The 69945-nt window shown below is 50.8% G+C and overlaps 2 protein-coding genes across 6 annotated transcripts; both read right to left on the bottom strand.

Moving 5' to 3' along the window:
* Positions 1–5865: 5865 nt before the first annotated feature.
* Positions 5866–17393, bottom strand: HERPUD1 (homocysteine inducible ER protein with ubiquitin like domain 1). Of its 2 annotated transcripts, XM_061138554.1 has the most exons (8): positions 17152–17391; positions 14252–14329; positions 14088–14162; positions 12288–12418; positions 9738–9860; positions 8834–9184; positions 7424–7529; positions 5866–6630 (listed from the first exon to the last, which is right to left on the bottom strand). In XM_061138554.1, the coding sequence occupies exons 1-8, from the start codon at positions 17296–17298 to the stop codon at positions 6466–6468; spliced, it is 1176 nt and encodes a 391-aa protein (XP_060994537.1). In that variant the 5' UTR covers positions 17299–17391; the 3' UTR covers positions 5866–6465. The 2 variants fall into 2 exon arrangements, with proteins under 2 accessions (XP_060994537.1, XP_060994538.1); XM_061138555.1 differs by lacking the exon at positions 5866–6630 and having other exon boundaries at positions 7450–7529; positions 8988–9184; positions 17152–17393.
* Positions 17394–28581: 11188 nt separating this feature from the next.
* SLC12A3 (solute carrier family 12 member 3) lies at positions 28582–68458 on the bottom strand. Of its 4 annotated transcripts, none has more exons than XM_061134565.1 (26): positions 68177–68458; positions 67599–67745; positions 66140–66215; positions 65392–65487; positions 64950–65089; positions 64447–64557; positions 63276–63387; positions 62347–62477; positions 57294–57378; positions 56155–56309; positions 55766–55873; positions 55180–55303; positions 53467–53568; positions 52408–52563; positions 51650–51749; positions 50172–50283; positions 49466–49606; positions 47995–48101; positions 46104–46186; positions 44940–45017; positions 44176–44277; positions 42802–42913; positions 40038–40124; positions 36950–37085; positions 35435–35502; positions 28582–29877 (listed from the first exon to the last, which is right to left on the bottom strand). In XM_061134565.1, the coding sequence occupies exons 1-26, from the start codon at positions 68456–68458 to the stop codon at positions 29736–29738; spliced, it is 3093 nt and encodes a 1030-aa protein (XP_060990548.1). In that variant the 3' UTR covers positions 28582–29735. The 4 variants fall into 4 exon arrangements, with proteins under 4 accessions (XP_060990548.1, XP_060990566.1, XP_060990558.1 ...); XM_061134583.1 differs by having other exon boundaries at positions 44970–45017; XM_061134575.1 differs by having other exon boundaries at positions 67599–67742.
* Positions 68459–69945: the final 1487 nt, after the last annotated feature.

Raw genomic sequence — 69945 nt, 5'->3', positions numbered from 1 at the left:
ATATGTACTATATATCTATCCATAATATACAAGTTTGTATATGAAGCTACCAACACAGTACAATAAATTGAGGAAGAAATACTCATAATTACAGGCTTCATTTCTGCAACTGGTCACGCAGATGTAGTTGCTGTTTACAACTACTGTCTTTCACTACCCGTTCCACACCCTCAGCAGCCACCTCAGCTGGTCTGGTTGCTGGGGTGACCCAAACCTTCACTTCTAAAGAGTCAGGACCATTAGTAGTTCTGCCTTCATTGGATTTTCCATCAACAGGCAGGGTAGCCTTAGGGATCTCCAGGATTCCCATCATCTTCCTTATCTTCATTTGGGTAGTAGCAGCCCAATCTCCTCTTGATAGTCAGATTCAACCAGCCATGCCAATAGGATAATGCCCTTCTCTGCCTGTTGATTCTGGAGGCATGAGAGCCCGAAGTGGCTGGGGAGCTGAGCTCCCAGTTTGATGGAATCATCGTTGTGTCTCCTGGAAGCACTTCTCCCTGTGTGGGTTGAATTGTATCCCAAGATTGTGCACATCCAGAACCTCAGGATGTGAACTTCTTTGGAAATATGGTCATTGCAGGTGTAAATCCAGTGGCTCAGCAGTTACTCAGGAGGGAAGGGATTTATCTGCAGAGAATAGCAGATGCCAATCTTTCTCTTGCTCTGGGCCCCACTCAAAACAGGCAGCTTTTCAGGTCACTTGGGCCTGAGAGTAAATAAGCCAGAGTGACACACCCGAATGAGGACTACATTGCTCCAAAATCCAGAGGACAGTTTTATGTTGTGCCTGGTGTTTTGGCTGTAGGAGGGGCCGGATGCCAATAACTTGTCTGAAAAAACCTATCTTGACACGCACCCAACCATTGCATCACTAGAAATTTCACTGAGGTGGAAGGCCCCTGACTCTTTTTGGAATTTATTTCCCACCCTCTGACAATGCAAATGTCTCGCTGGATGGAATTCCCATTTATCATCAGTGTTCAGCCGGTGGGATATTTTGTGAAAGGAAAAGGTCATCAAGGTCCCTGCAGACCAAATTGTAATTACATTGGGCGGCAGAGTTGATACACCCGAGGCAGGATGGTGAACGAGTATCTTTGGTCTGGCCAACTGAAAGCAAACTGCTTCTCGGGGTTTAAACTAACAGCCATTAAGGGAAAAGCACTTGTTGGATCAGTAGCTGAAAACCAGGAAGAGGGGATGTGTAATTTGCTGAAGTTATGAAACCACACGGAAGAGCAGCTGCAGTTGGAGTCACCACCTCCAGTCACTAGTGATAATCAGTTTATGATCACCCATGTCCACACATTTCAACAAACGAAGATCATGGCTTCTGGTTCCATTAAGTGAAAGTGAAGTCGCTCAGTCGTGTCTGACTCTTTGCAACCACATGGACTGTAGCCTACCAGGCTCCTCCATCATGGGATTTCCCAGGCAAGAATACTGGAGTGGATTGCCATTTCCTTCTCCAGGGGATCTTTCCTTCTCCAGGGGATCTTCTGATTCCATTACTTCATGGCAAATGGGACGGTGAAACAATGGAAACAGTGGGAGACTTTACTTTCTTGGGCTCCAAAATCACTGCAGATGGTGACTGCAGCCGTGAAATTAAAGACACTTGCTCCTTGGAAGAAAAGCTATGACAAACTTAGACAGTATATTAAAAAGCAGTATATTAAAAGTATATCACTTTGCTGACAAAGGTCCATATAGTCAAAGCTGTGATTTTTCTAGTAATGTACGGATGTGAGAGTTGAACCATAAAGAAGGTTGAGTGCCAAAGAATTGATGCCTTTGAACTGTGGTATTGGAGAAGACTCTTGAGAATCCCTTGGACTGCAAGATCAAACCAGTCAATCCTAAAGGAAATTAACCCTGAATATTCACTGGAAGGACTGATGCTGAAGCTGAAGTTTCAATACTTTGACCACCTAATGCAAACAGCCAACTCACTGGAAAAGATCCTGATGCTGGGAAAGATTGAAGGCAGCAAGAGAAGGGGACAACAGAGGAGATGGTTGAATTGCATCACTGATGTAATGGACATGAGTTTGAGCAAGCTCTGGGAGATGGAGGTCAGGGAAGCCTGGCGTGCTGCAGTCCATGGGGTTGCAAACAGTCAGACACAACAGACTGACTGAACAACAGAGGTCATCCTCCACGACCTACCTGTCTTTTGCAGAGAATGAGGGTTGAACAGAGATGTGGGGTCAGCATTGCTGCATCTCAAGTCCTTGATGGTGGCACTGATCTCTGCAGTTCCTCTGGGGATGTGGTATTGGTCTCCGTGTACATTTTCCTGGGTACAGGCAGTTCTTGTGACTTCCACTTGGTTTTCCATAATAAGCCTCACTCCACAAGTGAGGGAAACAGTGTGGGGATTCTGCCTGTTACTAAGTACAGGCATACCTCTGAGGTACTACAGGTTCAGTCCCAGGCCCCGGCAATAAAGCAAATATTGTAATAAAGTGAGTCATACAAACTTTTTGGTTTCCTAATGCCCATAAAAGTTATGTTTACATTATACCATAGTCTATTAAGTGGGGAGTAACATAATGTCTAATAAAACAGTACATATCTTAACAATACTGTAGGGACTTCCCTGGTCCAGTGGTTGGTTGGGCATCTGTGCTTCCAGTGCAGGGATGGGTGTAGGTTCGATCCCTAGTTGGGGGAACTAAGATCTCACATGGGTTTGATCCCTGGTGTGGGAAGGCCCCACATGCCACAGAGCAACTACTGAGCCCATGAGCCTAGAGCCTGAGGTCTACAGTGAGAGAGGCCTCCGCAATGGGAAGCCTCTGCACTGCAGCTGGAGAGTAGCCCCCACTCACTGCAACCAGAGAAAGCCCGTGAAGCAACGAAGAACCAGCATAGCCAAAAATAAATACATTTTTTTTTAATAAATACATTTTTTAAAAACATTAACAAAAAATAAATCCAGCCTGATCCAACTTGATGTTGCTTCCACCACTAGCCCACACCCATTAATAATATCCATTCTCACCCCACCCTGGAACTGGCCATATAAGCAGGAAAAATCATGCAGTTCTTTAGGTGTGCTGCCCAGAGCTGTTCACTTCTTAAGGCCTGCTGGGACTTGCATCTGGTTATAGATGTAGACGCAAAGGGAGGTGGGGGAGGTGTTAGTCCTGAGAAGAATCAGCCGCTTCTCTCAAGGGAACTCCCTCAGGGGAGGCCATTGCAGTTTCTTCACGCAAAGGGTTAACTCCCTTAGAAATAGGTGAGAGAGCTTCTTCTGACAAAGATGACTTGGAACCTTTCTCTACTAGCCAGACCATAGATCCGGTTGGCTTCTGATCCCCTCCCTAGCCATCTACAGAGTATTTACCTCCATTGCTCATTATGGATGTATAAGGTCATTTCTCACCAAGCACCTGTGTGCTGTCCAAACAAGCTGTTCATTAACAGTAACTTAACTGCATTTCCTCAGCTGTGGCCCATTTTTCAGTCCTGGGCGGGTCCACAGAAGGGAGAAGCCACAGACCACACACCCTCCTTTGAATACACATCGGGATATTAAATGCCCTCAGAGCCCTGCAGTGAAGAAACCCACCAACTTGTGTCAACTTGAGGTTTCCAGATTTACCTGGCTGTGAGATCATTTTCCTGGGGCCTTCCAGGGGGCTCAGTGGTCAAGAATCCACCTGCCAAAGCGGGAGACGCCAGTTCAATCCCTGGGTGATGACGTTCCCCTGGAGAAGGAAATGGCAATCCACTCCAGTCTTCCTATCTGGAAAATCCCAGGGACTGAGGAGCCTGGTGGGCTACAGTCCATGGGGTTGCAAAGACTTGGACACAACTGAGCGACTGAGCACAAGCTCTCTCTCTGGAGTGTTCCTTCTATAGAACGAGGGTTCAAGAAAACACACCTTGAAAAACACTAACTTAAAAAGCAATGACAGCCTGAGCTAACATTTGGGAAATTTTTTGGTTTATGCTTTCAGCTTTTTAATTGCTACTTAACAACAGAGACTCAAACCAGCAATTTCCAAAGTATTAACAGTGGTATGTAGTACATTCTTCTGTGACTGCACAGTCAGTAACTGTCGTGGAAACAGTTCTTTTTGCCGTATCTCGCACCCATCAGAAGTCTTTAAGCCTTGACTCTTGTCTGAAGGTTCCTTTCTTAATGTGGCTAGGGACAATCTGAACCCTTGTCAGCTGTCCTTAGGAGCACCTATTCTGAGCCTGTGGAATCTGGAGTTTAACTGATGCAACCGGACACCACAGGGAGAGTGAGTGGCCTCACTACTTCAAAAGCAGGAGCCCAGCACTGCCAGCTGCCTGGGGTTCCGGGCGTCTTTTCCAAGCGATGCTGCTCCTGCTCCATAAAACGATAGGCTTCTCCACTCAGGAATTTTAAAATGACTTCATATCAATTCTTAATGACCACTTTGATCAATGGCCAAGTACACCAGGAATCCAGCTCCATGGCAGGAAGGGAGTCTCATCTCTGCACTCTCGTTTCGGTGGTGACCCTTCTCTGCAGCTCCTCACTCTCTTCCCATCACCCACTTCTCACTTGTAAAACTGTAGAACCTTGTCTCGAGTTGCTTCTTCCTTCAAGCAAATATCACCTTTGTAACTCGTCAATCATCAGTGGCTCCTGACTGGTCAGTCCTCTGTTCCAGAAGTCTGGTGTTATCTGAAACTCTATGCTATTTTACTCCTTACATGATATCTTGGTTGGCTTTTAAAAGCGCAATCATAGATAAAATTGGAGATCTTTCCAGGTGGTGATAGAGGTTAAGAATCCACCTGCCAATGCAGCAGACCAGCTCGAACGCTCGGTTGGGAAGATCACATGGACAGAAGAGCCTGATGGGCTACAGTCCATGGGGTTGCAAAGAGTCAGACACGACTGAGTGACTGACCACACACGTGCACACACAAACACACACATAAAACAGCTTTGCCTCTACCCAGCATCTGGCTATGAACTGTACAGGGAATGTTTATTGGATGTCAATGATGTTTCCAGTCATCATTGTAAACAATGATGTTTACATAATCATGACCAGGACTTCCCTAGTGGTGCAGTGGACAGGAATCTGCTCGTCAATGCAGGGTACACAGGTTTGATCCCTGATCTGGGAAGGTTCCACCTGCCGTGGAGCAACTAAGCCTGTGAACCACAACTACCAAGCCTGCGAGCTGCACTTACTAAAACCCGAAAGCTCTAGGGCCCATGAGCCGCAACTACCAAAGCCCGAGTGCCTAGAGCCTGTGCTCTGCGACGAGAAGCCACGTCAGTAAGAAGCCCTCGCACCACAATGAAGAGTAGCCCCGCTCACTGCAACTAGAGAAAGCCTGTGCAAAAAAAAAAAAAAAGCAACAAAGATCTAGTGCAGCCATAAATAAATGATCATGACCATGACGCAAGAAGCGGATTTACTTTGCTGAAAACAACATTCCCAGTTCTTTAGCATTCTACTTACAGCATCATTCATGTGAAAAATACACAGCACTTTACTTTTCAGATTAGTCTCAAAAATAATACTTAAAAGAAAGATTAAAGTCCAAAAGTAAAGCTCAGCATGACAAGTGAGCAGGTGAAAAGTACTTAAAGCCACTAACTTTAAATCGGGGGAATTTAATGCTGATGGGTTACAACATAAGCCAGTATTGTTTAAATCAGGAAATGGGGGGTGCAGGGCAAACACAAGCATAATCTCAGTAAGTTAAAACTTCCGTGGCCTTACCTTATCTTCTTAATCAGTACAAATGGTCCTTTTATAAAAAGAAGCAAAATATTCAGGTTACTCAAAAATCAGCAACTGCTGACCATCCAGTGACGACAGGCACAGAATAAACAACTAAGATGACAGGAGTCTCTGCCAGGGTCATTCATAGTAAAACTTTATTGAACAGAAAACCCAGCAAAGGTTTTCACCTCTGCAAAGCTTCTCTTGGTTTAAAGTAAAGCACTGCATTTTAAAAAGCAATTATACGTAAGTCTTTCCTAGAAAAGTCCTGCTAAAACATGTCTAGCAATTTCAATGATTATATAAAGTAGTACACTTAGTGTAATTTAAACATTCCAACAGGAATCAAATCGTACCAGCAGAATCATTTCTGCGTCTATGACATCTATGTACAAACACTCATGCAGACACACACATCTGGAAAAGTTCCTCAGGCATAAACATGCGAAACTAATGCCTTCTACTTACAATGCCTATTAAACTACAACAGTATATATTAAAGCTCTTCAGAATAAAGACATGAGAAGCCTGTAGGCAATTTTTGTTCATCAATTTGTATCATGGCTTCATGTCTTACTTCCTGCTTTTGCTTAATCACAAAAGCATATCATCCTCTTTGTAGATTCTTATACTATTTCTGTGCCACTGCCATGTCCAGGTAACGAAATCGAGCCAGAATCAGATGATCAGTCCACGCCTGTCAAAGCCTCCAGCATCCAGAGAGGAAACACCGTCAGTTTGCTATGGCTGGAGGGCCTTCTGGAAGGAGAGAGGCAAAGAAAGTCTTGAAGACAAGCCAGGCTGTGCTCATAAATGAAGGGCTGGTCTGCTCGTCACCCCGTACATCCCTGTCTGGAGGGAGGTGGCTGAGATCTTCAATTTCAGGATCAGGACCCCCCTGTAGGGAATAAAACACAAGGAGAAAACAATTAGGACTGTGACAAGCACCCAATAACACTAGGCAAGGGCAGAGTGACTCCCTGGGTCCCTGCGCATAAGCCAAGCGATGCAGGCATGACCGCGGGGATGATGTCGCAGGCTGGACGGAGCTCCTCCTCTGGCCTCCACAGCACAAGTGTGCTGGAGTGCTCTCATAGTTTTCAGTATCCCTGGCCACAGTATCAAATGAAATAACTACATCTTCAACTATTATTAAGTTAGTAATTAAGCTTGCCACTTAATATTTTTCTAATTTTGGCAGTGTTCCTAGCTTAAAAAAAAAAAGGCAACTAAAACTGGAAACACAGAATTCTAAAAACAGATACTACAGTGATACTTTATATTAAAAAGAATCTCCTTTAGGACTGTGCATTAAAGTGCCTTATGGAAACCCTATTTCTGTATGTTATTTTCCAAGAAATCTATTCTGAGAGAGAGACAGGCATATGTTCCTAACTCTTAATTAGAATAACTCTCCATTAGCAGTTTCCATGGTATAATACATTGTTACTAAGCATGAACACTCAAAATAGTTTAAAAAACCATTTACATAAGCCAAAATGCAAATTGCCACACAACAAAAATACCTGATGGATTTTATGACTTTTAAAAATAGCTACTGCTCTAAGAATAAATTTGAAAAAATCTTGACATATTTAGTCTAATAAAATGGAAAAAACCACAAGGTATTTAATTAAAGATGAAGGACTCCAGGGCCCGGCACTTCACACCGGGCTCACTGGGCTCCATACCTGGAAGTTATTGTTGGGGTCTTGATTCACAGCCTCCTGAGGACCACCACCATTCGGGAAGTTCTGAACTGGCCTCTGTCGAAAGGGAAACCACCCGACGTGATGCCTTCGAAGGAAGCACATTAAATCCATCTTAGTGAATAGAGTGAGATGTACTCAAGAATTTAAGGGGCCCTCTTGATGAGATGAGGTCCCCCTCGCTCCCCTCCTCTCAGAACAGGGCCCGATTAAAGCTTGAAGCCAGACCCATCTGCAGACACATTCTACCAGGCCAGGTGGAATGTGAGGTTCTTGATGGTCACTATGAAAACTATGCCTTATTTATTACCATGTGCCCAGCAACAGAAAGCGCACTTGGCACATAGTATGTGCTCAATACATACTTGCTCATCTGAACTAAACCTTACACTTGAAAACTTGAACAGAGAGGAAAAGAGGAAATACATACACAGCTGTGACTGTATGTCATAACATGCTAATAAGACCTAGATTTGGTGACCTAAATATATGATTCTAGAGACGATAGAATTTAAAAATTACCTAAAAGCTTTATCTGGAAAATCCACTTAAATCCAAGTCTTGAAGCAAACATGACAAAATATTAACCATGGTTAATACTGGGTGTGAGTACTGAATGCATTTTTCTAAATATTTCTAAGATTTTTCAAAAACTAAAAAAATCCATTTTTCCTATAGAGGAAAAATGTCTTCAGTCAGTTTTCACCACAAATAAGGACATGTCACTCCAGACCAGGGTTCCCCACTTCGGCACTGCTGACGTCCCAGGCTGGGTATTTACTGTGGGGCTGATCTGTGTACTGTAGTATGTTTAGCAGCTATCAGCTGGATGCCAGTAGAACCACCTCGCCCCACCACCATCCCCACTGTGATAGCTAAAAATGTCCCCAAACACTGCCAGATGTCTTGAGGGTAAGGGTTAGGGTTAGAGGGAGACGTAAAACCATTCTGGTTGAGAACTACTAGCACCATGGATACAGCCAAATGCCAGGCCTGCAACAGTTCCCCGACCCTTGAGGACTATGCCACAGCCAGTGGCCTTCATCCTAGAAGGCAGCTGTAGCCTGGTAAAAGATGAATATGTTCTTATTCAACACAAACACAATTTTTCTTTCCATGCCTCAGTGTGAAAAGAAGCCTGGCAGGTAGCTTAACTAGAGGAAAAGAAGAGAATGTTGTTCTTGTAGCAATACAGATTTAACTGTATTGTTGGCAGTGCACAACCAAGCCATCAATTCTTTATGCTGAAAATGCCGGAATGACTTATTACTTAAATAAACCTCCTTAAATATTGACTGAAACTGCTCAAAAGAGGAAAGTCTGCACTTGGTTTGAGTCATCACACAGTGTGATTTGTAGCAGAGAGGGAATAAAAGCGAAACCACTGCTTACAGGTACATAACCACGGTGGCCCCCATGACCATGAGGAATCGGCTCAGCGAGGAGTAGAAATAGAGGATACTGAGAAACACGGAAAAGGTCGCGGCCGAATAGGTCCAGTCCAACCAATCTCGATTTATCTCATCCTCTTCTTCCACAATGGGGCCTCCTTGAGCATTCATCCGCAGATTCTGATTGGCCCCAGGATTAACCACCACTTGTGGAGCGGCGTTCTGATTGGCGGGCTGGTTTTCAGCTGGAAATTGGTTGTGGATTGGGGCTGGAGTAGGTGCAGTGACCACTGGTATCTCCTGTGCACTTGGTGCGGGGACAAAAGCCCCTGATGCAGCAGTGGCCGCTAAGCTAAGATAAAAACAACAGAGGCAGACACTGTTGAGAGCAAGGCATCCTGAAGACCAGTTCTCATCATCTCAATTACACAGGGATCTTTCACTATTAAGAATTATAGGTAGGGATATACAAATGCAGATTTTCTTTAACTTAGCGAAGAACTTCCTTACTAACAATCATATCTTTAAAAGCTTTTCTGCTCCTAAGGGAAGCCACTTGGTACATTTCATCTGGAATTAAACACCAAGGCCACCAAGAAAGTACAGTGCAATAGTAAATTAAAATTTTCATAAACCATTAGAGATACCACAAATTGAAAAGGAAAGAACATATTCTACATAAAATCATCAAACCATGGATCACACACAAGCACACCTGTGTCAATACACAAGTTAGTAGTTACCATTTATACTGTTCCACCCACAGAACCAGACACAACAGGACTCTGCAGATAATAATGAAAACACACTCATCCCTCCATTTCTAGCTTTACAGGAATCATGGACGCGCGCTCCTTCCACTCCCGGGAGCCCTGGCCACACCCAGCAGGCGGGGAAACACTCACTACTGCATGTAGTACTGCCGCGCATACATCTGCTGGAACCAGGAGAGCTGCAGCCACCCGTAGGTTGTGTAGCCCGAGAAACCAGGCCCCAGGCCCTGGAACGCCGGCTGGGCTGCTTCAGGCCTGTGAAAGATGATTAAAAAATGCTTGTTTTGAGTTGGGTTAGTATGAATCAATGAAAACCAAGTTTAAATCACAATCAGGAATTCAAAACAGAAAGAGACGGAAGACTGGGCTTTGTGACAGTTACACGTAGATTTCCGGGCAAGGCACCAGGGCAACACCATCAGACGGTACTGACAGAGCCCTCCTGCCACGGTCTAGATCCCATGCGAAAACAAGGGCCCTCGCCCAGCACCGGGTTCTCATGTCATCACCCTGACGTACGAACAAGCTGGACCTTTTCAGTCTGAGTGGATCCCCACCCTTATTTTAGACTTGTAGAGTCTCACTGAAGGTCTAAACCCTACTATTCATCCTTCAGGGAGCAGCTTGAAAACGTCACATCTCTCCAAAGCCTTTTCTGCAGGAAATCCTCCCCTTCTCCCAACACCATTTCTCTCCCAACCCTAGATCTGAAATATAAAGGGGGCAGAGTTATGTGTGGCATCACCCAGCCATGCTTACTGACCACCTGTGCCCTGTGAGGCCACCAGGCTGCTATCTCACTGGATCCCCAGCAAGTCTGTGAGCTCTCCAGCCACTCCATTTATACAGGGGAGCCTGAGGACAGCTCAGGGAGGACAAAGCATCTGGATGAGGCCGCTGAACTCCTAAGTAGTAGGGCTGGATCTAAGTCCTGTTTATATGACACCAAACTCCTGCGTTTGTCATTCAGTACAGCCTGGGGCAGGGTGTGTGTGGGAGTCATCTTCTGCCTGTGAGCCCTACACGGTGAACTTCTTTGGCATCACATCACAAAATACAAACTAACACAACTGCAGAAAGACCAGGGATAGTTGCATGGTCATCTGTGCTGGTCAACTCATATCCTTAAAGGTGCATGCACTGTCTGTCCAATAAATATTTGTTGGATGAAATCAACAAGTTTTATGATGGCGAAATTCACAGAGATATGAGCCTCAACTTTCAAATCATACAGTCAAAAAAAGTTTTAAGAGTTTTAAGAGCATCTATCCAATAATGAATTAGATTATCCGACTTGTACGCTGGCAACAGTATTTTAACCAAATTCCATAACCAGATACTTCTAAAATTGTATTCTAATACAAGTATGTTGTGGTACGATACTGTTTTTGATTATTTAAAGATACAAGGTCCTAACGTATAATGTAGGGAACTATACTCAATATCCTGTGATAAACCACAGTGGAAAATAAAAATTTAAAAAGAATGTATATACGTGTATAACTGCGTCACTTTGCCATACAACACCGTAGACAACTGGGAGTTCATGCTCAGTTGCGTCCAACTCTTTGCTACGCTATGGACTGTAGCCCTTGGGGCTTCTCTGTCCATGGGATTTTCCAGGCAAAAATACGGGAGTGGGTTGTCACTTTCTCCTCCAGGGGATCTTCCCAACTCAGGGATCAAACCTGGATCTCCTGCACTGGCAGGTGGATTCTTTACCACTGAGCCACCTGGGAAGTCCCATGTCAATAACAACTGCAAAAAGACACAGTGTGTGTGTAGAAATGACAAAGTATTTTTGTTAGCTCTGATGATGACACTCCAGATACACAAAGTAACTAGAAGGTTTTTTATATCCTGAAGTATATGGGGTGAACTGACAATGTCTGAGAATTATTTTTAAATACCTCAGGACAAAAGGAAAGGAGGAATAGATAAGGCAAGTATGGCAAAAAATTTTAATCATTACATGAAGATTCATTATACAGTTCCCTCTACTTTCATGTGTATCTGAAATTTCCATTAAGAAAAAAACCAACTCTTCATTCCTCAAACACCTGACTGTCAACAATCAGGTATTAAAAACCAAGAAACAGAAGGCAGGGGACTCGGAGAGGAAGACAGTTTCAACTCATAATTAATAAACTGTTTTTTTTTCCCCATAGGGTCTTTCCTAAAAAGGTGTTCTAAGGGCTGTGAAATACAAACAGCACTCCATTTAGACACTTCTGGCTTTTGCTCTAAAGAAAAGCTCTAACTGTACCCCCCTCTCCTAACTCCACCAACACAGTTCCTGGCAGAGCATTTCTCAAATGATACCTTCAGCTTTTGTCAGCCACTGTTACGACAAAGCACAAAGCCCCTTAGCAAAGCGGCTGCAGAGTGCTGACAACAGCCGTTCCAGCGCAGCAGCACCGATTCCCACCGTGAGGTCAGCGCCGTGCGAGGCACACCCACGTAGGAGGAGAAATGCCCAGATTTGCATGATGTGCCTCTCTACTTTTTAGATGTTCCTACAAGGCCATGTATTAAGCTAAATACACAAAAGATCTTTAAAGTGAAGCCCTTATAAAGCAAAACTGTGTCTCTTTTAAAGTTCCATGACTTATAGTACAAACACAGCTTATTCGTAAGTTGATGCAAATGATGCACGTTCATGTTCTTTATGACAACACTCACCTTGAGATGTTCTCCCATCCAGAGGCAGAAGGGTTCCGAAGAACCTCCCTCTGCCTTAAACCGTCACTTGAGGAATCCCCAGGGGACTGTCCCTGATTCAGACCAGTGGGCTGCTCTGTGGCTTCAGCAACCTAAGTGCAACATGAACACAAGAACAAAAGGTCTGATGCAACTGTCTGAAATCAAGCTTCAAGAATTCTTTCGCTGGGAATGGCTTATGTCCCAACCCTGACCTCTGAACTTGACAAAATCAAAATAGACGCAATGTTACATAAAGATATTCTGAAATTTTCTCAACACAGTATCAATACAGAGATACTAAATCTATACTTTTTTTTTCCTAGAGTAGCTATGCTGTAATTTCACTGAAATCTTCCAATGAAGTTATCATTGCCGAGAAAGCAATAGCTTCCTATTAATGCTCCATTCATCTTATGGTATTAAATTTACTAAATCAAGAAATTAAATTTGACTGATAAGGCTTATAAATACAACACAGACCTGAAGTATTTCTTATAGTACAATCAGATGTTTCAGGATGTACTGCTGTAATGCAATTTTAGAGTGTATCACCACATTAGAATATTAATAGTGTATATTTAAACTAACACTGTGAAATGAAAAACAAGGGACTTTAACCATTTAACGTGAGTCTTTATAAAGACTGTGGTCTTTTCTATCCCAACAAATGAAAATTTCCAAAGGAAATAGAGTCACTTTTTTACTCTATAAAAATGAATGGTTCCTCAGAAGAAATTTATTTTGTGCTAAATTCATGACTGCCTTGCTACTTTGGCATCTGGACTCCGAGCCACTATAGGTCAAATTGTGTCCCAGAAAAAGAGTATACTGCAGAACTCCACTTTTCCACTACAAGACTAACAGAACACTCTACTTCTATTATAGTAAACTCTTATTTGTACTGATAACAGTTTATTCCTGATTCTCACTGGGGAAGAGACAAAATATTACATGATAAAAAGGCTCGCTTATCTTTTAATTTACAAATAGTTGTCCGAGCTCCTGTGAGTGCCACAGCCTCCTCCAACTATTACTTGGAGCCCCTGGATCAGATATCCTCACTATGAGGATTAGGAGAATATGTTGCCTCACCAATTTAGGGACAACGCCCCTTGTCAGCTCAGAAGCAGTTATGGAATGAGAACGATGCCCCTTTTCCCTAGGCAACATAATTCTCCTAAAAGAAAAGGGGGGAATGAGAGAGTCATTTCCTAGGCAGGTTGATAAGAAGTCTAGGGGTCCCCAAGGAGAGAGAGGTCTGGGATATTCAAGGAGGAAGAAAGGACAAACTTTTTTACTTTTTTTCCTCTACATTCCTTAGGATTATATAACAATAATGTATCCTGCCTGAGGACAGTCTTTGGATTAAACCCTCTGGCTAATTCTGTTATCTTAAAACAGCCTGGTCTTTACAAGGATGTATCCTGCCTGAGGACAATCTTTGGATTAAACCTTCTGGCCAACTCTGTTATCTTAAAATGTAAATTATGGGAGTGGGTCTGGTGAGGTCTTTACAACCTCCAGACATTCTTTGGATTCACTGGGGAGTATATAACTCCATTGCTAACACTAGCAAAGGGGGTACTCTTTTGCCCTCTTCTGATGCCTATGTCAGAAGCTTTCTCTATCTCCTTTATACTTTAATAAAACTTTATTACACACACACAAAAAAAAATAAAAATAAAAAGGCTCGCTTATGAGTTTAACCCAACTTCCTTTATTTCTACCTCGACAGTCTGAATGACACAAACTGCCACAGTCGTGAAAAAGCAGACTTACCTTTGCACCGGCTTCTGGCATTTTTGAAGTACTCTTCACATTGCACACCAGATGCATAACATGCCGTTTTTCCTGCTGAAAGTAATAAGGAAATACTTTAGGACTTGAATTCAACCCGGCTAGTGCTCAAAATCATTCAAAAAGTTAATAATATTAAGTGATACCTGTGGAAGCAAGTCCCTGAGACACTGGTGATCCAACAACAGCTTTCCGGAATAAATTAACCTCTGGTCCTCTGGACGCTTATGGAAAGAAAGAGTAGCACAGGTCAGCACTTAGCCCTGCAAGTTCCCAAACAGAAGACACTGTTTTATATAAATATTTAAATTTTTTTTCCCCCAGCATCATAGGAGAACATTTTTCCAAAGGCCCCATATACTTTTATTCAGAAAATTCTCAACTTTAAACTGATTTCTAACATGCAAACAAATTTAGGATGGCAAACTACATCCAGTCCACAAAGTCTATGGCAACCTACTTAACTCCTAGGGAGACTGCTTTCTGCCACAAAAAGCACCAATCTGGAGTTCCTACAGCAACCAACTTCAAAACCTCGTTTGGTCTCAAGAGAACTCAAAGCGAGCCTTCACTAAAACCACAGAACACCGTCCCAAGGTAACACGAAGCAGTTATAAACTTAAGCCCTCCAAGAGACTTTTCTCAACATACAAACGCAGCTAGAGAGGAGACAGTGTGTGGCAACACTCCACACAACCCTGAGAGATATTTAGTATGCCTATTTTAACGTGGGTTAGATCTCTGGGTCAGGAAGGCCCAATCCAGTATTCTTGCCTGGAGAATTCCATGGACAGAGGAGCCTGGCAGGCTATAGGCCACAGCATAGCAAAGAGTCAGACACAGCTGAAGCACCTTAGCAAGCAATTTTAAGGGGGAGGGGGAAAGTCTAAAATTCACTTGTCCAAGGTCACGTGCTGCTAAAGTCAAGATTCCTAACCCTCTTCTCCATTCCAGCGATTTTAAAACCACAGTGGTGCCACACACTTTTATACAGATCTCACTTTTAAAATCTATTTTTAATTCCCTTAAAAACTGGACTTAAAGGCTTCAAATGACATACACCAAAGTCAGTACACCGGAGAGCATCACCAACTTCTTAACCTACTCTTGCCAGAATAACCAACTATGCAAAATTTGGAATAAACCCATTCCTGCAAAGTAGCCAAAGATACAAAAGTAAGCTGTTTAAAACAAAACAATAACAGTATCGATTTATCTGTGTCAATCAGGATTTTTTTTTGACACTGGGCAAGTATAACAAACTACAGAAATATACTGAATGTTGTGTTCACCATCATTCTCAACAACTGAACTTTTTAAGTAAACGCTATACACTTGGACTTGTAAATGTTATTGCATAGGTGGGATCCTGCATTATTAAAGTGTTTCACACTAGGAAAGGTTTGAAAACCACAGGTGCCTGTGATTTGAGGCCTGTTAAAGGCCTGAACTGACCCTGGTGTCTTTACCCAGAATGCTGATTTGAAGAAAAATATATTAAGCAAACCACTATCAAAAGTAAGGCTTCTCACATTACAAAGCAAATGATGAGTGTGCTTCAGCCATAATTTTTAAACACAAATTTACATATCTGAGACCTTTTACTTACAACTTTAGGTCCTCAAACCAGAGTGATGCTCCTTACCCAGGGAAGCCCAAAAGGAAAGCTCTCTTCCAAAACACCGCCTTTCACCAAATGATGCAACAAGAGCCTACACCTGCCTCGCCAATTTGTGTATCTAATAGCCATTCTCATAGCAGCTTAACACCTGGTTTCTTGGAAGCAACTATGGTGACCTTGCAAACAGTGCCAAGATAAATGCTAACAAAATGGGAGCCTCTTAAACAAATAAGTAAATTTCAAAAGAACGGCTCAGAAGGGACACTCACACTTCCACCTTCTTGACAACAGGGAACAAAAACAACCTGACCCATGAGCCATGGCACGTAATAACGCTTCAGATAAGGAGGGACAATTTCACAATCTCGTCCTGACCTGATGCCCTCTTCTGTTTGACTGAGGGGAATTACAGTCCTGGGCAGCAAAGAACACTGCTGACACTTACATAATATTAGAGTAAAAAAAATTAGAAAGTAAACACAGGAAGGTCCAGTTCATGGCTTCCATCACGTGGTGGGGAGGGAGGGCCGTCGCTAAGGGTGATGTTCACAGATGTGTCAACCAAAACAAAGCGAGGAAATCTCTGTAACTGAGGGCCCAAAGTCTTTAAAACCCAGACTCGAGTAGGTTCCTTCCACCTATCTGCGTTCTAAGTCACTCTTAAGCAGAAAGCGCACGAGGCTCCTCCCTGGGACTAGGCAGACGCTGTGGAGTCCAGCTCACAGGGAGGGGCCCCGAGGCGGAAGGTGGACCCGGAGGGGAACAGCCACGTCCTTGCTCCTGGGTATGGGGCCTTCGGTACACACGGCCCGGCGCTCACCACGCTTCTCTATGGCCACTGGCCTGGGCTTAGCCCCTGCCCTCTCCTCTCCCCAGGGAGAGGCCACATCAGAAAACCCAGTTTGCAGCCTTCACGTTTCCTTATTTCTAACCTAATCGGATACGATCCTAACCAGGAACACGTTGCTCTGACGTTTGGGGGAAACTGAGGTTTGGAGGATAAAACGATTCACCCAAGGTCAAACTGCTGTTTCAGCGGCTTTGTAAGGCTGGAAGCCAGATCGAGGGGACGGGAAGGGGTCTGGAGAGGTATATGGCAGAGTTTGGGGACCTAGGAGGCGACGTGACAGGGGAAGGCGGCCCCGTCAGGAAGGCGGGGCGATGGCGGCCCGGGAGAAGGAAGTGGCAGTCACGGGGCCAGGCCCAGGGGCGCCTACGGCGGCAGGGCACTGAAAGGGGGGGACCGCAGGCCCGGGAAACTGGCCTTGGGGGGAGCAGCCATCGGAGGACGGCCGGCGAAGGGAGAGGACGCAGGGAGGGGAGGTGGACACGGATCTCTAGGGGGCAGGGGGCGCCACGAGGGCTGCGAGGCTGACAGCCGGGGTGGCGGGGTGCTGGCAGCGGGAGTCGGGGCCCCCCTCTCACCGGGCGCTCGGGGTAGACGCGGCTCAGATGGGCCTTGAGGCGGCCCACGCTCCAGCTGCGGTCGGCGCTCAGCTCCAAGTCTCGGTGGCGCTGGTTGGGGCTCTTCACCAGGAGCGTGACGGGTTCAGGCTCGGGCTCAGGCTCCATGTCGACGGCGCCCCCAGACAGCAGGGAGGAAGCGTCCCAGCCGCCAGCAACCCCCGCAACGACGGTTCCAGTCTCTGGGGCGCGCGCCCCCGCCTCCGGCACCTTTTATAAGCACCCCGCGCCCGGACTCTGCGGACAGAACCCTTTGTGGCTGTCGCCCATTGGCTGAGGCGGAGGCCCCTGCCCTAACGTGGCCCAATCGGCGCCCACTTCCGTGGGCGGAAGGGCGGGCCAAGGCCCGTGGGCGCGGGCTGATGCAACCCGCGGCGGTGGCGTCACCCGGAGTCGCGGCTGCGGCTGGGGAGCCCGGGTTCGGTGACCATGCTGGGGTGCGTGCGGCCCGCGCGGGGTCCCTCAGCCCTGAGGACACTGGCTTGCTCCGTGGCTCGGGTTGCTCAAGGCCGTTTAGGGAGGGCCGTCCCTGCAGACTCCCGGTTTGGCAGCCTCTGCAAATTGTTTCCTCACAAAGCAGCACCCCCGCCCCTCTGCCCCCAGTCCCACTTACTCTTTCCCTTCCCAGGGGTGGCCCGAGACGTCAGGCACCCAGGGCAGGCGGCGCCGCCCCGACCCTTGCCTCGGCTCAAAGAACCGCTGGGCGAACCCAGTTTGCGGCGCCCTAGGAGCGCCAGGAAGAAGGGCGGATCCTTCCTGTGGTTAAGGATGCAGGAATCTGAGCCAATGTTGCCTGTTCATCTGTGACCTCAGTCTTGAAAGTACACCCCCAAGTGTGGGACATCATACTGAGTGGCAGGCAGGGCACAGTCCATGTTAAGCTGGGGGACGTTGGAAAAAGTCCTCAGTTTATAGGATACTAACATATGCTTCCTTGAAACAGGCTGAGAAGGGAAGGCAGGCTTCTGTTTTCCTAAAAAGTGACCTCAAAGGCCTTGCTGCTGTAGACGCTCCCTCTCTCTGTAGGAAAAAAGGTCTTGAAAAAACAAAACTGCCATTGTGCTTAGCCCATCCTTGTTCCAATCTTGTTGGGATATCTGTTTTGCCAGGTGTGTCAGAAGTTTGGCAAGGGCAAGAGAGTAACAGGAGGAACCTGCTCTGGTTGGTGGACATAGTGCCATAAAATGGGTGGCTTAAAGGACAGAAATATATTAGTGTCTCATAGTTCTAGAGGCTAGAAGTCTGAGATCAAGGTGTTGGGCAGGGTTCGATCTTCTCAAGGCAATGCAGAAGAATCTCTTCCCTTCCGGCAGTCTCTGGCATTTGTTGAGGGTGATGGTGCATCATGCCATTTCTGCCTTCATGGTCACAATATGTCGTTTCCCCCCTACCCCCCGCCGCCCCCCAGTGTTCATGCCCTCACATCATTTTCTTTATGCATGTCTCTGTGTCCCAGTTCCACCCCCCCCCCCTTCTTTTTATAAGGACACCAGCTATATGGGATTAGGGTTTTACCAATGACCTCATCTTAATTGATCATCTGCAAAGACCCTATTTCCAAATACCGCATACTTGGCGTTGAAAGTGAAAGTCGCCCAGTCGTGTCTGACTCTGCGACCCCATGGACTATACAGTCCATGGAAGTCTCCAGATCAGAATACTGGAGTGGGTAGCGTTCCCCTTCTCCAGGGGATCTTCCCAACCCAGGGATCGAACCCAGGTCTCCCACACTGCAGGCGAATTCTTTACCAGCTGAGCCACAAGGGAAGCCCAAGAATACTGGAGTGGGTAGCCTATCCCTTTTCCAGCAGATCTTCCTGACCCAGGATTGGAACCGGGGTCTCCTTCATTGCAGATGGATTCTTTACCAACTGCGCTATCAGGGAATTGGAGGACTCTGTTCAATACATAACAATCAACCTAAATGTAACACAGAACAGGGGTGGTTTCCTTTTCAGCAGTCTTTGTACCAAGAAGGGAAGTGGAAGCCTTTGGAGATTATTTGCCACATGCTCAACTTTGTGTTTTTGTCAGCTGAGAAGGGCTCAGTCCCTTTTTCATCCAGGCAGGCTTCACCGGTGTGACACCTGTGGGGCCCTACTCTTGGTTTAATGCCCTTCTGAAAATATTGAATAAATTTTGAACAAGAAGTCCTGCATTTTTGTTTTTCACCCGGTCTCACAAATTATGTACCTGGCCCTGCTTTTCATACATTGGTATGGGAAAAAATGACTTTTTATAATCTGGTAGTCTTGCAACTAGTGAGAAGCTGACCAGTGAGGCCAGGCCAGACAAGACAAGCAGAGGCCTTGGAGGAGGCAGCCAGGCAGAAGATAACAGCTTCATTGGGTAATTAACAATGCCACATAACATGGTCTCCTGTAGCCTGCAGTGACAAGAAGCAGGTCCCCTTAAAACGGCACATCCATTTTCACTCAGTAGTAAGAAAGTAAAGGGGCGTGTTTTTCCCTAGGGAAAAGGCAAGCTGATTTCTGTGATTCCCTGTTATCTCTCCAAGACAACTCCTTGTAAAGGACATCTGTGATTCTGCCTGTAGCACAGAATTGTTCCTCATGGAGGAACAAATCCTCATGGAGGATTGGGTCTAGGACTTCCCCCACCCCATAGAAAAATCCTTTGCTGCTCAAGTCTCTTCTATAAAATGGTATAGTATTTGCATAAAGCCAATGCAACATCCTCCCATATACATTTTTTTAAAAAACCTTTTGGCCACGAGGCACCTAGTTCCTGACCAGGGATCGAGTCTGCAAAATTTGGAGTCTTAACCACTGGATCACCAGACAAGTCCCATTCTCTCAATATACTTTAAATTCATCTCTAGATTACTTATGATACCAAATACAATGTAAATGCTATGTAAATAACTGTAAGAATACAGTTTAAATGCTATGTAAATAGTTTCCAGACAGGAGCAAATTAAGTTTTGCTTTTTGAAACTTTTTGGAAGTTTTTTCTTCAGAATATTTTTCCATCCATGGTTGGTTGAATCTGTGGAACCCATGGTTACAGAGGGGCAACCGTATTTACAAGAACATTAAATTCAGGTCAACATGCTGGGGAATAGAAAGATAAACATGGAGTGGCCCTGATTTCAGTGACCTTACAAATAAAATGACCATGATAAGATAGTGCAAAACAGAAATAAAAGTCAACCCAAAAGTCTGATACATTTCTGCAGGATTTATGATTACACTGAGGAAGAAGGAGAGGGGGAAACAGAAGCCTGGATAGAAGATGTGGAATTTGAGCTGAACTTTGAAAGATAAGTGGGATTTGAGTAAAAATAATAATGGCAGGGACTTCCCTCATGGTCCAGTAGTTAAGAATCTGCCTTGCAATGCATGGGACGTGGGTTAGATCCCAGGTAGGAAAACTAAGATCCCACATGCTGTGGAGCAACTAAGCCTGTGTGCCACAGCTATGGAGTCTGCACGACACAACTAGAGAATTCATGCTCCTCGAGGAAAGAGCCTACATGCTGCCAAATAATAAATAAAGATTAAAAAAAAATAATGTCAGCAATTATTGATTAAGCTCAATAGGGGATTTATACACAATTTGTATGGGAAAGTAAAAGTCAGTGGTTCAACTGATGGATGAAGAGCCAAAGTGCCTATTTCAAACCCAACTTATGTTGCTTATGAGCTATGTGACCTTATGCAAGTTACTCCACCTCTCTGTACCTAACTGTCCTCATCTGTAAAATAGAAAGAACCATAGTGTCTCTTTCACAGAGTTGTTGCGATATTTAAATGTTATAACATTGATAAAGATCTTGGGAAAGAGCCAGACACTTAGCAAGTGCTCAGTTAATATTAGCTAGTAATATTCAGGGAACTGCAACAAGTCCAGTCTACAGGTTCCTAAGCCTGATTGTGAAACAGAATCATCCGAGGGACTCTTTTTAAGTGAAGACTCTTACAACACCAAGTATTGAAAAAATACAGAGCAATCAGAACTCTCATACATGGCTGGTAGGAGTATAAAATCACTACCAGGGTATTTCCCCAGAGTTTATTTTAAAATAATAATTATGATGATGTCAGCAAGAGGTAAGACTGGAAAGAATTTTTGGGACCAGCTCAGGGAAGACTGTATGCTCACCCTTGAGAGTTGGTTTTATTTTGTGGGCAGTAAGGTTTTTGAGGAGTAGAAGGCACATGACCAGAATCATGTATGGATCCGCATCATGAGGAAGGGCTGGGTTTGAGAAGAGGCTTGGGGTCTGGAGGCCTGAGTGTTTCATTCAAGAGAAAACATAGATCAGCACTAGGATAGAGTTAAAAAGGAAATGTGAAAAAAGATGGGGGGAGGGGGGGAAAACATAGCAGAAATAAGGCAGGAGGGAAAGAGGCTTGGGAACAAAGATAGGTTCATGAATAGAGCTAATGGCTAACACAGAGGGGAGTGCTTATCAGGTGCCAGACACACAGCTTCCAGAACTTTGCATTTGATCCTCACAGCAACCTTATAAAGTAGAATGCTTTTATTATTGCTATCTCATAGCTAGGGAAACTGAGGCACGGGGAGTTTAAGTAACTTGGTTGCGTGTATGCCTGCTTCAGTCGTGTCTGACTCTTTGTGACCCTATGGACTGACTCTAGCCTGCCAGGCTCCTGTCCATGAGATTCTCCAGACAAATACTGGAATGACTTGCTATGCCCTCCTCCAGGGGAATCTTCCCAACCTAGGGATCGAACCAGAGTCTCATCTCTCCTGCACTGGCAGGCGGGTTCTTTACCACTAGTGCCACCTGGGAAGCCCAGTCAACTGCATGAAAGTGAAAGTTGCCCAGTCGTGTCCGACTCTTTGTGATCCCATGGACTATACAGTCCATGGAGTTCTCTAGACCAGAATAAAAACCCAGGTCTCCCACATGGCAGGCAGCTGAGCCTCAAGGGAAGTCCAAGAATGCTAGAGTGGGTAACCTTTCCCTTCTCCAGAGGATCTTCCCAACCCAGGAATTGAACCGGGGTCTCCTTCATTGCAGGTGAATTTTTTACCAACTGAGCTATCAGGGAAGCTAATCTGAGACTTCACAAGGTTTAAAAATGTACCCGGGGTTAATTTACTTGATAAGCTAAACAGAGAATTTTCATATGACCCAGCAATCCCATTCCTAGGGATATGTATATCCAGAGTAGTTGAAATCAGGAATTTAAACAACAACTTGTCTATGAATATTCATAGCAACTCCAGGTTCAGGCCTCTCCTGGCTGCTTGGGTTTGGCTTCAGGGCAAACACCGCTCAGGTAGGCCCTGCCCTCCAGGCCTGCATCCCAGGCAGGATCATGGCTAACTCTGGGGTCCAGGCAACGTGAGAAGCCCATAGTTTCCCATCACAGCCACCAGTCCAGCCCTCTTCTAAATATTCTGATTGTAGTTCAGCATTTTGCTTTAAAAAGAAAAGGAAAAAAACAGTGTTTATTCATCTTAAGTTTTACAGTGCCTTTTCGTAAATAAAAAAAATCTTTCCTAGACTCCAAGCAGAATTTCAACTGTGTGTTACTTTCTTTTTACTCTAGCAAAACCTCCAGCTTCCCCAAGCTGGTTTCAGACTAGATAGAGCACTTAAGCAAAGATGTGTAAGATCACAGAGATAGCAATGTTCTTGTCATGACGGTGGGACTTATTATTCTCCTCCGTGAATTTTCTTGCTCAGCCCTCCCGTTGAACTCTGGGCTTCTCCTTTCCCAGCCCATAACAAATATGTCTGTTCATCCCTCTAAATGCTTATCTCTCCCCTGGTCTGGTCAGCTTTTCCTGCCCAGGCCTAAGTCAATCACTCAGGTCAGCAAGATTTTACCTGTGGGTCTGGTTCTTTATAAACAGTCTCTGGCTCTCTCCCCATGTACCTTGCCTCAATTCCCAAAGCCTCCTCACGTTAACCAACCCTACCTTTCTCTAAGATAGGACCTTTGGACGTTTCCCATTGAAGACAGCCCTTCTCCCCTCACCGCTTCCCCAATGCTTCTTCTAAGCTGGTGTGCATCTTAGCAGCCTCTCTCTTCTCATCAGAAGGCTTACCTGACTGCAATTACAGTCTTTTGACATCTAGAGGTCTCTTCCAAGATTACAAGCTTCCTTTACATCCTTTGCCCATCTCTCTCTCTCTCTCTCTTTTTTTTTGGGGGGGGGCTGCATAGCATGCAAGATCTTAGTTCCCTGACCAGGGATCGAACCCAGGTCTACTGCATTGGGAGGGTGGAGTCGTTACCACTGGACCAACAGGGAAGTTCCATCCTTTGCCCATCATAATGGTTCTAGCTTCCCAATCACACTCCCTTTCATTCATTTCCGCTTACTTCTATCCCTACTCTGCTCTGTTCCCACTGCCCATTGGACATGATCCATTCATTCATTCATTCACTTGACAAGCATTTATTGAGTGCCTTCTCTGTGCTAAGCTCTGTGTTGGGTGCTGGGAAGCAAAGATGAGTCAGATGTGGTCACCATCAGGGCCGAACAGCACTCACTCAGCCATCTTAGCAGTTGAGATATTCAGATACCCCCATGCCAGCCGGTAATCATGCCATGAATACCCTCCAGCTGCCCTGGCCCTCAAGGTCTTCCTGCCACCCTGTGACTAAAAGGTTCATGCCAGTTGCCACCTTCATAGAGTTCACAGTCAAATGATAGACACCCTAGATTTTGCTCCAACACCTCCTGCAGAATCTCACATGTTGAAATGCAAACATACTGACCACAAACTCCCCTGTATTCTTCTCCATCTCCCTCTCTCCCACCTCCCCTGGGCACCCTTTTTGTCCTCCTGCTACCAGTCCCTCAAGTGTTCTCAAATCCTGCAGCTCACTTCCAGTCTCTCCATCCATTTTGGAGCTCATGTACTTTGGTCATTCTCCTTGGATTTCTCGCACCTTGGCCTTCCATCCTTCTTGCTTGGCCCATCCCATCACTAGAGAACATGTCCCTGATTATTCATTCTGCACATTTGCTTTATGACCTGGTGCTTAGGAGCCTTGGCAGAGACAGGCACAAGGGCAGGTGTCCTGGGAATTTTGCACCCTTGAGCTAGCAGACATTAGCTATGTCTTCCTTGTTGGCCAGCTCTTTGCGACCCCATGGACTGCAGCACACCAGGCTTCTCTGTCCTTCACCATTTCCCAGAGTTTGCTCAAATGCCTTCTGTGCTGCTTGGCAAAATTCCCCCCGCATTTTGTTGATTCTCCATTACCACCTTTTCATCAATTACTCTTTTCCTTGCATGTTAAATCTTTCCCCTCCGACCTATATTTCTCTTTCTCATTCCCACCCATGACAGACATTTATTGCCCAATGAATACTTCTATGGTCCTCCCAGTTTTTCAGCACTCTAGCAGCAAGGTGGTGCCATGTGAATTATTTGGCTCATGGACTTTGAGTGGAAGCAACAGGTCACTTCTAAGCAGAAGCGTTTAAAAACCAGTGCATGACCCTTCTGCTCTCTTCTCCCTTCCTCAGTGAGTTGGAAGCTACTGGCTGAAGTGATTGCCTCCCAAGATGGGAATAATCACTGGGACTTGAGGTGGACAAGAGGGCTTACCCAGCATAGGAATATTTGCAAGAGAGAAATTGATCTTTATTATATAAGCTGCTAACATTTACAGGGTAATTTATGACTGCAGCAGAACCTAGCATTATCCTGACTGACATACACGCTAAGACAACAACAATCAAAATGCTTTCCCTGGAGTCTGCTTCTCTTCCAAGGTCCACCTTATTTTTCTTCACCATATTGTCATTTTTCTCTCTATTGTTGGGTCACTCAAGCACGGGTCTATATGTATATCTGCTGCTTTCCTTCCCCCTCCACCAACTATTCCTCAGTCTGGGGTCCCTGACCCACTACCTTACTGAATTATTCTCTCTAAGGCTCCCAGTGATGCCCAGAACAGCAATTCAGCAGTGACTTTACATCTGCCATTCGGGTAACATGAGGGCTGACAATTCTGTGCTTCTTGGACCCTGGTGCCTTCTGAGGCCCTTGGTTACCTGGGTTTTGCTCCTGCCCCACCAATGGTCTCTTCTGAAAAATTTTTCTTGGAGTGTAGTTGATTTACAATGTTGTGTTAGCTTCAGCTGTGCAGCAGAGTGAGTCAGCCATACTTGTATATGTATCCATGTATCCACTCTTTTTAAGATTTTTCCCCCATATAGGCCATTACAGAATATTGGGTAGAGTTCCCTGTGCTATACAGTAGGCTGTTATTTGTTATCTATTTTATATATATATGCAGGTGTCTATATGTTAATCCCATTCTCCCAATTTACCCTGCCCCTCTTTATCCTCTGGTAACTATGAGTTTGTTTTCTATGTTTGTAACTCTACTTCTGTTTTGTAAGTTCATTTGTACCTTTTTTTTTAAAAAAAAAGATTCATTTATAAATGATATCATGCATATAATATTTGTTTTCCTGTGTCTGACTTACTTTACTCAGTGTGACAATTGCTAGGTTGCTGTGAATTGCCATTATTTTGTTCCTTTTTTATGACTGAGTAATATTCCCCCACTAATGATCTTTTCTAGGCTGCTTTGTTGGCTGCCTCGTCTTCCTGCCCCTAAATGGAGCCCTTCCGAGGTCCAGCCTCCAGCCCTCTGCATTCCCGGCACTCTCTTTCTTGGTGATCTCACTCAAGCTATGACTTTGATTTCCTGTCCATGAGTGTGACTCCCAAATCTACTTATGATCTCTGCTCTCTGAGTGTCAGGCTGAAACAGTGGACACCATGAGCTCTTCCTGAGCTCCAGGACCACATTTCTGACCCTTGGGGTGTCTTCATACTTTAAGTATCTGAAACCAAACCCGCCTACTTGCTCGTTTCCTCCAGCAGGAAGCCTGATCCCTCATCCTCCACGTGACATAGTTTGTTTGTTCTTACAGCTGCCCAGGCTCAACTTCTGGGGCCCTGTTCCATCTACACATACATCCAGGCCATTCTCAGTTCTGGAAGATGCTATTTCTTCCTCCTCTTTCCCCTGCCCTTTGCCACTCTAAAGAGTGTTGAGGTGGCTTGCCTTGGCAATTCTGCGTATCCTCCTCTCCGGGCACCCTGCCTTTTCTCCTCCAGCCTCCTCCGTCTCCTGTCTGGCCAAACGTCCTCAGGCTCAGGCTGCCCCTTCACCCTCAGTGGCTCCCTGGTGCCTCTGAGTCAGTTCTGAGCTCTTCAGCTTCCCCGTGGGGGCCTTGCACTTGAAGACCTTCTCAATCTTACTTTCTCCCAGTTCACAACTCTCTTAAACCAGGAAAAATGGTTTATTTCTTGTTCTCCAAACATTCCTAGTTTGGAAAGTTACAAAAGAGGGTTACATAGGAGAGTCACAAAAGAAAATGCTCTAAAGATGCAAAAGAGGGAACAAAGACTAAAGTGGAGGGTGGAGGAAATTATTATTTTTTAACATTTATTTATTTGGCTGTACCGGGTCTTAGTTGCAGCACGTGGGATCATCGATCTTTGTTGTGGCATGTGGGATCTTTAGCTAGGCCATGTGAGATCTTTAGTTGCAGCAGGTGAGATCTTTTTTTTTTTTTTTAGTTTCGGCACGGGAGATCTAGTTGCCTGACCAGAGGTCGAACGGGGAGCCCCTGACTGGGGACCATGGAGTCTTATTAGTCCCTGGGAAGTTCCCTCCACCCTCCACCTTAGTCTTTACTCTCTCTTCTCCCTCTTTTGCATCCTCAGAGCATTTTCTTTTGAAACTCTCCTCTAAGCTGGAGCAGAAAACACGTATAAAGTTTTCTTGCTACTGTCTTTTAACCATATGACATTCTGCTACTTTGCCTCCCAGCCAGGTGGTTTTTCTTAACACTAGACCACATGATATTTTTAGAAACTGTGTTTGTTATGGCTCCCTTTCAGGCAGGGGCACTCATATCACGCTTGTGCTTTCGGTCATAAGTTTGAACCTCATTTCAAGTGGGCAATTACCAACAAAGCCAGTGGCTGGACTTTCCTGGGCCCCGTTTCTGTGAACACTTCCCAAGGGGGTGGTCTTTTTTTTTTTTTTCCTGCTCTCCTGAGATATACACGGCTACAAGCAAAACCTGGCTGCTTTGCATGTACTCGGGGGCCTCTCAGTCAGGTGGTGGTTCAGTAACATTTCAGCTAGTCTCATCAGTGTAAAACCCACCTCACCCTCCAAGCCACACGAGAGGCCAGGCCGGTGTGTAAAAGGGAATTCAGTCCAGACGGGGCTTTCCATGTTCTTGTGAGACCCACAGCTCCCTGCCTGAGAGGGGAGCTCAGAGAGCCTATCTTACATCAGAGCCACAAGCCCAGGCAGGAACTGAAAGAGGACATGAAATCTGGAGGCTGAAATGCCGGGGGGGGACGTCAGGAGCTATCTGAGCAGTGGATCGTGGGGGAGATAAGTGAGGAGTCCCTTCTGCGGTGGCCAGGGTGGCTGCTGGCAGATTGGGCTCCAGCTCTGATGCCCACCTCTCTGTGGTTTCCCGGGCACAGTGCAAGGGGGGACTCCTCACTGACGTGGAGCATCTTATCATCCAGATGCAGACACACACACAGCGGACCAAAGTTTCTTCATTTCTCAGTGCTTCACGTACCCAACGATGACTCGGCGGGAGGGCGGGCGGGTGAGGGGTGGGGAGCGTTGTCTTCAGAGCCTCTGAGCGCACAGTAGGGCAGCCGGAAGTGGTGTGCCACAGTGGGGGTGGGGGGACCGAAGAATGTGCTCTTCACCCACCCCATCCCCTCACTTCCATAACACTGGTCAACCATACGTGGGGGACTTCCCTGGTGGTACGGTGGCTGAGAATCCGCCTGCCAGTGCAGGAGACGCAGGTTCCATCCCTGATCCGGGAAGATTCCACATGCCTCGGAGCAACTAAGCCCATGCGCCACAGCTACTGAGCCCTTGCTCTAGAGCCCTTGAGCCACAGCGAGAGGGGCCACACAGAGAGAAGCCGGGGCGCTGCAAAGAAGAGTAGCCCCTGCTCGCCACAAGCAGAGAAAGCCCGCGCAGTAACGAAGACCCAGCACAGCCAAAAGAAATACACACACGATTTTAAAAATAAAAATTAAAACAACACATGGCCGAAGCACAGTCAGCAGCAGGCCAGCTGGCTGGTGACGCCTGCTTCAGTCCCATTCTCTCACTTCACAGACTGCGGCTCAGAGAGGGTAAGGGGCCGTATCTGAGGTCACAGCCAGTTTTGGGGGGAGACAGAAACTCAAATCCAGGTTCCTTGGTGGCCACGCAGTGGCTCTTTCCACTCAATCTCTCCACCTCTTGGTTTGAGGCAAGATTGAAATTCCTGGGAGACTTTTTAAAAGATTAAAGAAGACAGGTTCTCTGTGCATCTTCAAGCACATGTTAAGAGAAGCAAGGGAAAAAGTAAGTGACCCCTGTAAACGACCATGTAGAAATCTGGCACTATGACCTACAAGACCAGTGGAAGCTCAGAGAAAAGTTTAATCCAGGGTTGAAAAAACAATATAGTTAGTTTTTCCAACACACTCAGCAGAGTTGAGAAACAGCCTGTTCCAAAACAAATAAATTCTGTTGACTGAGTAAATGTATTTTTTAATTCATTTCATTGTTTTTGACCTCACTGTTAACTCAAAGCTTTTTTTTTAAAAACAAAGCTATTATCATTATTCAAAATTTAGATTCCAACATGGTGAAGTGTTTTATTTAAATTCCCGAAGTCAAAGCATTCTCTGTTCTTGGATCAGAGTCTCCTTGAGGTCAGAAGAGGGAGCAACCATTTGCCAGGAAGTGGTTTTCCATGTGGCTCTAGAAAGGCTTTGCCTAATCTGGAGTGGGAGTTGGTCCCAGGCCATTGAATGGCCCAAAGGCAGCCCCCTCTCCCTCCTCCAAGTGCTCAGCCAGAAGCACTGTCTTTCTCAGCAAAGGATAAGGATTGTTTTGTGACACTTTCATTTCACTGTATTTGTTCCCAGTCTCAATGTCAAATAGATTTCTTACCATCGGTTGCCATCTAGAAAAGTTTGAAAGTCCCAGTTTACCAAAGAACCAAAACACTTTAGACACATTATTGAAAGTGAAGGAAGTGAGGGGCAGTTAAATAAATCTGCATTATTATGGAGGCTCAAGGGGCCCTGCATTCCTCCTGTAAGGGCTGCAGGTGCTGTGGGGTGCCCACTTGCCTGACATTGGAAGGGGGAGGCGTGTTTAGGCGGTGCTCCCAGGAAAGGTCCGTAGAAACTGCCAAGATTCACATCCAGCAGTCTGACTCAAATTTGTACACAAATCAATGACTGAAATCTTAATTTGTTGTAATCAAGAGCAAAAGAAAACTTAAAAGGGATATGGACCCACCAGATAGAGCAGACAACTCTATCTGCTACTTCTTTAGCCCATAAAATAAAAAACACAGAGCACACGCCCGATGGGAGTGGGGTCCAGCAGGTGTTTGAAAATCTACCAACTTCTTCCATCAGATTATCAGATGCTACATGTGACAGGGTCCGCCTTCTGTGCCCGTGGACAGGTGGGCATCCCCTGCGCTCAGGCTTTGGGCAGGTACAGCCAAGTCCGAAGCTATTGGCAGTAAAAGGTGAGCACGTTCTCCTGGTTTCCTCGGATCAGGATGACAGGAGGTCTGAGGTCCTGGGACAGCGTCTCCAGCCAGGCCATGTAGAGCGAGCTCGGGCACTTCCCCTTCCTCCCTATGGGCAGGGTGCTGTGGGGCAGGAAGAAGCAGCAGATGGGAAATTAACCAGGGGCCTTCCCCACATGGCCCAGCTCCTGGTCTGCTTCCTGAACAGGATCTGTTTATTAGCCCTTTCAGCACTCCTTCTTCCCAGCCACCCTAAGAATGACCTGTGGCTCTTCTTGAAAGCATGACTTGAAATGTAACTTCAGCCACAAAGCATTTCTAAACAAAGCCATGGCATGTGAGGCCCCCGTGATCCTGGCCCCACCAGCCTCCACAACCTCCCCTCCCACCGCCCTCAGGCTCCCTCACACTCCTACAGCCACAGAGGCTTCCTTTCCACTCCTGAAATAAATGGCCAGCTTGTTCCTGCCCCAGGGCCTTGGCACATGACATTCTTTCCACGCAGATGGCAGAGCCAGCCCCCAGCTCTTCACCTTGGCTCCCTCGGGTCTTGGCCCAAGTGCACCTCCTTCTCGGATCACCCTCTTCAATCCCATCTCTCTTTATCATGTCACCCTGTTTCATTATCTTTGGAACTCTTCACACAGTCAAATCCTCTTCTCATTTATTTGTTTGTTGTCTGTCTCCCCCCACTAGAATGTTTGTTCGCTCATGAGCAGGCAGGGTCTGTCTTATTCTCTGTGGAGAACACAATCTGACAGGGCGAGGCTCACGGATCCCACTCCTCTCCAGCCACACCCCTGCCTGGGGCCCCAGCAAAGTGATATGTTCATGCGTTTCAGCTGAGCGGCCGTCCTGGTTCCTGCCCCGGATGTAAGGCCTTGGGAGCAGGACTCTGCTGTCTCCCTGAACTGTCTTGTCTGAACTGCTATGCTGAGCAAATAACCACATACCCTGGGAAGGCTCTTCAGCCACATTTTCATGGCTATTTCAGGAAGCAACTTTTCCACCATCTTGAGATTCCAAAGATGCCTGGTGATGACTGCCACCGCCCTGCTCGTGGCTCTTGCGGGAAGGCAGCATCACACCAACCCGGCTGGCGTTGCACAAAGTTGGGGCACCAGCACGTTACATGGGCCCGAACTGTGTTTGTTTTCCCAAAGTACACCCACAGGTACTGTTTCATCTGAACCTCAAAACTACCCGGGGAAAAGCTGAGGGAACCGGCCAGAGAGGAGGATGCTGTGCAATGCTGGGCTTCAGAGGCCGGCTCTGGGTCAGAGAAGCTGCTAGAGTCACGGCTTTGCCACTTCCTCGGCCACGTAACTGTGACAAATGGCTCGCTGACCCTGAGGCTCAGTTTTTGTTTCCCCAACGTGAACACATATGCCTCTGTCATGGACTTGTGAGTTCTAAGGAAGCCCTAGCTCATGAAGGGTACTGCACAAAAACACTGGCACAGAATGAGCACTTTGTAACGTCAGCAGTATTGTCACCGCTTATTACTATTTACGAGCTCGAGATGACCCAGCCAGTGAGTGGCAGAGCTGGGACTTGACCACGATCCCAGCTCACTGCAACCCCTCCTCTGCTGAGAATCGAGGTCCCCAAACAGCTGTCCCGTTTTTGAAAATTCCTTTCTCAAAGCTTCATTTGGGACAAACAGTACCCTCCCTTATAAAGCAAGGTCCCCAGGATCGGGGAACCCCACGTGAACAAGGACATTCCATTAAGCCAGTGTCACCTTAGTTAAGAGACTGAGTTTGTGTTTTTCTGGTGCCTTTCCCAGGAAAAGGGAAGTGGGAACATTGAAACCAAACTTTCCTGCTTTGACAGTTAACACTAAAGGCTAGAAATGCCCACTGGTTACTACTCATTGGAAAAGACCCTGATGCTGGGAAAGACTGAAGGTGGGAGGAGAAGGGGATGACAGAAGATGAGATGGTTGGATGGCATCACCGACTCGATGGACATGAGTTTGAGTAGACTCCGGGAGTTGGTGACGGACAGGGAAGCCTGGCATGCTGCAGTCCATGAGGTCACAAAGAATCGGACGCGACTGAGTAACTGAAATTTGCTGAACTGCTAGTATTATACATCCTTTTCAGGGGCTGCAATTAGAAATGTCAAAGGCTTGTGGGGGCAAGGGACCTCCGTCACTCCTGCTGTGGCTTTTCAAGCCCCAACATGAAATTCCCTCCCAGAGCAGAGCCTGTCCATCTGTCTGCCTGTCTGAAGGACAGACTCCCTTGGCACTCTCCCCCAGTGCCAACGAACAACATGCTCTGTTTCTACCCACAGGATGTGTGTGGTGTAAGCTACTAATCTTTAGAAATCAAGCTGCTCCAGAACAAAGGAGCTTTTTGCTCAGAACTGCATCGCTTAGCCACAAGGAAAGGCAGCCTTGGATCTAACCTAGATGCGGAAAGATAATTGAGCTTCAGAACCAGTGTCTTGGGCTTTAAACCCCAGTCACCACCTGGCAGGTTCTGAATTTCTCTGAGACTCAGCTTCCTCATCTCCTAAGGGTGTGTGCTGCGGTGGGGTTGGGGGTAAAACAGAATCACTTCATAGAGTTCTGAAAACTAATAAGGCTCAGTGGTTTAGGAGTTTGGGATTAGCAGATGCAAACCATTATGTATAGGGTGGATAAACAACAAGGTCTTACTCTGTAGCACAGGGAACTATATTCAATATCCTCAGATAAACCATAATGGAAAATAATATGAAAAAGAATGTATATATATGCATAACTGAATCACTTTGCTATACAGCAGAAATTAACATAGCATTATAAATCAACTATACTTTAATAAAATAAATTTTTTAAAAATTAGGAGTTCCCTTGTGGTCCAGTGGTTAAGACTCCATGCTCCCAATACAAGGGGCACAGATTGAATCCCTGGTGATAAACTAAGATTTCATATGCTGCTCGGTATGGCCAAAAAATAAATGAAAAAAAAAAATTTTTTTTTATTAATAAAGCCCAATGCCTTGAGTGTCATAGAGGCACTCAATAAAACTCAATTTGATTACTCTTATTTTGACTATTACCATTTGTCTTTGGTGGCTTCCAGGTGCCACTAGTGGTAAAGAATGTGCCTGCCAAAACAGGAGACACGGGAATCATGGGTTTGATCCCTGGGTCGGGAAGATCCCTTGGAATAGGAAATGGCAACCCACTCCAGTATTTTTGCCTGGAAAATTCCATGGACAGAGGAGCCTGGTGGGCTACAGTTCATGGGGCTGCAAAGAGTGGGACACAACTGAAGCGACTTAGCACACATGCATTTAGCTTTGAGGAGGGAGTCTTTATAGAAAAAAAAGAGGGGTCTAGACCCAAAAGTTATGCCAGAAATATGTGCTTAGTGTGGTCAAGGTTGTTGGGCTGGTTACAAGGCTGGTTTATTAGCCTTCAGTCTAAGCTGAGTTCAAACATGGATGGTTAATCAGATAAACCAGTGATTAGTAGACAGCAAACAAGCCAATTCTGCCTCAAAGCTGCTCTAGAAAACAGTCCATGTGTGCTCTTGGATGTGCTAGAAAATGTGATTTTTGTCATTTCCTGGAGGCTTGGGAGGATTTTCTCATTCTTGGGATTTCTGGGGAATGCAGGCTCCTGGGCTCAACCACAGACCCTGGTCTAGAAGGAATTGAGGAATTTGCTGTTTTCCACGCCTCCCAGCCCCCTCAATGGTTCTGAGGCAGGGGACCCTCAGGGTGAACTTTTAAAGCCATGTCTCCGGGTTGGAGATGAGCAGAGCAGCTGCTCCCAGTGGTGCTGGCTTGATAACCAGGGCCCTTTCAGGCAACAACTGTGGCAGTTGCCATGGGGTGGACCCTGTGTGCAGGTCTCTCCTCTAAGGTGACTGTTTATTTGTATCAGCTAATCCCAGAAAGGCTGATGGGTTTTGTTTCCCCTGAGAGATCCAGAAGGTGGGGGAATGGGAGGGGAGAGGTGACAGGAGGTGGTCCCTCCCCAGATGAAATTCCTCCTCTTATGGCTTGAGAGACTGACTCATTTTAGTGGCAAAGTTAGGGTCATAGCATGTTAGAGTGAAAGAGAATCTTGGAAATAATTAATTTAACTCTTCTCTATAATCAGCAAGGGACTTCTTTGATGGTCCAGGGGTTAAGAATCCGCCTTGTAGTGCAGAGGACATGGGTTCTATCCCTGGTCAGGGAACTAAGAGCCCACATGTCTCTGGGCAGCTAAGCCTGAGAGCCACGACTACAAGTCTGGAGGCCTTAACTAGAAGAGAAACTACAGAGCTAGAGCCCACGCACCACACTAGAGAGAAGCCCACACGTCACGATGAAGAACCTGAGTGCTACAAGTAAGACCCAATGCAGCCCCCAAAAATAAACATTAAAAAAAAAATGTATAATCAGGGAACTGAGGCTCAGAGAAGGAGAGTTACTTGCCCAAGGCCACACAGTGGGCTAATGGCAGAGACAAAATGTAAATCTGCTTCTCTGAACAGAGGTGGCACTCAGGAAGAGGTGCTTTGGCACACCCACGCCCCAGCTGGCACATCCCAAGTACCACACCCAGGGAAAGTCAGGGAGCCATCCCAGGATGAAGCCACCATCACCGTCTTACCCGCTGATCCGGCCCACAACCAGGCTAACCTGGCCCTAGAAGCATTCTCTGCAAGATGTTGGTCACGGCTCGGAAATCCACCTGCTTTTCTTATACCACGGTCCCCACATCAAAGGAAATATGGAGCACTTTCTTTGTAGAAAAGATTGTCTCGCCATAAGCCCCAGAAAGAACAGCTTCAGGCAGAGGCAGCTTCGTGGGCAGCTACCTGGGTGGTCATGAAGCGCCCCCTGAGAGGGGTCCCAGGCTGGGTTTCATGCTCTGCTGCCACCAACCTGATGTCCTCAATCGCCTTTGAGCAAAGGGCCCCATGTTCTCACTGAGCACAGGCGCACAAATGCTGCGCTCCATCCTGGTCTCAGGGTGTGAACAAACAGGTTTGGCCGGCTTTCTGCAGTCCTGTGCAATCTGCGGGTGGCTCGCCCCAGGAAGTGTCAGGGGCTCCTCTCAGCAGAGGGCCGCTTTCCCTCTGAGCGAGGCCTGTCCCTGGGAGAGGGGCTGGGGGCCTGGCTGACCGAGCCATTGTCACCTTTCCCTCCCTTCCACTTACGCAGCCTGGGTCAACGGGCAGCAGAGGCGGCTCCTAACCAGAGAGGGGCAGCAGCAAGAGAAGCTAGAGAGTCTGACGGGCCTGGAGGTTGGAACAGCCCCAGCCAGGGCAAGGTTCCGATTCCGCTGCCCAGACCTGGCGCCAACATCAACTGGGGGTGGCTGGTGACCAAAGAGGGCTGGCCAAACAACTAGGAATCGATTTTCTTCCAGGACAAACTGGGTCCCCTTTGCCAAGCTGAGTTTGGCAGGAAAAAGCAACGGACAGGGGAAAGCAGGGGTGGGGGGAGTCGGTGAGGCCTGGGACACGGGGACCCAGGACCTCGGCCAGCTGGTGCGCAGGTGCGGGGCGTGGGGTGGATGCAGGCCAGATCACGGGCTAAGAAGCCACCCGGATTGTGTTTGTAGGGGCCTGGGGCCCTTCATCCTCACAGGGGAAGGCTCGGATCCTCAGCCAGTGACCATCCCTCTAAAGCTGACACGCTGGCCTCTGCATCAGGCTTTTCCAGCACACAGGTCACTACTTACATAACAACCAGAGCAGCGTCTCGGGAGTAATCCAGCAGAATCTCGTTCAGCCTCACCTGCCGCAGGGACTGGGCAAGGAAAAGCCATGTGGTCACTTCCAACATCCTCTGAGCCATCCCCACCAAGCCCAAGTCCACATCCTTGAACATCTCAAACTGGGTGTGTGAATTGTTCCCCCAGATTATGATAGATTCTCCCACCTCCGAGAAGGTAACTGAGTGCCAAGCTCGCCTCCTGGAGGAGCCCCCAGGGTGTTTTCCTTCTGACCGTGTTATTATGGGATTGTGGTGGGGAAGAGCACCTCCCATGGAGTGGGGAGGGCTGGGTTCACATCTCAGCTCTAGGAGTTTCTGACATTGAGCAGGCACCTTGCCTCCCTGAGCTTCATTGTCCTCAGCTGTGAAATGGGTCCAACAGTGCCCTCCCTGGGGAGTCTGGGGAAGCCTGAGTGAGATGATGTATGCAAAAGCTCCAAGGGGAAGCACTTGATAAGGTGGACTCAGCAATAGCGATGGCTCTATCTCCTTTGTGACAGAGTAGGCAGGAGACTTCTGTGGACACGACACATTACTCAGCCTTTTCTCAGGAGCTGGGTGACTCTGGAAGGCTCAGAGGCCAAGTGTCAGGACTGCCGGGTCAGAGAACTCCCCAAAGCTTGGGTGGGGCTGAGCTGCGGGGCGGACTTCCTCCCCCTCCAAGGCTTGTCTCTGAATATGGCGGACACTCGGGGTCTGACTGTGGACGGATACACCCTTGGAGAGAATGGAAAACTGAGGGCAAGTGAGTTCACCCAGATCTCACATGGGCGGCATTTGGGTGGAATCACTCTGCGTTGCGGGAACTGTCCATTGTGGGCTGCAGGATGTTTAGCAGCATCCCAGGCCGCCACTTGCTAAGTGACAGCGGCTGTTCCTGCTGGAAGGTGACAGCCAAAATTGTCCCCAGAAATCACCAAATGTCCCCTGAGTCCTCAGAACTACCACCATGGAACTCACAGGGAGCAGAACTGCGCCCCCCAGGCCCCAACTGCTCTCCCCACCCTAAAATGAGCACAGCAGCCCCCACTCTCCTTGAGGCCTGAGCAGAGTCCTGAAGAGGCTGCCTGGGAAGGGCGTGGGGTCCACAGCTAAGGGGAGAAGCTCAGGCAGCTTTGTGGGCCCACAAAGGACAAGCTCTACCTTGACCTTCACCACCTGCCTTATGAATTCCTTCCTGCAGACCTGGAGGAACAGGGGAAGAGAGGGAGAAGGACCCCAGGCAGTCCATCGCCATGGCCAGGGAGACTCAAAATGGACCGAGGGACCAGACTCCCACACCAAGGATGGCTCTGAGATCAACCCCTGGGTCACTCGTCAGCCTGAGTGTGTGTGGCTTGAGGACACCTCACAGGCTTGGTGCAGGGAGACTACAGTTGAGGGTCAGGGGAAGGGGTTCAGCAAGCCCAGGTCAGGTGGGGCACAGGCCCTGACCCAGGGGAGCACCCAGACCCCACCCCACCCCTTCTTTCTCCCGCACCTTGATTCTATTCTTGTTAATCTCCTCATCTGAGATCTTCCAGGGGCAGTCCCGCCTCATCTCAGTGACTGTGGCCTCGTCCTTGAAGCCATCATTCAGGCGGAAGGGTGCAATCATGTCCTCAAAGCGCTTGATGCTGGGGGCAGAGAGAGCCAGTGAGAACGGGTGAGGTGCCCATGTCAAGGGGAACTGGGTCCTCAGAGGGAGATGGAGGTGGGGGCCGTGGGGACATACATTTCAGGCTGAAACCCTTTCTGATGCTGCTGTTAACATCAAAGCAGCCTCTGTGTTGAATTCAGCCCTGACAGCTGGGTCTGACTTTGAACAGGACTTCCACAAGTGGTCCATGAAGCCTGACCTGGGATCCATCTCCACCCCCTGACCACTCCCACCCCAGGGTGTTTACTGAGCACCTCTCTGTGCTACACAAGAGTGAACAAACCAGACACCATCCCCAGTCCTCACAGAGCTCATGGTCTGCTGGGCGGCAAATAAACAGATCGATATAGATCAGAAGTTTTATGAAAGCACACAATGAGTCCTGGGATGGGAAATAATTGGGCAGAAAGGCCTCTCTGGACCCAAGGATGCCCGTCCTTCCGAAGCTAGCACAGGCAGGGGGTGTTGGAGCAAACAGAATGGAAGGTGCAAAGGCCCTGAGGCAGAAGTGAGCTTGAGCTGCTTGAGGAGCAGCAGGGAAGCCTGTGTGGGTGGAGCAAGGTGAGAGCAGGGGAGAATAGGATGCCATCAGGTAAGTCAGGGAAAGGAGGAAGCACCAGCAAGGGAAACTGAAAGAAGGATCACTGAAGTGGGAGGGATCCAAGAGAGGGCAGCATTTTGGATCCAAAGGGGCTGTTTCAAGAAGGGCCGTGGTGTCAAATGCAGCTATGAGGCAGAGAACGAGGAGGACAGCAGCCGGCTCTGCAGATCCGGCGGTGCAGACATCATGGCCCAGCCTGGCGAGAGGGATTTCAGTGGAGCTGCAGGCGGGCAGCCAGACTGGAGTGAGCTGGAGAATGAGGGAGGGGTGGAAGGAAGTGGTCACAAAGAGGGTAGCATCACTTTGGAGAAGGTCAGCTGTGCAAGGGAGGAGAGAAATGGTCCAGGAAGTGGAGGCAGATGCAGGAGCAAAGATAGGGTTTAAAGACAAGATGGGCTTGGGGGGGCGGGATTCTGCATGTGGTTCCCACTGTCCTCTCCATGGGGGAAGGTCTCCCCCCCATCTCTGTTCGCAGCCTTTCTCAAGGCTCTGCTCCTCCACCAGCAGAGACGGCCCTGTTCTCCTTTGCATTCGGGTCCATCTCTGCACCATTCCAATGCCTCTTGACATCCTCCCATTACCTCGGCCAGGGTAAACCATGCAGGGCAGGGCTGCAATTTACTCATCTCTGCCCCGGCAGCTCAAGCACAGCCCTGAGAGAATGGGGGAGTCAGTATATCTATCACTATTAACTAGTTCCTTCCTTCAAAAAAATATTTATATATTTATTTACTTGGCTACACTGGGTCTTAGTGGCAGCATGAGGGATTTTTAGTTATGGCCTGGGGGATCTTATTTGCAGCATGTGGGATCTAGTGCCCTGACCAGGGATTGATCCCAGACCCCCTGCACTGAGAGCTTGGAGTCTTAGCCATTGGCCCACTAGGGAAGTCCCCTTTCTTTTCTTCTTGATGTCCTTCCTTCTCCAGGTAAACAAGGGCTACAGAGGTCAGGACGGACCTTACTTTACTGAGAAGACAGAGTCCTGGAAAACCTCACTTGGACATATTTCCATAAGGCAATCCTATCGTAAATGTCTTCTTTTAAGAATATGCAACTGAATCATTAGGAAAGTAACTTATTCCTTCTGGCCCCACAGTTGAGCCTTGCTACAAATTCACAAAGGAGTTTGCTTCAAGTCTGCCCACTTGCCATTGCATGGGTGAGCAGGGCAGCGGTTGCCCAGACCATTCAACATCTTCCCCTCCCCAAGTGCCAGTGAGTTAATATAACACCAGGGGCTGCAGCTGCCATGCTTCCGTCTCAGGGCCCGGGGGACTTCCGTTGTTTGTTCCAGTGCCCCTCAGCCCGTGGAGGGGACGCGCCTCTGCCGTGGCCTCTGCAGAAGGAGCCTCCTTCCAGTGGTGTATTTCGGGGCATATGATCCGGCCACTCCTGGCCACGGCCAAGTGGACTAAAGATGGCCAAGAAATAGACCTTCCGGTGACCTTTACCTCGGCTTGGCAGGAAGCAATGAGCCAGGCTGGTCACAGTCCCTTTTTCAGACACTTAATTTAAGCAATGTCCGGAGAAGGAAGGAGGCAGTCTGTAGCAGAGTTAGGACTATAGGGAAAGGTGGAGATGCAGAAAGAGCTCGGAGGCTACAAGTGGGCAGAAGCCACAAATCCAGCCTTGATTGATCACTGACTCTGGTCCGGGCGCCCTGTTAAGCATGTGGATCGTCTGAGACTGTGGTTCTCAAAGTGAGGTACCTGCACCAGCACAGGAGAGCTTGTTAGAAGTGCAGATTTCCAGGCCTCACCCCAGACCTAGTGACTCAGAATCTTGGGGCTGGGCCCCCCAAGCTGTGTGTTCACAAACCCTCCATCTGATGCTGTTGTTTGAAAACCAGTCCTCTATGAAAACAACAGGGGTTGGAGAAAATTTAGAAAATCAGAGTAGATAAAATCAGCCTTTTGTGAGTAGCCAGCAGCCTGAGCTCCAGAAGTGTGAAACTGGAGACTTACTCAGCCCCAGGGTGTGCGGGGTGGGTGGGAGGTCCCTGGCAGATGAAACACCAGCTCTGCTCTAGGGGCACAACAGTCGTGAAGAGCTTCAAAGACACTTGGTCTGTGAAAAGCATGAATGGGAACATTCATTGACCTTCAGCCCAGGTGTGTTTCTGGCAAAGACCACAGCTCTGATATGCAAAGGACCACGGGGCAAGAGGAAAAAACTCAAACAGAAATTAACGGCTGCAAACTCAATCCTTCCTCTTTCTTTCCATGAGCCCAGGGTAGGCGGGGGCAGGTGAACCAGGTTGCCCTTGGTTCACCAAAGAGAAAGGCCCGACCCTTCTGCCTGGAACCCCCAACACAGAAAACTCACTGCTCAGCCCGTGGCTTCTGGTTGATGTCGGGAAGGACATGAACTTCGTGGAATCCCAACCGGAACTTGCTCAGCAGAGAAATGATCCTACAAGACAGAGATTTTTTTTTTTAATGCATTCATTCCTTCAGTGAGTTTTCATTGAGCACCTGTGGAGGATATGTGTGTTAGTTGCTCAGTCATGTTTGACTCTTTGTGATCCCGTGGATTGTAGCCCACCAGGCTCCATGGGATTCTCCCAGCAAGCATACTGGAGTGGGTTGCCATTTCCTTCTCTGGGGTATCTTCCCGACCCAGGGATCGAACCTGGGTCTCCTGCATTGCAGGCGACCCTTTACCATCTGAGCCACCAGGAAAGATATAGCAGTGAACGAAACAAACTCTGCCCTCGGGGATTTCACATTCTATCCTGCGAGGGAGGCAGACAATAAGTGAATATTGATAAAGCAGGTCAGATGACGACGAGTGACAGGAGAAAGGAATTGTCCTAAGTCTCCAGTGGCCATCCCTGGGCTAGAGTGCCTCACATTCTAACGTCTGTGCGCCTGCTGGGGAGCTTGGTACGATGCCGGTTCTGATCCAGCTGGCCTGGGTTGGGACCTGGGATTCTGCATTTCCTTTTTTTTTTCCTAATCTTTAAGATTTACTTTTGTCTGAGCTGGGTCTTTGTTGCTGCATGTGGGATCTTTCCGGACCAGGGATCGAACCTGTGGCCTCTGCATTGGCAAGTGGATTCCTAACCACTGAACCATCAGGGAAGCCTGGGATTCTGCATTTCTAAGAAGCTCCCAGGTGATGTGACACTGCTGGTTCACTGGCCACACTTTGAGAAACGAGGGGCTAAGGGATGGGAGGTGAACAGCAGGAAATTCCCCTGGGTGGCTGAGGGAGCAGGTAACACGTATGAGCTGAGTGTAGAACCAGGAGTAGCAAGCCAGCTAGCCCTGAGTTTGCATCCACAAGGAGGAAACAGCAACTGTGGTTTGAGGCAGTCAGGGAAGGCTTCACAGAGGAGGTGGCGATCTGGCTGGATGGTGAACGGTGGGTAAGACTGTTATAGACTGAAGAGGGTGGATAAGGGTGTTCACACCGGAACCACACAAGGAGGCTTCTAAACAGTACTCATGCCTCGGCCCTAGCCCGCCCATTGCATCAGAATCCCTGGGCAGGACATGGCGTTGGTGATACCCCAGGACTAGCTGGTGGGGAGTGAGCACCCCAGGAGGAGAGTCCAAATAAGCAAAGACACAGGGGGTGCAGGGGATGGGGTGGGAGCAGTGAGGGGCTGCCTGGGACGGTGTGGAGCATGCCAGGGGACAAAAAGGAGATGAACTGCCAAGCCATTGCTGGTCCCAGAACTTGGGAGTGAACTTAGGAAAGCAGAGCTGTGGGCAGCACAGGGGTGGCCTGGGGTCACAAGGAAGGCAGAGAACTTGGGCTGGTCCAGAGTCAGCCGGGAGGAAAGGAGATTTCACAGCCTTTGCTTGCAAGACATCCTGTGCCCGCACAGTGCCGTGGCCTCGATCTAAGCCAATGCCCCCTGAGCCCAGCTTTGAGTGGGAGCTGGAACAGGAAGCCAAGAGGGCAAAGCGGCCTTTGCAGTGTGTTCACCTAATGGAGAGGAGCACAGAGAAGCAGATGCTGCGTTTCCTGGGCAACGTTCTCCTCTGCGTTGAGGAGAAGGGCCCTCCAGTGGAGAAGCTCTCAGCGGGGGTAAGGGCAATGAGACGGGGTTGCTGGTCGCCCTTAATCCATGCAGCAGGGCTCACGGGGATGTGTGTGGTCCTGGCGCAGGACTAGGGCGGCACAGGCCACGGGGAGCTGCCCCTGAGGCATCGGAGCAGGCACTCAAGGCCGTGCCGGGCTTTCTCTCTGGCTAATTAATTGCATACTTTGGGGCAAGCCACCCACCCCGTCCTCCCCAGCCTGCCCGCACCCTCCAGCAGTCCTTGGTCCTACGGCCTTCGACCTCACTTGACCTTGCTCTAAAGCAACAGGAGCCCGAATCTAGCACATGTGTGCCACCTGCCCGACTCCTGCCACCTCCACTCCTGTGTACGTGCCTTACTGTTTACTTCCACCTCAGCTCAAGTCAACTCACACTCTCACTTAGATATGTCTTGAAAGGAAATGGCTTCACAATTTAATCAGCAAATCAGCAACTCTTGCCAGAAAGATGCGGCCAATAAAACCAGTAAACCAACATCACTCAGTTCTGGTGGATGCCATCGCCTGCCAAGCACTTGAACCAGGCCGACTTCCTCTTGTTTAGACAGAGAATCAGCCATGGAGTTGGAGAATGGAGTCCCTTCTCACCAAGAGATTCCGGGGGATTCGCTGCCCTTCATCCTGGCCACTGAAGTCACCTCTGGTCTCACCAGGGGCAGCACCCCAAGCTCAGGGGTACGGGGATGGGGTGGGGTGGGGTGGGGGACGTTGCCCTGAAGGATTCTAAGCTCCCACCTCATTTCTGAGGGGCGGGGCCTTCTCCATCCTTCATTTCACTGCAAATCTCCTGGAGATTTGTGGATTTAAAATTTACCAGCCCTCCCTGCCATGGACAGGACTAGGACATGCGTATCTTATTAAAGGGGACAGGACACCAAAACCACTTCTGAAATGGAGGGAAACCTGTTCCTGTCCTGGACTCTCTCACCACTGCTGTGACCCGAAACCCCCGAGGGGTGGAATGGGGAGTGGGGGCAGGCAGGGGCAGGCAGGGGCAGGCAGGGGTAGCTCTGGATGGTCGGCGCTCCCCACTTACGCCTTTCTCTCCTGGTCCATCCTGTTGATCTGGCCCCCCACGAACACGCGGATCCTGCATTTGCTCCATCTCTTCTTGCGGCCGAGGAGATAGGGGATGAGGAGGGTGAGGCCTGGCAAGGAGGGTGCCGTGAGTTAAGAGAAAGATACTCTCAGGATACAGCCTTCTCTGGTCCAGCCCTGCTCTGCCTCTAGCAAACCCCATCCCTTCTCTTGGCCTCAGTGTACGCATCTCTATAACGAGTTTGCCAGGTGAAACCAGGGCGAGACATGGGCTCTGTGGGCTGGGGTTCATTTGAATGGCATGATGCTTTTATTTATTTTTTAAAAATCTGGGGGGCTTCCCTGGTGGCTCAGCGGTAAAGGATCTGCCTGCCAATGCAGGAGACATGGGTTTGATCCCTGATCCAGGAAGATCCCACAGGCCTTGGAGCAACAAAGCCTGTGTGCCACAACTATTAAACCTGTGCTCTGGAGCCCGGGAGCTTCACTACTGAGCTTGCACACCCTAGAGCCGGTGCTCCGCAACAAGAGAAGCCACCACAATGAGAAGCCTGCACACCACAACTAGAGAAAAACCCACGCAGCAACAAAGACCCAGCATAACCAAAAATAAAAATAAATTTTAAAAAAATTTATTCTGGCCTTTTAGGATCTTATTTCTCAGAATCAGGGATCCAACCTGTACCCCCTGAAATTGAAGTGTCTACCAGGGAATTCCCGTGCACAAGGCTTTTAAGTACGTGAGCTGGCATCTGGGGGGGATTTCACATGCAAATCTAGATCACTGTCATTTATCACTGTATGATCCACACGTGACTTCTCCACTCTGTGCCTCAGTTTCCTTATTTGTAAGGGGAGTTAATAATCATTTCCACCTGGGGACTGCATTAGGTTAACCTATGCAAACCCTTGGCATCAAGCATATAGTAAATGCTCAGAATATCTTCTCTGTATCTAGGACTCTATCAAGGGTGGGAACAATAAAGCTGAGTCACAAGAAAAATGAGAGAGCGTGCGTGTGTTTCTTTGGTAAGTGACTAATATGCCTACAGCTTTCCTGTGCTCCGGTTCGTCTCTCCCACTTATGTCACGAGCCCCTGACCCCAACAGCCTGTCCAGTCTGAAGGACCCTCCTCACGCTGACCTCACCTGCTGCTTTAAGTCCCTCATTTTACAGCTGAAAACAGAGGGCCACAAGAGGGATCTGGCCAGGCTCCGGTGAGCCCAGTGGTGGGCCCACGGCCCCCATTCCTCTTAGCTGGGCCCTGAGGTCCCACCAGTGGCCTTGTCGTCAGCGGCCAGCAAGGGAGGCCGAGAGAGGAGGTCACGGAAGGGAGACAGCCGGGGGGGGCCGGCGTCCAGGGGCGCTGACCTCCGTCGTCGAACAGCCAGTAGATGTCGATGGTCTTCTTGCCCTGCTCCGACTGGAAGACGGTGCTGGCCTGCTCCTCCTGCCCCAAGGCCTCGGGGTCCACTGCAGGAGCAGAGGGGCAGGTCACATGGGTACAGAGCACATGGAAACGCCTGAGTCTGTCTGAGAACATGGCGTGGGCTTGTGCACAAGGTGGCCGGACGCCCTTGCTGTGTGCGCACTGGGGACTGGCCGCAGCACCACCAGTGGGCCCTCCTGTGGGAGACTCCCGGGGCAGGGACCCCGGACGAGCAGTGCTGGGATGTGCCCCTCCCCTTGCTCCCAGTTTCTCTCTCCCTGGATTCTGGTTGGCACCGGGGGGGGGGGGACCATTCTCTTAAAAACCCCCCTGTGCCCCTCACAAATGCCCACAGGACGCTCCTAGCCCCTGCACTGAGCGTATCCCGCCTCCCAGAGTGTTGCTGCCCCTCCCCGTCGGAGCATGGCCAGGGGGCCCTCGGAGGGGCAGGACTCGGGCCCCAGAGCCTACTAGATGGGGTCCCACAATGCCTGGACCCTGAATTCTCCAGCAGGGCTGGCAATCTTCATCTTGCCCCCAGCCCCACTGTCCTACCAATTCCCTGTGACCCAATCCTAGGGGTCTCAGGCCCCACTGTCACAGACAAAAACCTCCTGCCCTTGGCCAAGTTCCCCCATGGCCCATCACTAAGTGCCCCCCAGGGTGGGAGCACCCTGCGCCTCTGAGTTGGGGTGGGGGGACTGACCTGTGCCAGAGACAGACAGCTGGGCCCCGCCGGCCCTGGCTTGCTTGCTGTCCTCTGCTGGATCAAACACAGGGTTAACTGCAAAAGAGGGAGAGCTTTGTTCCCAGGCTTCTCCAGGGGCCCTCTTACCTTGGGGGAAGGTCCTGACTCCACAGCTTCCACTGATCTGGTCTCTGCCTCCTTGCACGCTCCCTGCACCCCCCCGACCAGCTTCCTGTCTGCTCAAACAAGCCATGCTCCTTCCTACCAGGCCTCAGCGGTGGGTGGGTGGTCCCAGAGCCAAGCGCCCTCTTTCCCCAGCCCTCCCCTTCTAGAAATAAGCCCCCTCCTCAGAGAGGCCCTTCTGCCCGTGTGCCCCTCCGTGTGGGCCTCCTCAGGACACCTCATGAGCTGTCATTGCCTGCAATGAGTCCTGGGTCCACCGCATTTCCCCCAGAATGTCAGCTCCTCCAGGGCAGACTTGGTTTTGTTCCCTGTTGAACGCCCAGGGCCTAGAGCCACCTCGGTCAGGAGGAGTGTGGCTGCTGCTCTGTAAATTCTGGTTGTGTAAATATTCACTGAACTACCAGCTGCCAGGCACGCCCTCAGCCCTCGGTGACCTGGGTGAACAAGACCCAGGCTGGCCTGCAGCCTCCCCTCTTCTCTCCATCGCACCACCCCCCTACCCCCCTCGTCCCCATTTGTCTTCATATGTGTTATTTCTATCACGCTTCTAAAAATATCTAATTCAGATCTGTTTACATGTGACATTAAACGTAGCACGTATCCCTACTCTCTGCCCCAGCTTTCACGGCCTTTCTGTGTGTGTTTTCATGCTCTGGAGTCTCCACGTGGCTGTCCGCCCCCGTCTTTTTCTCTCTCCTGTCTATTAGCTTCTCTTTATCCCATCTGGTTACGAAAGCTCTCATGGTGATTTGGGGAGCTGTGGTCCAGTCAAGCAAGGCCTTGAAGTAGTCACATCCCCTTTCAGGACCTCAGTTTCTCCATTTAGAAATCTGATGATTTCCATCAAAAACTGACTTTCTGGGAGTCTGTGACCTTTTATTCCTTACTAATTCCCCCTGTCTTCCTTGAACCACTTGGGGAAAAAAATGGGTTCTATAATTTCCTGGGATCCTGTTCTGTCTTTGTCGGGGGCATCAAGAAGGTCGGGGGGGTACTCACTGTGTGCCTGCATCACCTCTGAGATGTTGAGGCCCTCACGCATCCTCATGACACATACACCGTAGTTGAAATCAAAAGCGTCGCTGGAGAGAGAGGTCATGGGGTCAACCTGCTCTCGGCCCTGCCTCCAGCCCCCAGTCCCCAGACCCCAGGAGGCCAGTCTAGAGCTGACCCTGCCTCCCACCGTACTCTTCTCCTCTCTGGGCCTTGGTCTCCCATCTGTGTAATATGCAGGCAGGACTGGAGAGGTGGCCAGGACCCCTCTAGCTCTACTGTCTGAGACACTATGGATCCTGCAGTCCCTCCTGGGGGAAACTGAGTCAGATCAGTCTTGGAACCAGCCCTGTCCTCCTGATTGTTGCTAAGTAGTGCCTGACTCTCAACCCCATGGACTAGACTATAGCATGCCAGGCTTCTCTATCCTTCCCTATCTCCTGGAGTTTACTCAAACTCATGTCTATTGAGTTGGTGATGCCATCCAGCCATCTCATCCTCTGTCACCCCCTTCTCTTCCTGCCTTCAATCTTTCCCAGCATCAGGGTCTTTTCCAATGAGTCAGTTCTTCGCATCAGGTAGCCAAAGTATTGGAATTTCAACTTCAGCACCAGTCCTTCCAATGAATATTTAGGGTTGATTTCCTTTAGGGTTGACTGGTTTGATCTCCTTGTAGTCCAAGGGACTCTCAAGAGTCTTCTCCAGCACCACAGTTTGAAAGCATCACACATGGCTAATTTTCACAACTCTACCAACAGAGGTGGGGATGGGAATTGCTACCCCTGTTTGACAGATGCAAAATCTAAGTTTTAGGGAGTATCTTGTCTAGGATCACATGCTAAGAAGTGGCCAGTTCAGATCAGAATTAAATAGCTGAGGATGGACATGCACACAGGAATGGCGTCGCTCATGAAGACAGCAATGGGCTGTCTGTGTGGAATGTCTGGAAGATTCCCACCCCACAAGTATGTTTACTCTCTGGTTGACACAGTGCCCAAGAACCCTAGTAGGGTTAATCTACTAGGCTTAGCACTGCCCCCTCTGAACTCTAATCACAAATCTCTGGGACGGGGCCCTTTAGGCTTCAGCAGTTTGGAGTTTTGGCATATTGAAGCTGGGGGTTCCTACAGAGCAGGTATGCATTGCCTCCTGTTGTAATTTTGCTAGAGGCAGTGAGACGCACTGCTCAGTCATACAGCTGGTTCACAGCAGACCTGGAAGCCAGGCCCAGGTCCCAACACTCAACCTCATGTTTGTTAAATGCTCCAGCACACTGCCTCTCTATACCCCATCAAGGCAGAAAAGCAGCTTAGGCAGGCATTTTCTGGACTTTGCACAACAAGAAATGAAAGAGAAAGGGTTTGGAGTTAACCCTGAAATCCCCAGGGAGTTTATCCCCTGGTCCCATTCCCCAGTTTGTCGCCTCCTCGGAGGCCTGGTTTCGGTGGTACCACCTCACACCTTGAGAGCTGGGCATTTGCAGGTCTTCTGCAGCCCCCAGGTAAGCACATGATTTTCACCTAAGAACTCACATTTTCGACTTCTCTGAAAAACTAGATTTGGCAATGCTGGGTCCTCCTTTCTGCCTGGGTGCGATTAGCTGGAGCCAGGGAACACCTGTTCGCCTCCGTTTGCCACAGTCCCCACCGTTCCCTAATGCCCCACACCTGGCCCACTTCACTCTGTTACTTGCCTGTCCTCTGCCAGTCTGGGTGTCTATGACTCACAGGGGAGAGTGGGGAACCCTCAGTCTGTCTTTTCCTTCCTCAGCTTTGAACCAGTGGACTCAGCTTCTTACAGGGTCCACTGCTTCCCCTCTATGTCCCAAGGTCCAGGAGACGCCAAAGGCCCAAATCAGGAGACCTCAGGGCCTGTCCCGCCTGGAGACCTCACTCACTGCAGCATGCCAATGTAGTCCTCCACTGTGGCCGGCTGAGCCGACTGCCAGTTCTTCTTGAACCCGACCACCAGAATGTTGGGCTTCATCCTCCCGAGACCTGCAGCCTGCCAGGGGGTGGGGATGAGGGGAGGGGGTCAGGCCACAGCCCCAGGGGGCTCTGTTCTGTGACCAGGGTGGGGCCTGCTCTCAGCCCAGTTTCCCTCTCTGCCAGGTGTGGGGGCTCAGGAGATATATCCCTCAGTCCAAGGTGCTGGCTGCCTGGATACACCCATTGGAAAGGTGAAGCTACAGCCAGAGTTTTTTCCCGAGGCCTCTGCAAGCAGGGGCCAACGGCTGGACTGTCCCATTAGTTCTGGATCATCCCAGCTACTGTTTCTTTATGGAATTATTTCCTATAACAGGGGACTTGAATTTGGATGTCAAGCTTGGAGTATTCCTGGGTCACCTAATCCATACATCTTTTATATTTCTCTTCTTTTAATGTTAAACTTTTTTTTTAAATTTTTGAGATAAAGTTTACATAACATAAAATCACCCATTTAAAAGTGTATAATGTGGGAGAAGGTGAGGGTGGGATGTGTCGAAAGAACAGCATGTATATTATCTATAGTGAAACAGATCACCAGCCCAGGTGGGATGCATGAGACAGGTGCTCAGGCCTGGTGCACTGGGAAGACCCAGAGGAATCGGGTGGAGACGGAGGTGGGAGGGGGGATCGGGATGGGGAATACATGTAACTCCATGGCTGATTCATGTCAATGTATGACAAAACCCACTGAAATGTTGTGAAGTAATTAGCCTCCAACTAATAAAAAAAATAATAATAAAAAAATTTTTAAAAAAAGTATATGTTATGCATCAAAAATAAATAAATAAAAGTGTATAACTGAGTGACATTTAGTACATTTAAAATATCACACAATCATAACTTCTACCTTTGCTCCAAGTATTTTTATAATCCCAAAAGGAGACCTTGTATGCTCTTTTTTAATTTTGAGAAATATTGAAAACTATTGAAAAGGAGTCCCCTATGTTGACTCAGAATTAACAGCTGTTATTTTATCCATGCATCCCACTTTACAAATAAGAAAACTGAGCAATAAAATGAATTGCCAGGTGGAATGTTCTAGAACTTGACCCGAGTGGTGGTTTCATAGCACTGAGTGGTGTCTGCATATGTAAACATATATCAAACTCTACACTATTTCACTTTGCTGTCTGTAGATTATATCGTTAAAAAGTCCCCAGACCACAAACTGTGTCATCAGCTCCCACTGGTCTCCAAGGCAGTGTCCCCGGGGCCCTGGGCACTTGGAGAGAGTGCCCTGAATCAACACATCCAGAGCGGGGGAGAAAGGGGGCACTCCCATCGCAGCAAAAGGGGCTTCAACTAGCCCACCAGGGCATCCCACTTCCAGGTTGTCACACCGAGTAGTAAGGCCTGTGGGGAAGCCCCAGGCCCGCCCACCTGCATGAGAACCTGGACACCACTGCGGAGGTCCTCGGCGAGGACGTCGGAGTAGAAGGCCTTGATCTTCCTCTTGTTCAGCCACTTGGTGTGCCCGCTGGCGATGAGCCGGAGCTCAGGCATCCTCTGTTTGTGGGCGCCCTGTGGGTGGCAGGGATGCGTGACCTCAGGGGTGGCCTTTACTCTCTGACCTGAGACACAGCTCCTCTCTTGCCCTGGAGGCTGTCCCCTGGGCTCACTGCTGGTTTCCCTTATGGAATTAGGGGGACAAAAGAGGAGGAGGAGGGCTTCCCTGGTGGCTCAGCTGGTAAAGAATCCGCCTGCAATGCGGGAGACCTGGGTTCGATTCCTGGGTTGGGAAGATCCTTGGAGAAGGGGAAGGCTACCCACTCCAGTATTCTGGCCTAAAGAATATAGTCCATGGGGTCGCAAAGAGTCTCGCAAAGAGTCGGATGTAACTGAGTGACTTTCACTTTTTCACTGGGAGGGGGAAGGCTAGGAAAAAGATGGAGGGAGCAGGTGAGAGGCAGGGCAGTGGGGAGAAGCCAGTGAGACGGACAGGGAAAGGGAGAGAACCTGTCCAGGCTCCACAGCCTCTCCTCTGGCCCCTACCTCACCCCATCCCACTCCCAGCCTCAGGGGTGGACCCGGTGCCCAGCGGCTCCTCCAGGAGGACAGCCCCACCCTCCCTGCAGGGGACACTCACCATGAGCACGTGGCCACAGATCATCAGGCTGAGGTTCCGGGTGAAGGTGCCCACAAAGTCGACGAGGGCCGGGCGGAAGTTGGGGGGCCCCGTGAGCACCAGGCACTGGGGGCTGAGGAGGGGAAGGGAAAAGAGCTGTTAGGACAGAGTTGGGGGTGTGGATGCCAAATAGAGTCGCTCCAGGAGTTGCCCCAGCTCCAGGACTCCCTTCTTAGACAGAGGAACCATGACTTCTTTCCAGCTCTCTCTCTGGCCAGCCACCACACTGGGTGTCCCTTGTTCCTCCTGCTCAGGCCACCACATGCTCCGCTGGGGCGAACCTCCCTTCAGCTGCTCCACCTAGAGCCCCTGCTCCACTCGGCACAGCATGGTGTGAACAGAATCAAGACTGCAAGTGGGCAGGTCCCTCACTTACGAGATCACTGCATTACCGGAGAGTAAGAGGCAGCCAAGGCTCACAGTCAAGGGTCACTACCAGACTCAGTTGGAACCAGACAAAACTGGCCATTCACCAGCTGTGTGAGTTGGGGCCAGTTACTTAACCTCTCCTTGCCTCAGTTTTCTCATCTGTGAATGGGGTTAGCAGTTTCATATACCTCAGAGGGTTGTGCCGATGCTGTGTCGGTCACCTTGCACAGGATTGACACCTAGATACATCCGATTATTAACATTGTGATCTGTTGGGAAAGGGATCCTGGAGGCACAATTTTTCTCACTTAGGAGGGGAATCAGCTTCGAAGACTACTTGGAAGAGGCTCAGCACAGTCAGCCTCATGAATTATAACATCAGAGCAAGGTTACGAACACAGGTGGCCCTTGGGGTCTGTAGGTCCTACATCTGCAGGTTCAACCAAGTGTGGCGGGGACTTCCCTGGAGGTCCAGTGGCTAAGACTCTGCACTCCTAATGCAGGGGGCCCGGGTCCACCCCTGGTTGGGGAACTAGATACCACATGCTGCAACTCAAGATTCTGCATGCTGTAATGAAGATCAAAGATCCCACGTGCTGCAAATAAGACCCAGTGTGGCCAAATAAATAAGTATTTTTTAAAAAATCAAGCATGGAGACTGAATCTGGATGTGGGACCGTGGACAGCAAGGGCCAAATGTACTAGGCTTTTTACATAAGGGACTTCAGCATCTGAGGACATTGGTATCTGGGCAGGGGATGGGGAGATGGGGCTGGACCCAGTCCCCGGTGGACATGGAGGGATGTCTGTGTTGTCTGCGTGTGTATCGCAGACATATTCCATTGTGGAAATTTAGGTACAGACAGGCCACTAGACTTGCCTGGGTCCCACTGGGCCGTGTCTACTCTGGTCTCCTGACTGTTGGGCGATGCCTCCCCACCCTGCTCCCTCTTCAAGAAGGGGCCATGCCCAGCCTGGGTCTGCTGGTCAGGCGTCAGGTCTTGGCTGGGGATCTCCAGAGCAGGGTCAGGGCCAGCCCTGCACCCCAGGCACCCCGAGGCTGTGCTCACCGGTAGTTCTTGATGTGGTCCTCCACCTCGTTGAGACCCACAGAGTAGCTCAGGGCCAGGTTGTAGGAGCCCGCCTGTACCGAGGAGCCCCAGTTCACCTCTGAGGTTAGAAGTCATGGGAGAAACCAGACATTAAGTACGAGCGAGGGAGCATTGACCTTTAGGAACCAAACACCTGTGGGAGCAGTAGCCAGCCTGTAGTTCTGTTCCTAACCTTTGCACTTACAATACGGCTACATACACACATCAAGCTAGCGAACTCTACAAACTATTCTCCTCCCTTGACAAACAGACCTTCACAATGACCTCAAGTTCAACTTGAGAGTTCTAGGCTTTCCTGGAGTTCTTATCTCACCCCCAGAGGGCTGTCTCCTAGGATCCTTGCCTGCCTGCATGTAGACACCCCTGCCCCTGCATCCAGGCTCTGACTGCCTGCCTTTCTATCAGGCAGCCCCTGGCCTGGTACGCACACCAGCAGGCCGGCCGCTCTCAGGAGGTTGGACCTGAGCAGGCAATTCCAGGCCCTGGGTGTCCGGCAGGGGGTGGTCTAGAAGGAGAGGTGTGGACTCTGAGTGGGCACACTCCCCGGGGGCTCCTCACCCCATGGGGAGGGATGAGGCTGGAGGACCAGAGGGAGCCCTTGGGAGCAGAGAGTCTGAGACAGGCCCTCTGGCTGAGCTGACGGGCTGGCCAGCTTGGCAGCCTCAGGGCGAGAAGGGCACGACAGACCCCTCCCCGGGGCTGCCTGAGACACACACCTGGCTTCTTGTAGATCACGTAGAGCAGGAGGAAGAGGACCACACCGACGGCGATGAGGGCCGCCCACCAGGTGAGCAGAAACATGATGACCACGGAGATGATCGCCCCAAACAGCGCTGCCCACTTGCTGTAGTATCGGAACGAGGGTCTCCACCCTGGTGGGGGGCACAGGACTCAACACTCTGGAGTCTCCCTCTGAGCCATCACAGCTGGGCAGGGTTGGGGTGGCAATGCCCACAGCGCCCAGAGCCTGGGTCGCAGCCTTTGCCCACCCATCTCGCTTCCTGGGGTTGGCCTTGGAAACACTGATAGGGCCACGCGCCTGCCTTGGCTGGCATCCCCCATGTGAACAGGCATGGGCCCCATGTACCAAAGGGCAGGCATCCGGCTCTGGCCAAATACGCCCACAGGACATCCAGCGTCAGCAACAGTGCTGGCTTCCGGGGCTCGCACAGAGCTGAGGGGGTGAGATGGAGGGGAAGGAGCTGATTCTGCGTGGCCCACATCTGCAGCCGCGCCAGGGCCACCACTAGTGACAGCCACCCCATGCCACAATTCTAGGCACCGTGGTCCACGGCCTAGGGAATAGGTGACCCGGAGACAGCTTATTGGCAGTTTGGGGACAGTTGGGAAAAGTCTTCCTGGAAGACTCTTTGCTACCATCTGCCAGAAAGTATTCATAATAAACATATAAATCTATGATGTCATGAGTGGCGCCCCCTGGAGTTGGGCAAGTGCAACCTGCAGTCACTCTGTGACTGGTAATTTTCTTCCCTCTCTGGGGAATCAGGTTCCTGACTCCCTTAGATCTGGGGGAGGAAGGCACAAGAAAGGTCTCTGCATACTGTAAACAGTGTATGAATCCATGTAGAGTGTACATTGTAAGTGCCTGCTAAAGGATAGCTGTTATTATTATTATTATTGAAATGTTACCTTTAATTGACTCCAGTTTGACAGGTGACCTTGGTCTGCCAGCCTGCACCCATGTCGTCCACGCCCCACCTCCATACCCCAGCCACAAGTGTCACCTCCCACGGAGAGGTGAGGGCCTTGCTTACCAGGCGAGTTGGTGACGGAGGCGTGGAAGCAGCTGAAGTTGATGAGGGCGTAGGAGCACAGGAAGAAGTTGGAGATGATGGGGGCGATGGTGTTGAGCTCAGCTTCAGGGACCCAAGGGAGAGGGGAGACACTCTGTTGGGCAGCTCCATCACAGAGTGCCCAGAACCCTCCCTCTCAGGGTAAGGGAATGCCAGACGGGCCAACGAGGCTCAGGGAATCTCAGCTTTCTCATCTGTGAAAAGGGCCCATCATTGTGTGAATCTCAAAGCCCATTTTCTCGTAAGCTGTAAAGTGTCAGCTCTGTGGAGGACGGACGGCAATGTGAGGGTAGATCCTGTCAGGTGACAGAATGACCCAGGACAGTGACTGTCACTCCTTTTTGTAACCACAAATTATAAAAAGAAATACATCTTACAATGCGACCCATGCTATCTGTTATCTGAAACCTTGAGACCACATCACAGTTCCATCCACAGTGGAAACCTGCTCAAGAACTGACTCCTGCCTTTCCCTGTCTCACGAGCCCCCTGCCCTGGCACCCCAGCACACTTCTGCACATGAATCCTTGTCTCGGGGCCTGCTTCTTCATGATCCCCAAACAAGACGAGCAACTCTATGTGCCAGGTCTTCTGTACACGAGTCCATTGAATCAGCACAAGAACCTGCCCAAGAGCATCTGAGATCACTGTCCTCCATCTGAGGTCCAGGTCAGAACCACCCAGAAGAAAGGACATCACATTGGAGGAGGGGGTGGACTGCAGGGTGAGCAGGAAACATGAGGGACGCCGGGCCTGACCATGTGTTTCGACCCCCTGGGTGTGGCCCTCCTGCCTCTTCATCTGGTGTAGGACCCAGTCTGGAAAGTTGCCCTCGGGTGGAAGTGGGGCTAGACCATTAGGCTACGTCTCCTGGGTTGGCAGTGCTGGCCTAAGTCGCAGGGATTCAGCTGTGGCAGGAAGGCGACCCCCAGTCAGGGGAGGTTCACCAGTCACTGACCCCGCCCCATTCCTGCTTCGGGAGCAGGGCCAGGGGTCTTCATGGCCACAGCCCTTGCTTGGTCGGGTCACCTCTCCCCTAGTGCTCTCTCCTAGCAAGTTCTGCCTTGTTGGCTAAGTAAATCAGAAAGTACTGGGGAGTGGGCACACACGAGTCTGTGCATATATGAATGCATGTGTGTGTGTGTACATGCATGGTCTCTTCCTGCCCTTCAGCGACACACCCTCTACTCATTGTTGCTCCCATTTTGCAGACAAAGAAACTGAGGGTCTGGGAGGTGAAGACGAGACAGGCCAGGGCAGAGGAGAGGTGGCCCCAAAGATGTCGGCTGTGATCAGGGGCGCAAGGTCACACAGCCGGCACATGGCAAAGCCAGGATAGAGGTCAATCTAGCTAACTGATTAACTGGGATCTTTCTTCAAGGGCATCCCCTGTCTCAGACCCCAAGGGACCCAGTAGCTCAAGGTCTGAGAAATGAGGTTGGTGTAACTTCTGCACCTACAGAGATAGTGACCCAGCTGCTTATACCAGCTCCCGAGGAGCAATCAGTCACTTGCCCTGTGTTCCCAGTGTTTCCTGGGGGCTGGTTCAGACCTGGGGAGGGAGGGCCCCAGATGCCAGCAGCACACAGGAGGGCAGAACCAGGGAAAGCAGGTCAGGCCCTGCCCTGTGGCCACCCGGAGAGGTGGCGGCCCTGCGTGCCCTCGGCCACTCACCGATGATGATGAAGGCCACGGCGATGGCATAGGCCAGCAGGTAGCTGCGCACCGGCTCGTTGTTCTTGCCGTAGCCTTTGCCGAAGAAGCCGATCAGCGGGTACAGCTGGTCCAGGCACAGGCACTGTGGGCATAGGGCGACGCGCTCACCCCCTGGCCGGGACCTGCCCATCCCCTCCCCTGCGGCCACCTGCACCCCAGTCCCTGCTTGCTCTCTCAGTGACCTCGGCAGGACACTTCCTGGCTTCTGACTCTGTGAAAGAGGGGGATCTCCCACCTGGCTTCTGTCTCTGTGAAAGTGGGGGATCTCCCGCCCTCCCCACTTCACCACAAAGACTGAAAGGGGGCTGATCACATCGGAGGGAGACTGGGAGGGTGGGCTGCAGATGGGGTGCCAGTGCAGGGAGGGTGCGGGGTGGGAAAGGTGGGTGCTCTTCAAAGCTCAGCGCGGCGAGGGGGCTGCTTCCTGCAGGCCTTGGCTTTCCCAGCTCCTTTCCCTCCATCTAGACACCAGGTCACACGACTCCTCCGGCCTCCAGAGGTCATCTGGCCTCCCAGGCCCTCCCGCCCGCTCCTGTGGCCTCACCTGGAAGACTTTGGCGGCAGAGACAAGACAGGCCAGGGCAGAGGAGAGGGTGGCCCCAAAGATGCCGGCTGTGATCAGGGGCGCGAAGCCTGATACCATGCTCATAGTCTGCAGGGACATGGGGTTTGGGCCTCCGAGGTGAGGGGCTGGGCCCAGAGCCCCAACCTGGGTCACCCCAGTCCCCACGGCAAGCAGGGACTTGGTCTGGAAGCTTCTACCTGAACCTGCAACCCTCACTGGGGACCCAGTGCCTGCTGGGGCAGGAACTGGGCCTGGAGCCCCTGTCTGAAGCTCTTTCCCCAAACCTGGGGCCATCCCCCAACCTTGCCTTCTCCAGCCCATCCCAGCCTCCACCCGGCCCTCCCGGCCGCTGGCGGGGCCGTGCGTGCCTGGTAGTAGTTGATGAGGCCGTAGCGGCAGCTGTGGTGCTGGCTGCACTCGGTGAAGTTCCAGCCATAGCCACAGGCCAGCCCCTCGCAGGCGCCTGAGCTGGGGGTCACCGTGTCATTTAGCCTCCCAGAGGCATCTCGAACCACACAGGAGCCTGGGGAGGAAGGAGGGCGTGGGGTGGACTCCCTCCCCTCCTCCCTCCCCTCCTCCCTCCCCTCCTCCCTCCCCTCCTCCCTCCCCTCCTCCCCTCCCACCCGGAAAATGCTGGTCATGTCTGCAGAGGGAGAGATGCCACTGCTGGGCCGGTTCTTCCTTTGCTTTGTAATAATAATGATGATAATCATTTCAGCTCTATGCAAGAGCACTTTTGACTTGCCAGGGCCTGTGTTAAACACGTTAAACACTCCTGGGAAGCAGGTATTTCTATTATTTTTGTTGTTGTTGCCATTCTATAGAGGCAGAGGGAGCCTAAGTGACCCAAGGTCACAGTGTCCTCCTTATAATGGAGACCTGACTTTCAGGCCGTGAGTGGCCATGGCTGGGCCATGTCCCTTGGCCATCTATCTGTGAGCAGCTCACCTCGCACAGTGGTTACTGAAAGCAAAAGTGTGTGTGAGGGTCTCAGTGAGAGGCGAGTGTCAACAGCCCAGGCCTGGGTCCAAAGCCCTACTCTACCACTCAGGCTGCGTGACCTTGGGCAGGCCACTTGACCTCTCTGAGCCCTTGCTTTCTCCTCCATCAAAAGGCAGAAATGACCAGTGCCTGGATTAAATGTAATAAGGCATGTAAAGGACTGAGCCCGTGATAATAAGTCAGTTGCTAGAATCATCTTCTTTGTCCTCAGCATCACTGTTTTTATTATTATTCCTAGAGTTGGAGCTTGATTTTTCCTACAGGATTTTACACGCTTGCATCTGTAACCTGAGGTTTGAAAGGATCAGAGGAGCCTCGTGTGACCCCCCCATCTTCACTACAACTACCTCCCAACATAGATGTTCTGGTTGCCATCATGGTGCCCCACCCAATAAAATTCATGGCTGCACATGCTGGTGTTGCCATGTCCTCCCGGCCCAGCCCTCCCTGTTAGAGAGCCGACTGCACCCTGGGACCCCTCCAGTGCTCGGGGCCGGCAGCTTACCGATGGTGGCCGAGATGGCCAGGTAGGAGACGGTGGTCCAGAAAATGGCCATAAGCGTGCCCTTGGGGATGGCTACGGCAGGGTCCTGGAGGAGGGAGGGGGGAGGGGGTCAGGTAGCCCCTCCCAGGCTCTGCCCTTGTCAGGTTGAGGGTGGGGCAGCCACCCCTGACCTTGGCCCCTCAGAGCCCCTTCCCAGGGACACCTAGAGACTGAGCATCCACAGAGGAGGACAGGACAGAATGAAGATGGTGGCTGAGACCACACCCAGGGAGCCGGAGCAGGGAGAGGAACCCCTAGCAGTTCCTCTGGTCCCTGAGGACACCTGGCCAGTGCTTGCTCTGGGGGCAGCAAGGTGGAGGGCTCCTGAATCAGCCTGTGTGCATGCGTGAGTGCTCAGCTCTGACTCTGTACGACCCCATGGACTATGGCCAGGCTCCTTTGTCCATGGGATTCTCCAGGCAAGAATACTGGAGTGGGTTGCCATTTTCTTCTCCAGGGGATCTTTCTGAGCCAGGGATTGAGCTCGTGGTTCCCTCATCTCCTCACTGGCAGGCAGATTTTTTATGACTGAGCCACCTGGGAAGCCCCCTGAGTCATCCCGCCTGCGGTCAGATTCAGGTGATCACCGGGCAGTGTGCCTGTCCTCCCACCCCTCGGGCCCTCCAGCCTCACAGGGATGCTGGCGAAACAAATCCATCCTTGTCAAGCTCCTAGACCAGGGCCCAGCTCATCAGTTGCATGTAATCCCCATTACGCATCAAGTGATTTGTTTGATTACGCAGCCAGGAATATATAGACCAGTCCCCAGCTCCCTCCTTCCTCTAGGACAAAGAACTCTGCTGGGGCTTTCCTGGCAGTAACAGCAGACCTTCACACCCACATCATGTGCTTCACTCTTCCGGGCGCGTCTTCAGGCATAGCTTCCTGAGAGGTGGCTGGTGGGGACACTGAGGCCAGGGAGCTAGGAGGAGGGCCCAGTTTGCAGAGCCTTAAGCAGCTCAGCCCTGACATGTCGAGGTTCACAGCCTCAGACCTGCCCCCAGGGGTCACTGGTCCTGGGTGGAGGGATATAGGCTGGGGGTTTTACAGTAAGTTTCTGGTCCAGGTATGGGCCCCAGCCTGGAGGGGAAGGCCACGTCAGCCATGGGAAGTCAATTGGTAAACCTGCCTATCTTCCCTGGGCCATTCTGCTCGCCACTCAGCTGGCAGATGCAGAAAGCATCAGAGGTGACAGAACTTGGAGGGACTGAGACACCGTTCAAGTTCATGGAGAAGTCAAAACAAAGCTGGTCATGGTCCGGCTCTCTGCCTCAAACACCGGGGGGCTGAGATGGAAGCCATGGTCACTCTGTGATGAGGGGGCCCTGAGGCCTGGCCCAAGGGAGGAGGTACAGGTGGGATCCTGCCCACACAGGGCAGATGGTGTGCCCACCCCAGGGAGGACTGCAGTGCGCCGGGGAGCAAGGCGGGGGAGACACTGCCAGAACCCTGGAAGGCCTCATGGTGGAGGGGATGACTGAGGTGACTCTGAAGGTGCTGGGTGGGGAGGAAGGGGGTATGGGCCAGAGAGAAGAGGGAGTACAGGTGCCGAGCTGAGGGAGGCTGGCATCTCTGGAGCATCCTAGCTCTGAGGTCTCTGCTCTGCAGCCGTGGTCCAGCCAGCCCTGCCCTGAGAACCAGGGGGGTTCGCTAGATCAAGCACACAGGGTCCCTGGGCCCAAGGCCAACAGACCAGGTCAACGGCCCATCTCACCTGTGATGGGATGAATAGTGTCTCCAAAAATTCACGTTTATCTAGAACCTTAGAATAGGGCCTTATTTGGAAATAGCATCTTTGCGAATACAATTAGTTAAGATGAGGTCATATGGAATGAGGTGGGTCCTGCGTCCAATGACTGGGTCCTTGTAAGAGGAGGAGAGACATGCAGAGGAAAGGCCATGTGAGGACAGAGGCTGAACTGGAGGGAGGCAGCTATAAGTCAAGCAACCCCCGGGATTGTTGGAAGCCTCCAGAAACTGGGAAAGGTTGAAGGCAGGAGAGTGGGATGACAGGGGACAAGATGGTTGGATGGTATCACGGACTCAATGGACATGGGTTTGAGCAAAGTCCGGGAGATGGTGAAGAACAGGGAAGCCTCGTGTGCTGCCGTCCACAGGGTCAAAAAGAGTCAGACACGACTGAATGACTGAACAACAAAAGAAGGTGGAAGAGGCAGGGAAGGATTCTTGCCTAGAGCCTTCAGAGGAGCACAGACTCTACAGACACCGTTGTTTGGACTTCTGGCTCCTAGATCTGTGTGAGAATAAATTTCCGCTGTCGTCAGTCTCTAAGTGGGTGGTAATGCGTTATAGTAGCCACGGGACGTGAATACCCTAGGCCTCCACCCCGCCCTCACGTCTTGGTCTGAAATCTCAGAGCCCAGCTCACAGATCAGGGATATCTGGGTCCACATCCTGCCAAGCTCTCGCTGGCTGTGTGCCTTGAGACCAGCCCCTTACCTCTCTGAGCCTCAGCAGCCCTCCCTCCTCCCCTGTGAAATGAGAGAGTAGGCTGGCACACAGCAAGGGCACAAGCAAGCTCACCAATGTGAGCGGTTAGGTCACCCAGCCTGGCACAGACCCCATGGCAGTCACTAGAAGTCCCTCGTCTCGGTCCCCATCTCCCCATCAGAAAACTGACTTCATTATAATGCTTTCCTTGGCCTTGGCACAGGGTGGTCATGAGACTGCTCTGTAAGCATTAAAGGGTTGGGGGGCGTACGGGGTGAATGGAGACAATGACAACCTTGTCACCACCCCTTTAGGGCTTGGCTCACATGTCACCTTCTCACGGGTCTCTGGCCACCTTAGCCCCACCGCCGTCACAGGGATTCCCTCCCTGCTTCTCTGCCTGATTTCTCTCCCCATCCCTCAGCCACCATCAGGCAAACTACACGTCTTACTTATTTGTTTGCTGATGGTCTCTCCCGCGAGGCACGTGAGCTCCATGAGGGTAGGAATCTGTGTTTTTTATTTACTGCTGCTTGCTTGCTGTCGACAAGACCCTGGCATCAAAGCAGGTGCTCAAAAACTACTGGCTGAATGAAGAAGTTGTAATGAAGTTGAGCCTTCGGTATTCTAGAAACTTGGCATTCCAGCTCCTCTGACCCCTGTGTGCGGGGCCCTGGGCAAGCCCCCGACCCTCTCAGAACTGGGTCTGCTCCTCTGTAATGGGGGGACAGTGATGATAGAAGACTATGGTGGCACCAAGGATATTATTTGTAAAGAAGGAGGCACCGGGACTTCCCTGGTGGTCCAGTGTTAAGACTCTGAACTCCTAATGCAGGGAGCCTGGGATTGATTCCTGGTCAGGGATCTAGATCCCACATGCCTCAACTAAGGCCTGGCACAGCCAAATAAATAAGTTAATTAAAAAAAAAAAAAAAGAAGAAGGAGGCATTGTGCTGGCCACAAAATGACACTGACCTTGACTACTGGCCCTTGACATCTCCTCTGGGCTGGGTGCCTTGCTAGAAGTTTATGTAAATCAGCACGCTGAACCCTTCCTGCCTTATGAATACACGGCTGCGTGAGTCCCATTTTACTGTTGGGGAAGCTGAGGTCCAGTGAGGTTTTAAGGGACTTGCATACAGTCCCCACGAACAGGACTACTCTTTGCTGAGGACGTGCTGTCCCACGGAATGGGCAAGGAGCCAGAGCCAGGAGGAAGGGGCCCCTTTAGGATTCAAAGGCATTTAAGACAGAAGAAGTCACCCCTCCACCCCCAGCTCTGGAACAGCCACTGGGCCCTGACACCTGCACACTGGGCTGGTCAGTAATCTAAGAAGCTTGATGAAGCGTCTAGATAAATCCCCAGGCTACGATTTTCTACGACGGGGCTGGGAGGGGGATCCAGGCCACTGAGCTCATGCCTGAGCTCTGCCAGGACCTCAGGACAGGCAGACCAAGCCCCTGCTGGCCAGTGCCCAGAGAAGGGAGGGGAACTGGCAAAGACAGCCTCCCTCTGAATTCCAGAGCCAGGCTGCGTTTGAGAATGCCTCCAACGCATGATTCTTAATTCATTCAAGAATGTGATCAGGGAGCACTTTCAAGCAGAACTGGAGGTGGAGGGTGAGGGTTCCCGGCACAGAGCCAGGCTCCTCTCTGTTCATCCCGACGTGTGTACCAGATCCTTGGTTAACCCCTGCTGGAGAGGACTCCGCCGGCACCAGCTCCACCTCCACCCAGAAGTGTTGCAGGAGCTCCTGCCACCTCAGCCTGCACGACTTCCCCACTTTATTACACACTCAACTTTGCTCTGACACTTCCCGTTTGCCACATCCCACCACCGTCCACTCGACAGACAGGCACCGGGCACCTAGTGCATGTCAGACGCGAAGCTGGGAATGCAGACATAGGGTGAGCCTCCAGCTCTCCAGATGCAGGGGACAGAGACATTAGTGGCCTGACACCCCTATCCTAGGGGAACCGTGATGCTGATAGCAGGGTGGGGAGAGGTGTCAGGATGGAGGTGTGAATCTTCAGGAGGGACAGATCTTTGCAAGGTGAAGAAATGAAGAGGAGGAGCCCTAGGCGGAGAGCACAGCAGAGGCAGTGGTGGGGAGGAGGGACAGGGGAACGGGGTGAAGCAGTAGACCCTGAGGGCTGGGTGGGGCTCATGGGAACAGCAAAAGTTCCTGTGGGGCTGGGGCCTCCCAGGCCAAGACAAGGAGCCTGCCCGATCAGGATGGTGGAGGGCCCGGGAAAGACATGCCTGATCCCGTCAAGTATTGGAAGGTCAGGCTGGCTCAGTCTGCCCCTTAGGCTGGGAGTGCCAGGATCGATGGAGAAGACCAGCCCGTTTGGGGGTGGCCTTCAAGGCCTAGCGTGCGGTGGTGCCAGTAAACATCTTCGGAATTGAATGGGCTGAACAGGACGGGTTTGGGCTGGTCTGGACTGAGTTGAGCTGAAGTTTAAAAGCTCTGGCCCTAGGGGCTCAATGCCTAGCCTGGTGCCCAGTAGGACATCCTGGGAGGAAGGACCAGGAAGTGGGAGGGATGGGTGCCCTGCTCACCTTGAGGTCCCCAGAGATGTTGGCTCCTGCCAGGATACCAGTGGCCGAGGGGAAGAAGATGGAAAACATCCCGAAGAAGCTGCCGTCCATGCCTCTCCATTCAGGCACCAAGTTTTGGACAAAAATGTCCGCTGGAAAAATGAGGCCTGAGTCAGGACCTCCTGGAAGGTCTGGCACCCCTTTCTGGGCCCAGCCAGGCAGGCAGGGGGCTCCCATGGCAGCTCATGCCTCCCCGTATAAGCGAGCAGGATCCTACGAGGCCTTCCCAGTACAGACCCCTGCCCTTGTCCTCTGCCTGCCTTTTGTCTGGTAGGGAAAAAACCTTAGTCAAAGAAGAAATTTAATCAGAGAAGTGAGAAGATGCAGAGAGAAAGGAAACCAGTCAAGCAAGACAAAATAATAATAATTCAGCCATTAAACAAAGTACCTCCTCTTTTGCCACAAGGGCTGTAGATAATATTCTGAGCCAAATCCTTTCAACTGTTTTGCAGCCACTGACACCCCCACCAGGTGGGAGAAGTTAACTGTGTGCTGCCCACAAGCACGGAGCCCCCAGACCAGCTGGAACCAGAAGGTTGATGATGCTGACACCCGATCCACCTCACCACCAGCCAATCAGGAGAAGGTCCTCGAGCTGATTACACCCCGACAGCCCCCTCCCTCTCCCTGTCTTTATAAATCTTGCCCTGAAAGCCTTCAGGGAGGTTGGGTCTTTTAAGCATCAGCTGCCCTGAACTCTTTGCTTGGTGCCCTGCAATGAACATTGCCCTTTCCATCACCACAGCCTGGCGTCAGTAGAGGGCGTTTACTGCACGCAGCCAAGTGGACACTAATTTGGTTAGGTAACAGCGCCCTCAGAATGGGCCAGATTGGGGGGCAGACCGTCTCTGTCTCTGGAGCCACAGGCAGGGGCCCCAACCCACACGTACCTCGGTAGCTGAAGAAGCCTTTGGAGGCCTTCTCCTCAGATGGGGGGATCAGCGTCCCCACCAGGTAGTTGGCAAACGAGACCATGATGACGAGGAAGAAGAGCACCTGGGCCTGGGAGGAAAGGAGCCTGGAGGTCAGACAGGCTGGCCCTGCCGCTCAGGGAGCCCCAGTGGGGAAGAGCTTGCCTAGGTCCCTCACTCTCTCATTCGTTCGTTCAGTCAACACCTATTATGCTGCAGGCTCTGTTCTAGGAGCTGGTGATACAGCCAAGCTCCTGTCTTGCAGACAAATGAGGAAGATGAATCAGAGAATGGATGGGGGTGTCACGGGGGTGGGGTTGGGGCTCCTTTAGCAGGGAGGCCTGGGAAGATGTCTTCAGGTTCCTAGAGGAGGAGGATAACGGAGCAGCAGCATGACAGGGGCATTAGCTTGCTGCTTTCAAGGAACTGGGAGGAGACATGGAGCTGGAGGTCAGAGGGGGAAGGTGAGGACGGGATACAGGGCTGTGCTCGCCAAGTCTGCCACTGAGGCCCGACCTCTCCTCCCTCGTTTCTTGCTGAACCTCTGATCTGGGGCTGGGCACAGGTTCAGATGATGCCCACATTTCCCTAGGCCCCCTTGCAGTATGGTGTGGCTACAGACCACATTCTGGCCAATGGGATATGAGCAGAAGGAATATGTATAACTGCCAGGCTGGGCCGGAAAAGTAAAAGGGGACAGGGATTTTCTCCTTCTCACCCCCGTTCCCCTTCCTGGGGCTTCCCTGGTGGTGCAGTGGTGAAAGATCTGCCTGCCAATGCAGGAGACACAAGATTCCATCCCTGGGTTGGGAAGAGCCCTTGGAGGAGGAAATGACTGCTGACTGGGCTGCGGACATGGAAGTGGGGGCCGTCATGGGCCAGGCAGATGAAGGCCACACCCCAGGGATGGAGAGGCCACAGGACGGAAGGAGCCTGGGTACCTGCCCCCCACACCCCCACCCTGGGGCCACACACACGAGAGAGAAACAAACGACTCTGGCCTGAGGCCCCCTTCCTTAGGGTCTTTGTCACAGCAGCAGAGCTCAAGACCCAGCTGATACACACAAGAGGCGGAACCAGGAGCCGGTCCCAGGACTCAAGCTTCTGCACTTGACCTTGCCCAGTCCCCTCTCCAACCTCCTGCCCTCACCTTGGACTCCCACTCCATGCCAGCAAGGGAGATGGCCAGCAGAACAGTGACGGTGACCACGCCGATGATGCGGATGTCATTGGTGGGGTCCACGATGGGCGAGCCATACTCCTGGGGGAGGGGACAGGCCAGGCTGCGTGCTGTCTCTGCACAGCCCACCCCTCCAGGCTCCTCCACCTTGAGTTACCTCATTTATGGGTGTCTGCTCACAGGAACACACACACTCAACCCCCTTCCCTGCCAACAGGTCCTCCGTAGCAAATACTGCATGGGCCTGGACAATTTGGCCCTAAAGGCAACACGCACCCTAGAAGGTGGTTTCTGGGAATAGTCTTTATTTGCTGAGATCATCATAGTCACCTGCAGTGGTCAGACTGTGGCTTTGGTCCCTGATGGGAAAGCTGGGCAGAGAGAGGGGCAGGAAGGCCTGGCACAGATGGGGTCGGGGCAGAGGCAGCAGGCCACCTGGGCTCCCTCTGCCCAGGCTCCAGCCCCAGCCTCACCTGGAGCAGGTCCCCCACAGTCTCTGCGAAGCCCACAGTGTGCATGGCCACGCCCACGGCGTTGGCAAAAGCAAAAATGAGGCCGATGGAACCGCCGAGCTCTGGGCCGAGACTCCGGGAGATGAGGAAGTAGGTGCCACCTGTAGCGGACAGAGCCAGGAGCCATGACACGAGAGGAATTGGCTGGCTGGGATGGACTTGGGGCGGCCAGAGCTGAGGCTGGGAGGAGGTGAGCACGGGGCCCAGTGGTCCATGGGGGAGGAGAGACCCAAGGCCACCCCGTGGGTGTTGAGAGACTGCCCAAAGCCTACATCTGCAACCAGAAGAAGCATTCCCTGTTTGGGCTTGGGGTGGAGGGTAGGGAGTGGTTGAGAGATCTGCCCCCAGGGTGAAGACACAGGGTCCTACCAGAGGAGGATCTGGGGGCAGGGGTGGGGCCCACCTGACTTGACCTTGCCGTTGGTGGAGATGGCAGAGATGGAGAGGCCCGTGATGGAGGTCACGGTGACCGAGAGCAGGATGATGATCCAGGTCAGGACTGTGGGGGTGTGGGGGGGTGATCGTCCCAAAAAGCGGTAAGAGCATTTCCAGAATGAGAAACCCGAGTCAGCTAACGGATTCACCATGGGACTTAAATCACTGTCCTTCTCTCTGTTCTCTTCTGAAAAATGGGTCTCTGTCTACCTCATGGTATACTCTGAAGAGCCAGGGAGCTGATAAGCCAACGTGTAAAGGATCTTTACATATGCATGGGGAGGTGGTTTTTTTTAATAATAAAAAATAAAGTAATAGTTACCTCTTGCTGAGCACCGCTGGGTGCCAAACTCTCTGCTGTTTTATGCACATCAGAGGAACAGTTATTGCCACATTTTGCTAATGAGGAAACTAAGGCTCAAAGAGGTTAAAGGCTTGTCCAAGGTCACACAGCATGCTACAGAACCAGCAGCTGCTCTTTCCTCAGTGAGAGATCCTAACCCAGAAACTCTGTGCGAGGAATTTGGCCCCCAGAGCTTGACTTCCTGAGGGCAAACTGAGCCAGGGAGCGCCCCCAGGCCTGCTGACTCCACATGCAGTGCTCCTGGACCACACTGCCCTGACCTCCGTCACTGCAGGGCCCCGTGGCTCCATAACCCGAGTTCAAGACTGGGAGGACCGGGCCCCGTCCCCCGCACCCCAGAGGCAGCACTCACCGATGCCCGCCTGGGCGGTAATCCAGGGGAGCCGCAGGTAGAGAATCACACCCCAGATATTGAGCATGCAGCGGATCTGGGAGGAGAGGGGCATCAAGGCCACCTGGGGGCTGGGTACCCCAAGATCAAACACACACATCCCTGTCCCCAGTCATGGCACGGCATCGAGCACCTAGGGCACACCTGGGCTTTCTTTGCTTCACCCACTTGAGCGGGTGCCCACTTCAGTGCCTCTCTGGTTCTACGGGGCAGGGAGGGGAGGGGTACCCAGAGACCCACCTGTCCCTCCCACCACTCTCCTGCCTTCCTTCCATCGAGGCCTGAAGGTGGGCAGCAAGTCTAACACCTCTCACCCCACGCCAAGCACACGGTACTGTGTCTGCCGGCCCCAGTCATGGCCCAGTGGCCGACTGTTGGCCCACAACCTGGCATTTAGGGAGAATTCAGTAAATGCCAGCTGAGCCGATGCCCCACATGCAAGCAGAAGTCAGGGCTCAGGTTGCGGTGACTCCAGCTTCCAAATTTAAAGCCGAACTGGAGACCACAGCTGAGGCTGGAATTCCCACGTGGGAGGGATGTGGTGGACTTCGGAGTGGGACAGGTGGCAGTTGCCAGTCTTGGAGATTTCTTTTTTCTTTTAGTCTTTAAAATTTTTTAATTTAATATAAAAAATTGAGGTATAGTTGATATTATATTAATTTTGGGTGTACAACAGAGTGATCCAAAATTTTAGGCCCAGGAGATGGCGAAGGCCTCCATATGTGCTGAGGTACTGAATGGGGCCCACACCGGGCTGTGGGCACCAAGGGAGGGAAGGAGATCCAGACGCTGGATCAGAGGGAGGGGTGACCATTCAGATGGAGAAAGAGGCACAGCCCACAGGGAGTTGAAAGAGTTAAGGTCAGAACCTAGGCCTCCTGCCTCCCAGAGTGGGACTAAAGCTTTCTCCTAGCCCTCATGTGATGCCCTCTGTAAAGTCCCATAAAGTCTTTCAAAGTCAAGTTCATTAGACTGTTTGCTGTCTCGGGACCTAACACGGCAAACCATCTCCTCATCGCGGAGGAGAGAAGAGCTGTGGATTTGTGTTAGGTGCTGCCCTCTCGTGGCTCTTAGGGGGAAACACAGTTTCTCCCAATAACTCCAAGGCAGACATTGATTCATGCACTTTATATCTATTAATTGGTTAAATGCTGATCATTTCATAGATGAAGAAAGTGAGGCATGGACAGGTCACATGATGAGTGGAACAGTCAAACAGACGTCCACCCAAGGGACAGGCCTCAGCCTGGGGGTAAATGGAGGTCAGGACACAAAAAGGTAGAGAAAATCTGAGATGGCTATGCAGATGGGGAAACCAGGTCTTGGGTCTGCCCTGACCACTGCCTCTTGAGAGTCAGAGCTGAGCCTGCACAGAGCTCTGTCTCCCCAACCCCCATCCCTGGACATCCCATCCACTCACCATCACCCCTTTGACCCAGCCAAAGCGCACAGGCTCCTCAGGGTTCTTCTCGCCATTGGTACCTGCCTCATCCTCCACCAGCCCATCAGTCATCTCATGGCTGGGCCGGCTGTCAAAGGCGAGGGCCTGCAGGTGGCTGCCTTCCTGCTGGGAGCCCAGAGACCACGGGTCAGGCAGGCCGGGGTCAGGACAATCCAGCTCCCCTAGCTCTCCATCTTCCACCATTCAGCCTCCAAGGCAGCAAAGCTAGTAAGCCCCCTCTCTGCTGCAGACCTTCCCTACCCTTCTTTCCTCATCTCCTTTAGGTGTGTGAAACCTCTCTAAACTACTGGGAACTCATTACTGCATTGGGAAACCCTAGATTGCTTGACGGGGTTGCCAGACTGGGCAATAAACATTACACCATGTGCCCAGAGGTTTACAGCTCCCATGCCCACACTTCACACGGGCCTCTCAGCCCACGAGGAAGACCCCTCTGTGTCCCCATGACACAGATGGCAAAGCTGAGGCTCAGAGAGGTTAGGCAACTGGTGGAGGTCACAGAGCAGGAAGGTCTGCTCTTCTGGGATGGTGTTTACCTTGAGGAAGGAGTGCAGGTCGGCCAGCGTGGGCCGGACCTTCCGGGGCTCGCCGGGCAGGGCGCTGTCGGCATAGTGCTCGTAGGCGGGCACCACATCGACAGTGTTGTAGCCAAAGGTGCGGTTGTAGAAGGTGTGACCGTGCGTCAGGTGGCCAGGGTGGCTGCTGTCATGGGCGGCCGGTGGGGGGGGCTCCTCGCCCCCTAGCAACGTGCGGATGGTGAAGCGCCCACTGCACAGAGCAGGGTCCCTGGGCGTCTCCGACACTGGCAGCTCTGCCATCGTGGGCTCCGGGTGTCAGGGGAGGGGGCCAGGGTCGGTGGGGACATGCAGGGTGGCTTTATAGGCTGGGCCCACAGCAGGGAGGAGATGGGGAGGTTGGCCCAGACCGCCCACAGCTGGTCAGCAAGGTCCCTGGACAGGGTGGGAGGCAGAGCACGTGCCCATTGCTGACCTGCCCACCATCTGATCGCAGAGATAGCCACTGGCCTTGGACTGGGAGCTGAGGCTGGCCCAGCCCCTGGGTCCTAGGGAGGCTCTTCTAAGTCTGGGGGCAGCAGACATCTGCAGCTGAATCCCAGGAAGGAGTGGACCCATAGGGACACTATGAGCGGCCCCACTGGGGACCCCAGAGAGCCTGATGACCCTCTCAGAAACTTCTTGTGTCAGTTTTATTTACTTAGCATTTTGAATAGCTGAGTGGTATGACATTTAAAACGATGTGTGTGTGTGTGCTCAGTCACTTAATCGTGTCTGACTCTTTGCGACCCCGTGGACTATAGCCCACTAGGCTCCTCTGTTTCTGGGATTTTCCAGGCAAGAATACTAGAATGGGTTGCATTTCTTACTTGAGAGGATATTCCCAACTCAGGGATCAAACCCACATCTCTTGAATCTCCTGCATTGGCAGGCAGATTCTTTACCACTGTGCCACCTGGGAAGCCCCATTTAAAACAATACACACACATATATATAAAAGGTTAGTCTCTCTTACTCAGACCCAAGTCCACTCTTACATGTCCTCCCAGAGGTATCTCATAATGTTTATGCACTTACGTACCAGCAGCCCCAAGCAGAGTTCAGCAGGTACCAGCTGTGATCTGCAGTCACCAAGGGACCAATGAGCCCCTAGGGCTTGTGGCTGCCCAGTGGCCAGGAAGACAAGTGGACACCGACCCCATGCACACTGCTTACAGGGCCACTGGGGTGTGGAGCCCAGGGAGCCAGCCCAAGAGCAACCAGCTCCCACGGCAGGCAGCGGGCCGGGCGCCATCCTAATATTGAACCAGATCAGCCTCCAGTTGTGCCAGCATCCCTGAGGTCAGCCTTTGAATGCACAGTGGCCATGAGGGCATCAGTCTGGTCACCAGAGACACCGAAGCCAAGGCAGGGTGGGGAGCTGAACTTTGAGTCGTAGGGGATGAAAGAGAAGTAGCTCAGGGTTTGAAGAGATGAGTGAGTGGGCTGGATGCCTGATGCTCTGCCAGAAAAGGAGGACACCCCCAGCTGCTGGGAGGAGTCTCAGCGTCTGCCCCCATGGGAATGGCCTTGCCTATGGCTGAGCTCCCCCGTGGAGCTCTTGTCCAATGATGGGTGTGGGATGCAGAGGCCTGGCGCCCTGTCCCTGGTTCCAAAGGCCCACCCCAGCTCCAGAGGTCCCTGGGGTCAGCTGAGGCTTTGTCTACCCAGCAGCCCGTTCCCCCTTTTTTCTGTCCTGCTGCCTCTATTCTCCCCACGCCAGCTGCCTGCAAGGTGAAGGCTCCGTGGTG

The sequence above is a fragment of the Dama dama genome, chromosome 4, assembly GCF_033118175.1.
Source record: "Dama dama isolate Ldn47 chromosome 4, ASM3311817v1, whole genome shotgun sequence".
Lineage (NCBI taxonomy): Eukaryota > Metazoa > Chordata > Mammalia > Artiodactyla > Cervidae > Dama > Dama dama.
Note: the sequence above shows the minus strand (reverse complement) of the source record. Positions and strands in the feature narration are given on the sequence as shown.

Coding starts and splice junctions, on each gene's coding strand:
- HERPUD1 (XM_061138554.1), bottom strand. CDS start 17,298: ATGGAGCCTGAGCCCGAGCCTGAACCCGTCACGCTCCTGGTGAAGAGC. Junction 9,861..12,287: donor GGATGGGAGAACATCTCAAG/GTGAGTGTTGTC, acceptor CATCTTTCACAG/GCCTGAAGCAGCCCAGCCGG. Junction 7,530..8,833: donor GCCACCGTGGTTATGTACCT/GTAAGCAGTGGT, acceptor CTTCCTTCGAAG/GCATCACGTCGGGTGGTTTC.
- SLC12A3 (XM_061134565.1), bottom strand. CDS start 68,458: ATGGCAGAGCTGCCAGTGTCGGAGACGCCCAGGGACCCTGCTCTGTGC. Junction 67,746..68,176: donor ACCTGCACTCCTTCCTCAAG/GTAAACACCATC, acceptor CTGGGCTCCCAG/CAGGAAGGCAGCCACCTGCA. Junction 37,086..40,037: donor CAGAAGCCACGGGCTGAGCA/GTGAGTTTTCTG, acceptor CTCTGCCCCCAG/CATCAAGCGCTTTGAGGACA.